Source organism: Dasypus novemcinctus, chromosome 16, assembly GCF_030445035.2.
Source record: "Dasypus novemcinctus isolate mDasNov1 chromosome 16, mDasNov1.1.hap2, whole genome shotgun sequence".
Lineage (NCBI taxonomy): Eukaryota > Metazoa > Chordata > Mammalia > Cingulata > Dasypodidae > Dasypus > Dasypus novemcinctus.
The window spans coordinates 47045293-47097639 of record NC_080688.1 but is presented as its reverse complement, the minus strand read 5'-3'; the positions used below and the strand labels follow the sequence as shown (position 1 = coordinate 47097639).

At 36.5% G+C, this 52347-nt stretch overlaps 1 protein-coding gene and 1 pseudogene across 2 annotated transcripts; one reads left to right on the top strand and one right to left on the bottom strand.

Annotated features, from left to right (window-relative positions):
* Positions 1-12240: 12240 nt before the first annotated feature.
* Positions 12241-45593, bottom strand: DSG3 (desmoglein 3). 2 transcript variants are annotated; one of them, XM_058277577.2, is made up of 16 exons: positions 45402-45593; positions 34489-34524; positions 33816-33947; positions 32791-32946; positions 32297-32441; positions 31474-31640; positions 30472-30600; positions 30027-30212; positions 27144-27415; positions 25849-25988; positions 24136-24360; positions 21977-22237; positions 18195-18334; positions 17796-17868; positions 16196-16443; positions 12241-14960 (listed from the first exon to the last, which is right to left on the bottom strand). In XM_058277577.2, exons 1-16 carry the CDS (start codon positions 45447-45449, stop codon positions 14358-14360), a joined length of 2961 nt encoding a protein of 986 aa, XP_058133560.1. In that variant the 5' UTR covers positions 45450-45593; the 3' UTR covers positions 12241-14357. The 2 variants fall into 2 exon arrangements, with proteins under 2 accessions (XP_058133560.1, XP_058133561.1); XM_058277578.2 differs by having other exon boundaries at positions 16196-16419.
* On the top strand, positions 35302-36562 carry LOC139436678 (protein SGT1 homolog pseudogene; annotated as a pseudogene).
* Positions 45594-52347: the final 6754 nt, after the last annotated feature.

The following is a 52347-nucleotide window of genomic DNA, read 5'->3' as shown; positions in this document are numbered from 1 at the left end:
AACCACTTGAGCCATAGCCGCTCCCCACTATCAATATTGAAGTAGTGAAAAAGTTTGTAAGGAGTTGATTTGAAACTAGAAAGATAAATTTGTTGTTATATATGGGCAAAATAGAGTTTCTATTAAAAGTGCCTCCCTCTTCCTCCCAGTGTTCCTCCTCTCCTCTCCCCAGTTCCAATCTTGCGAGTTTTCTTTCTTATCCACCACCCAAGGACCACTCCCATCTTTGAGCTGGGAGAATCACAGTCCCTTCTATTTGCTTAGGGTTTAATTGCTGAGTGAGTTTCTTATATTGCTGTTTATTGTGGTTAAGTTCACTGAGGACTAGGACTCAGTTTCCAGTGCCAAGAACACTGCTCTACCATGGGGACCGCCAACTAACATTGGTTATATTGTTGTCTTCAGAAAAGAAGTTATGTCTCCTAGTTTCCACTTTCTCTTGAGATGATGATGGGTGGTTGCACACCTCCATGACAATTCTCAATCCCCACTGTGTTGGGAAAACTCCTAATTAAACAAGGCAGGTTCTACCAAAACATTAACAAATCATCTCAGGAAACTGTATCTCAGCCCTAGCTAAAATTAGTGCTCTAGCAGTGAATCCTATAGACAAAAATTATGCCTCATTCTCCAGACTTGGGTTTCTGTTCAGTAATGAAGATAATTGTAGCTTCCAGAATGAGAAATAGTTAGTGAAAATTTTATTTCTGTGAGATTATTCACCCTCTCCCAGGAAGCCTGTCAAAATCAGTTTCACAGCAGTATTCCTCTATAAGACTTTTATCCCATGTGTTATGAGAAGGTGTCAATACATGCTCTGTCCAATGCAATATGTCATTCTTGAATTAGTAATACTTGAAAAATTCTAAAGCATATGACTCAGTTATTTGAACAGTCTTGTTGAGAATCAGATAATTCACGGCTTGTTCTCTAGTTCCTAAACTCTCTCTTATGCTAGGATGAAAGCAGGTGCTCTTTCATAAATCTCTGTCCACAAAACAATTGTGTGCTAGTGATTGCTTTGGAATAAACAGAAGTGTTAATAAGATGATAAAGATTTGATTTACAGGGTTTCCCCCTAAATTAGTTGAGCAGTGTAGTACTTTTCTTAAGGCACATATAATGCATCAGTTCAAAACATATTTGCTGCAAATTGTTAGTGTTAACATCTAGATACGTCCAAAATATCTGACTTATGTTTTCCAGAATGCTTTGGCATACACATACACATAGTTGGGAATAATCTTCACAGTGACCAACTCATTAGAATTACCTCTTAATATTATCAAAAGCAGGGGTTCTTAACCTGGGGTACGTGGAGGTCTGTGGAAAGATTTCGGGCGGGGGGGGGGGGTATCTGTGAGCTCGAATTGAAAAAAAATCGGCTTACTATCTTTATTTTCTCCGACCACTGATGTTAAGTGTCATAAAACTATCTGCCACTACATTCTGAGAAGGGACCCGTGGTTTTCACCTGACTAGCAAAGGGGTCCCTGGAACAAAAATGATTAAGAACCTCTGATCTAAAGCATAAAGAATAAAAAGAAGTTTCATAAAGCCCAATAAGAATTATTGTTTCCTTTTTCTACTAGCACTGTCTCTTTATCCTCAACGTATCCCAGGATTAAATATAACTTTATACATTGACATCTCTTGGCTAAAGGTGTGACAGATGGCTGCCTATTTTATTCCAGTAAAAATCCCAATAAGTATACGTATTAGAATGAATATTTTAGAGATGAGAGCTAAACCTGGCCATCTATCCTGTTAAAATGCCTTTTAAGCAAATCATAGAAATGTGTAGCTGTTACAAAATTTGTTTTTTGTGGACAGGAGGCTTACTCTAGAAGATTTGTTCATAAGGAGTATGTGGACACATAAGATATACACAAACGGAAGTCAAAAGTAAAAACATTTTTAGGTGTGAAAATTTGTTGAATTTGAGGTAGTAGATGAATATCCTATTAGAAATGTCTAGTAAGTAGTTAGAAATGAGAACACAGCTGCAGGTAGATTTGGGAGGTAGAAATAGGCTAATTTTCTTCCTATCTTTCTGACTATTCTTTCTTTATTGATTTTTTTATCCTCTGCCTTATCACACTGACTGGCATTCTTGTTAATGTATTCACTCAAGCCAGCAACCTGAGAGTCATCCTCAATTCTCCTTTTTCTATACTTTTTATATCCAGCTAACTCCTTTACCTCCATCCTCTGTGGCCTTATTCAAATGACTCATGCAAGCAGTATAGCAGTAATGACGTGTTTTATGGTGTTTCATCCATGTCTATTACCCAACCCACTCCTCTTTCTTAAGACTTAATTCCTTGAGAGTGAAGGTCATAGCATGTTCGTTATAGGTCCAGCCCAGAGCACTCAGCACATACTAGATGATCAATAAACATTTGTTGAGCCAAGCCCACCTACTTAAAGGAACTAATTATAAGTGAAATAGGAGTATTGGACAGGATGGTACTTGGAATATCCCATATGGATGAATTAAAAGTGGTCCTGGTCTGAAGATCTTTATCTGTGGGTTGTGGGTGTGTGCACATGTGTGCACACATGCTCATGTGTCAGTTTGGGTATGTTTATTTACCTCAGCAACACTGCAGCCCAGGAGCAGGACAAGGCCAGCAGTTGGTGGAAATGCATGTGGGTTGCAGAGAGATCTGGCTGATATGTTAAGAGGTCTTAGTGTCCAAGGTGTAGCTGGGGTTGAGTACAGCCAAGAGGGAGATCAACAGAGTAAAGCTGGAGGAATTTGGAGGCCAGTTGAGAACAGAGGACTCATTAAAAACTGACCTTCCCCTCAATTCTAGAGAAGGACCTATGGTCCTATACCTTGTAAGCCAAGACATGAGTGAAATCATGGACACTGGGGGTCAGGACCTTGGGATTCTCATGGACTCTCCAGATAGATGGACCAACAGCCACCCCCAATAGGTGGTGTGAGGGGAGTATTGGCAGATTTGTGGGGGAGAGGGAGAGAGCCTCTAGTAACAGGATGGGACCAGCTTTGTTGCTCCTCTGAGCTAGAACTTACATAGCAATAATCAAAGTTTAGCAGACTCCAAGCCCTATGGTCTAGCCAAGATAAACCAGTGTATCCTTAAAGAATAGTCACTGTACTTTTGAAGCATAAACACCAGACCTGAGTGTACCAGATGTAGACGCCAACACCCCGAAAGAGTGAGAGAGCCACAGGGAGTGAGTCACTCTCAGCGGCTCCCCACAGACCCCTCCTAGTGAGTCAATCTGTTAAGGCTGACTGCCTGTAAGCAAAGTTCCTGAACCAAAATGTTTTAAGGAAATTGCTTACTTTGTTCATGGAGTAGAGGAATTCAGGCAAAGATACAACAGCTGCAAAATGGCCTGTTTTGGGGATCAAAGTAAAGAACTGAACGCAGATTTTTTTTTAAAAAATAAGTCACTCTATTTTAAATCACATTTTAAAAGCACTACAGCATTATTAATAATGCTAGATTATTATAATAATGCTAGATTGAGGCATATACAAAGAAGGCAACTGCCTGGGAGACCCCCGAAGGCCTTGCTGCCCCATCAGAACACCTCTTCTGTGTAGTGATTAATGCCTGGAATCCTTTAGATTAAGGCTCTCTTTGCTGTTAATGCATATTATTGGGAGACTAATATGTTAACCTATAACTTAGTGTGACACTACGAATATACCAGTTATGCTCTAGTTAGAGTCTTTGCACTTCTTTTACTCTTTCCCTAGAAGGTTCATCTTCAGACATTTATAAAGTTTGCTCCCTCTCCCTTTTTTCCCTCTCTCAATTGTTACCTTATCAGCGAAGCCTTCCCTGACTGCCCATTTTGAAATTGAAATTACCCCCATCCAAAACTCCCCTTTCCAGCTTTTTTTTTTTGTACATCACAACCTAAAAGACTATGTATTGACTTATTTTTTATCTACTGCTGGTCACTAGAGTGTAAACTTCATGAGAGCACCTAAAATAGTGCCTGACACATTGTAGGTATTCAAGAAATATTAGTTGAAAATGTGTGAATGAATGAATAAGTGAATACAATTTTCACGGTTATTTTGAAGGGCAGGTATTTTTCCCCCCTTTGTGGAAAATGAAGGTAAAGGAGAAAAGAGGTAGAGGGCGGTAGACTCCTGTAAGCATGTGAGGAAATGTCACCACACTGAGCTGGAGGTGAAGTTGAGGAGGCTCGTTAGCTGTGGACGAGTTTCCCCTACGCCACAATTTTCTCAAGGATGGGCCTCGCTAAGACTGCTTTGTCTGCATTCTTCCTCTCCTTAAAGATTCCCTTCCTTTCAGGGAGAAGGAAGTGAGAAAACACACAATATAGTAAAGTCCCTTTCATTCTGGAGATAAAGCAAGCGTTCAGTGCAGGAATGTGACACCTGGGAAAGTTCATTTTATCCCCCAACTACATTTTCTGATTTCTTTTCATAATAAATCAATGGTTTTAATTTCATCCTAGGATTTGTTAAGGGGAATTCCTGGAAAGATAAGGGAGGTAGCAATGGCTGGGAAAGACAGGAGGGATGTATTTGGTTGCTAAGAGCAGCACTGGACTGGGATCCATCACCAGCCTGACGGGCTTATAGGTTTTTCTGAACAGGCAGACAAGTGTTTACTGAGACTGTCAGAACAGAAACTATCGGCCTGACCAAGAGTGACTAATAAGCCCAAGGAGATACACAGAAAAAGATCTCAAAATTCAGGGAAAAAAATCCCAAACTGGTCATTTCATTAATTTGCACATAGACAAGTGACAGCCTTATGTGCAACAGAAAAGTAACAGAAATGCTGCAATCAGAAAAGTAACAGAAATGCTGCAATAGCTTTGGCGAACAAATCTGGAAGTAAAATATTGGGTTTATAGGTCTTTTCAAATCTATTTAGAATGGGAGAATGGTAATTATTGCTTAAATGGTACAGAGTTCTTAAATGGTACAGAGTCATGAAAACATCTTGGTAACAGATGGTAGTGATCGTAGTACAACAGTGTGAACGTGGAATCCACAGAAGTGTACACTTGAGAATGGTTAAGATGGGAAATTTTGTGTTACATATACATTTACAATAAAAATGAATCAAGTATTGTTAAAAACCCAAATATATCTAGAATGATTATTATAAACATTTTAGTAGAGGGATGTAGAATCCTAAAAATAAATAATGATTTTCATTTTAAAGGAAAAAGGATTCAACAAAATTAAATGATCTATATTAATCTACTTTCAAAATTAGTCTTTTTGGTGGTGGTTTTTAATTTCAGTACCATACCAGACAATATAGTAATTTGTTGATAAAGTTCTAGAATTTGTGAATAATTTCCTTTAAAAATAATTAGAGAACATTTAAAATTATTTTCTAATGATGTTACTCCCTTCAGGTGTAGAAAGGGGGTGGCATTCCAATAGAGAAGGCAGAAAGATTCTCACCATAAGACTGTTCATGGGATGGCTTATGTCCCAATCATAGTGCAGAAAAATTATTGGGAACCACTACTTTGGAGGACAGGCTTGCATGAGCTGTGCTGACTAAAAGTTATGATATTATTATTCTTAAATTCATTCCCAAATTAGATATTACTACTGGAAAATTACTTCTATGTAGGAAATTTACTGTAAAAAAAGTAATTGAAAACTTCGTAATACGATAAATAATAATAATTTAATCAAGTCAGTCACATCTATGAGTCAGGGAATTGGACAGTTGAAGCAGTCCTGTAGATTTTAAGAGTAGAGAACCAAAACACTGTCACTAGGATCTGAGCATTTCAGGAAAAAAAAAATTTTTTTATGTTTTGTTTCAACTGTACTGTTTTTGTAGCAGACCCAGCTTGAGTTTTATCACTTCTCCTAGTTCCCACTTAAAGTAGAGATTTTATTAGACAGAAGTATGTTCAAATATTAAACAATCCAGTTAAGCAAAAGTTGGGTGTAAAAAAGGTAACAGGAAAATATAACTCTGGATAATTTAGATTTGGTGATCTCAGAATATCCTGTTTGAGGGTATTTGTGACTAAAAGATTTTTAAAAATCATAATGAATATTACTAAATGCCTTGAAAGTTGATTTGTTTTTTCGCTTGGCAATTATCTGTCAATTTACTATAACATTTTATTTATTTTATTTTATTTTTAAACTTGTTTTATTATTATTATTTTACTTGTCTTCTTTTTTTTATAACATTTTTTTTCAGGTGGACTTCTCTTAACTGAACTTCTAATGAGACAATATCACAATATATCATACCTTTGGAGAGAGTCACACCCATTTCATGCAGAATCAGCTACAATAAAGGTAAGTCATTCAACAAAGACATCTTGTGACTAATTCTCCTGTGGATATGAAAGAGGAAGAAAGTATATCATTGTACTCCTTTCTCAACTTTAGGATTAGAACATTCATCTGAAGTAATGAGTAAATTTTATGACAAGTCAACAAGTTAAGCAAAACTGTATTATGGGGAAAGCATAGAGTTAGAGTAAAATCCACGTGGAAGTTCTTGTGAAGAAAAGCTCTGTGGTTCATAGAGTGGCATGGGTGGGTTTCCTTTGTTTAGTACCATGGGACAAACAGTCTATGTCCTGGAATTTTCAATAATTGGAATCTTAAATCCACTGATTATAGCTTATTGTTCTTCATATCTTGGATTTTCACTTTAGAAATATGAAAACTCATCCCGAAACAAAACAAAACAAAACCAAAAAAATTCAGAGGAAGATTTTGGCTTCCAGGCTTTCAGGAAAAACAAGCTGATGGGACTTCAATGAAGCATTCTATTTTCTTTGATTTCCTGGAGATGAGGTGCATTAGGTCTATTGGCCAGAAAACAAGTCTTGAGTCACAGGGGTGGTTCCTCATGGATGGATGCCAGATACATGTTTTGTGGGACACGGGAAAGTGTCCATTCACAGAACACTCTTAACTCTTGAGTATTGCCCAGTGATAAATGAAAGTTTGCTTTGGTTATTGAGTCGGCAGATATTCTAAGTACTTAAGACACGTTCTCCTTGGAGAAGTAACAAAGTGCTTCTGTTATTTATACCTTACTGAGAATTAATTTATCAGAAAATTTTAAAACAACGATTTATAGTCAGAATTTTAGAGGAAGCAGGATGTAGTAGGAAATAAGAAATAAGAAAACACTGGGTATATCATGCACTAGAAATAAGGAAAAAACATGGGAAGGTAAAGACAAATTTTACTTCCTTCCATTTTATGTTGGGTCAATTAACTTTTGCAAATAAAACTCTTTTTCACTACATCAGCAACTGGGCACCATAAATCACATAGAAGCTAACAGAGAAATGTGGTTCCTTTTTTAGACAGTTAATCACTGTTCTATTAACATAATGTATATATCATATTGGAGGTAGGGCCAATAGCATCATTTTTATGCTAATTTTCAAGTAAACTTATCTTGCAAAGCTAATTGTTTGCACTGATTGATTGGTGGAAATAACATCAGAATTCTTAGGGAAAAAAGCCTCCCACCTTCCCCTTGCCATGTTGCCAGCACAGTACAACATTACAGATAAAATTTACACCATCCTGGCACATTTAAATGATGTGTACCAACATAAAGTAATTCAAAGTCTTTCATTTTGAAACCCACATTCATTTTTCCAAGGAAAAATGCAGTCATCTGGTGATTTTATCAGTTTGGCTATATAAGATAACTTTATATGAATTACTTCATCTTTATTTGCCTGTACATTTACTGGAATTTCCAGTGCAAAGTAGACTAGACAGGACAAGTCTTGTAGCTAAGGCAAAATATTAGTGAAAAAGAAATTGTACAGCCACAGTTTGGAGTAGCAGAAAGAGAACTAACCTAATCAATTCTTAACTCTGCCGTGAATCAACAATGCACCCCTTAGCCTTACTTTGAACATCTGTAAAAAGAAGCCTCTATATCAGATAATACAGAAGTTTCGCATTTCTAGGGTTTCAGTAGTTTGCATGCCAGCAGTAAATTTTTTTGAGTTGAGTACATTTTGAAGATTTAAAATATAATAGTAAAAACAATAAAAGTAGTCAATCTTAATAAATACTTACTATGTGCCAAAGGCTTTCTGGTAACTTCTTTACAGAAACTCCATGAGGTAGGGACTGTTATTATCTCCATTATCATAGTCCAGAGAGGTACAGAGAGAATCAGTAACTTGCCCAAGGACACATGGCTTTTAAGTGGTGAAGATGAGAACTCAGGTAGTCTGCCTTCAAAGCCTGACTTCTTTACTGTGAACGTAATATACAATTAAAAAGCAAAACAACATAAAAACCTGTTCAGGCTTAACTTTTGTTAACAATTAAAATATAATATACTGCTATTTTTGATTGATTCATAAATGGAATGAGATTTAAAATTTTTCGGTTAGGCCCTCCAATAATAGTTTTGATTTTCTGCACCTTTAGCGGTTTTTCTTTGCTCAAACTCATTTCCTATCATATTTCTGAGCATCTCCGACTCATCCCTTCAGCCGAGACTTCCTTTTCCAGCCAGAGTTGACAAAGGGAGCAATAGTATGAGATGGCTTGCTCTACAGGCCCTGGGAGGGCATTTGCAGTGTACAGCTGTGTGTGGGCTGTGTGTGCCTCATTATTGGATTGCTTTTGGCCTCTTTGAAAAAATATTCAAAGGCCGGCAGAAAAGAGGACTTGCATGGTCTAAGAGGTGGTGTAAAGAGTGGCAGTTTAGAAAATCACCTTAGGTATCATGGTTTTAGCAGTCATAAAATATCTTATGAGGCAAAGCCCATAGCAGTTTATAATAGCTGAGAGGAAGAAGGAAGATGCAGAGAAGTGAATTTTGTCAGGACTTTAATAAACTAAAGGTTTATCACACTTTTTTTACTGAACAAAAGTTGTGGATGTCAGATCTAGTTGAGGACGAATAAAAGCCTGGTCAAGCAAAGCCTCTTCATTATGCTGTAGCTAAACAAACAGTGGAAAATCTAGGTGGGTTTTTTGTGTGTGTGTGTTTGTTTTGTTTTTAATAAAACTAGAGAGCAAATGCCATGAATTCATAAACTGTATGTCACACCCACTAAGCATTAGTGTCTGGTCCCTAGGTTTGAAAATGGAAAGATATTACTTCACCTACATCAAACTGTGTCATTACCTGAGGCAAGTGTGTTTGTGTGTGCATGCATGTGTGCATGTGTGTGTTTTGCCTCTTAGGTCTATAATTATCCTAATATCCTAGTTAGTTGGATAAGGGAAGAAATGACTGGAAGTGATCTCACATACTGTGCTTAAATATTCATTTTTGGCTTAGTAACAATGCCTTCTTGTAGGAGTGAAAAGCATATCATTATGCCATTTCAGTAAATACAAGATTACCTGACTCTTTACTGCTTTATAATTAAGAAATTTCTTTGTAGTCCTCTCTTGATTATGAAAGAATATACATGTTTCTACTGCATTTTGATGAAATGAGGACATACGTATCTTTTAACATGAATGCTTTAGTTATATTATCATTATTTGAAGCTCTGTGTTCTACATAAAATCCAAGTTTACTAAGATTATAACAATAATGCAATAAGCACTCAGAAAACATCAGATGTTCCAAGGCATGGAATTGAGCATACAATGGTCATATGTTCTTAATAGGAATAAAAGTGCATGTGCAGATAGCTTTAAGGAGGAAAATATTTGTTGTAGTTGTTCTTTTCCATGAACTAGGGAAAAACTGGGCTGGAAGAGCTCATTTTTACATTTAGACATGTTTCACTTGATGTATTCTAAATAGTATGCTATCAATAATTCTTAAGGAGTTTATTAAAAAAGACTCCATGAATTCCAGGTAGCTTGTTTTACAGACAGAAATTGTAATTTAAATTCAGCTTAAATAATTGGTACTTTGATTTAAATTCGTCTCTTAATTAGTATTTATTAAATGTGGAGAACTGGTCATTGTCCCTTAAAAATAACTACACATATACTTCAAAATAGTAGCAAATCATGTGTTAGCATTGTTTCTCTCTCTTTCTAGCTATCATCTAGACAAGTATCTATACATCTATTGAAATATAACTATCAAAACTTTTGTGTTCCTCCTCTGCATCCATCTTACTGTGACTCAGCCATTTGCCACAACTATGACCTTTGTCTTAGTCAATAAGCAGTCTTCCAGTCCTAGGGCAGAGATCCCCATAGTCCAAGTCTGAACTCCCCACACTCCTCACTCCAAACCTATAGCTGGTCCCAAATGATGAGCTAACCATCTCTAACCCTTTGGACCCCTAGTCCCTTTCCCTTTTCATATGCACTTGCTTTAAACCAACAAATCCTTGACTCCCATGGGAAACCTCCACCGCTGGACCATAATGAAGGCAGAAGCCCATGGGTCCATTCTGCTCTGCTGGGGTGCTCCTGCCCACTGGTTGAGCCATCCTAGCCGATCATGCTTCCTGTAGACCCTTCCTGGCACCCCTCTCTCTTTGTGACATGTCAGGAACAAACTATCTTTTCTCATCCATCATGGCCTTGGTTTCCCTTTGTATCACACCTTACCTTCACTTGGGCCCAAATTTAAAATCTGTAACTAATCCAAATATATACGGAGAAATAGACCTCTTTCTGTATACTTATGCTTATATAGATTGCCTGTACAATACTGATCTTTTAGTCTTTAGAATTATATCTAGGTTTCTAATCCTTTTAATAATTTTTATTGTTTTCCTTTGTTTTTTCCCCCCAGTATTTTCATGTTCTACTCAAATCTTATGTCTGGAAAAGGACAGATTATTCTGAGAGAGTGTTATTACTATTACTGTAGATAGCGATCAATAAACTTTTACATTTGTGCCACTTTACTGCGTGAACTTGAGGAAGGTACTTTGCCTCTCTGAGTCTGTTTTCATGACTGTAATCTAAGGGTTACCATAAACATTAAATTAGGATATGTGGTTCTCCTCTTATTAGCCCTTACCAATGTCTCTTCTTTCTGCTCTGGTAAACGCATTCATTTGTGCTTGCACTGTTATACATCACTCTCTTGAGTTTTAACTATATATCCATTTGTCTATTTCCTTTTGCACTCACTAAATAAAAGATCAATCTACAGAAGAAGAAAATAGTAAAGACACCACCAACCAGAGAAAAGCCATGTCCTGGCCATGCATGGAATCTCAGCGTACCTGGATTAGGCAAAGCAGAAGTTGTTTCAGTATTCATCATGGAAAATGTGTCATTTCTGGCACCTGGATTGTTTGTCTTCTTTTCTTATTGATTACATAAAATAATCTCAGATTATGTGTTGAACAACTGTTAAATCATATAATCTCTGAATCCTAATTACTTTTCGTAGGCTCAGTAAAGGAGTTGAGAAGATGCTGAATTGTCCAGAAAAAGGAAAGATCTTGAACTTTTACTCTTTTCTTATTTATTAGTTTCATCAAAGATAGTTGATTGCATCCTTTTACACTTTTACCTGATTTTTGAGTGTCCCCAGAAAAAGGCAAAATGATTTTGCTGTGTTTGTTCCTTGAACTTTCTATGAATAGAAGCAGCTGATAATATTTTGGAATATACCTACATGACTCCTTTTCTTGGAATTGATTTGGAGCATCCAGATTATGCCTTCCATTGTTCTTCCTCTCCAATCCAGTTTCCGCAACCATGCCTTCAGACCAGGTCTCACTGTCCACCTTCAGAAAAGAGGAGGTTAGCCAGATGTGACTCTGACATTCTGAAGGAATTGTTTCGTGGAATCACTTTAAAGGGAGATATAAAGACACAGGCATTTAGTGAGAAATGGGGCTGATGGCTTTTACTGGGGCCATTGTACATTTCTTTCATCATGTTAGGTGAGAAACATTTCCTTCTCTTTACTCCAGCTTTTCTCTCTGATTCATCTTTGAATGTCAAAACTTTTGCCTGAGAGGTCATTACAAATTCCCAAACGAACAAAAAATGAAATAATTTAAAACATCCAGTTAGTGCAGTCTTTCTTCCCTGGCCTGATCCAGCTATCATAACAGGAGCTACATCCATTTGAAGAAATCCTGAGCTCCCAGGTAATTTCCTACCTGTAAGGAAAAATATAAAATATTGATGAAAAATAAATATGTACGTTACTTTCTTCTGTTGCATTTCTCAATAACTATTACTTAGAGAGACTAGTTCAGTTGTTAGTTCAGACTAGTTTTTTTGCAAAAAAAGAAGTCTTAAAATGTTACTACACAGTTAAGGAAGTACTCATAAATTTGTTTCCAAATGGTTTTATTATGACAATATTACACCATTAAAGTTTTACTATATACTTATAGTCTAAAACTTACACTATGTCAAGAAAAAAGACATTAATTTTTTTCTGCTTAACATAATTTTTATTTTTGGTGAAAAATAGATACATTTTTGCTTTGAATTTAATTTTGCACAGCAAATAAATTTTAAGTCCTCCTAGAGAAGGTCGATATATTTTTATTTAAAAACATTTAATTTTAAATTTTTGCTTATATAACCTTTCCTACTGTGGCATGATTTCCTCTACAGTTTGACAGTGTAGCAAAATTTCCATTTCATGATAAGTCGGATTTTAAGATGCAAAGATAAAAATACTTTGAAGATCCTGGATACACCTTTGAACTTTAAAGAAGGGATATTTTTATTATTATTATTAGTTTAACTCTCAAGTATACAGAAGATGGCAAATCAACTGTATGCTCTAGACTTGCAACTAGGCTTCTGTTGAGAAGCAAAAGGCACCAGCAGTGAGAGTGGTAGCAATTTCCTCAGGACTCAAAAGGCTTGTCCACCCGGGTCTAGTTCCTCTCCCTTTCGCACAAGCATCTTGAAGGCTCTGCGGCAGCAGTCGCCTTGCATATCGAAGAACTGGCTGCCTGCTGTTGCTCCTGCCTTCATGGCAGTCACCGTGTCATGACTAACACTAGAGGTAGGGGAATTTAGGGAGTCTCTCCCTCCCACCCCAGGTATGCTTAGGTCTGCACTCTTCTAGGTTAAAACACAAGCATATAATTTCTTTGCATTCCATCTGAAAAAACAGATATAGGTATTGAAAATGGCAAAAGACAGAAAGGAAAAATTAAGATTCTGTGATTACACACATTTAGAGATAATGGAGCTGGACAATGACCTTGTAAAGACTCAACCAAGACAATAATGCTGGTAAGCAGGTGGGGTAGGAGCGCTCTGTGGGCTAAAGGGTGAATATACTGAATGGCCAGGAACGACTTGAAGAACTGCATGACCATCACTGTGGCAAGCATGAATTATATATTCTAATCCTCCACTAAACAAGCATCACTACATTCAAGAATTAAATTGTCAAAGCTTGATTTAGAAGGGGTGAGGCTTAAAAAAAAGAGGTTACTGACAATCCCTTTCCATATCCCTTTGTGACCAGAAACTTATTTCACCAACTATTTTCCTGAGATGCTGCTTATAATACATACTCACAAGTTTACTGTGTGTTATTCTAGTTAGAGACACTTTTCCTTGTGAAAAAACCATGTTTTGTATTCTCACAAGGTCTGTAGACATTGTTAACATAATAAACATCACTATATGTCATATGTAAGTTACATCTTTCCATTGACTCTTAAAAAATAAGGATTTGTTACTGAGAAGTAGGCAAGAGAGGTCAGTTGTAAAATATTTTCTTTAGATAGGTCCTCTCAAGGAGATTTTAAAAAACACAATATATTATTTACAACACACTAAACTTAAATGTTCTATATATTTCTATTTCAAAATTATTTTATTGTGAGATTATGAGGAATACAGATGTAGCAATATAGATGCATAAGCTCATAGCACTTAGTTTCAACAAAAAAGATACATAAGCCCATAGCTATTAGTTTGAGCAAAAGATGCACTTTTTGTCTCCTAGCACCAAGAAGATGGGAAAAACTCAATTTCATACATTTCCCTTTCTCCAAGCAGATCAAAATGCTTTAGCAAATACTATGTTATTCTTATATCATATTATGATATAAGAAAAGGTGACAGAGACAAGAACTGAAGCTCTTGAATCCAAGCGCTTAATACACTAAACTACACTGCAGTTTAAAGTGATAAACATCTTCCTCTGGCACTGCAAAAATAGAAGGTTAAAATATTTGGGTAATTTTTCTATCCAACATGATCCTAAGGGTTTTTGAGAAATATTACAATTTACTGTAATTTGAATAGTATTTGAGAATCAGCAGTAACAATATACCTAGTTTTAGGATATGAGCTAGAAAATTTAAATTATATCTATGATCAGTTTATGAAAGTAGCTGTGTGCCAAATTAGACCATCAGCTTTGCTCTTCTACTATGTACAATTTGGTCCAACTATTTAGGTTTGGCCAGCATGTTATTCTAGTTCATTCTGGTCAGATCAAACGGGAGCAAGGATCTTCTGTACAGATGACAGTGCGTGACCCTCGTAACTCCACTGAACCTTGTAGATTGCCAGGACAAACTACTTTTTCTGTCACTATTACATTTTGAGAGAGAAGTGGATCAAAGCCTGCAGTGGAAGATTGCACAAAGGTACCAGAAGTTGAGTAAGTCTCTGTTACCAAATAGTTATCATGCTGCTGAGGGCCAGGGATGGAAATGGCTGGTTGGAGGACAGACCCAGAAGCAGACAGAGCAGAAGCTCCTTGACTGTCTTGCAAAGTCTGGCTCCTGACAGATCCTGCCTGCTGGACTTCTACACAATACCCAGATGATTCAGTCCCAGAACCGCTTTCTTTGGTGGGTAGCTGAGATTGTTTGGCTTCGTCGTCAACACCTAGGGTTATCTCCGCAAGCTTTTTAAATTTGGGGCCTAAAGAGTCCAAGAAGGTGTCGTCCAGTTCATCGGCAATGAAACTGCAACAACCCAGAGAGCCCACAGGAGAACCTGGAGCATCCAGTCCTTCGTTATCATAGATCAACAAGCAATCCTTTGCTTCCTGGTCATTTTCTTCATCTGCACAGGCAAATGCTTTCTAAAGATGGAGGAAAAGTAGAAAAATGCTTTTTTAAAAAGACTCAATTGAAGAACATAATACTATTCATAGAACTCAAGGTTTGATTGTGAACACACAAATTAAGTAATCCATAGAAGTTAAGGGATACTTTTTATATCAACAATCTTCTTCTGGAAGTTACCTAGATCGCAGTGTGGCTGAATTCCTTCAAGATTGAGTCTAGCCTAGGCCCATGATTTAATTCACAGTTTTCAAGTATTTATCTGGATTTATGTCGACATAGGAAATGTGGACAATGCCTGGAGGTTATCTATAGGGCTAAGTATGAGCGTGTTCTCTGTGTTTGCTTGAGTTAATGCCATGTCTGAGTTTGGAGTGGGGAAGTAACCCACTATGTACTATCTGAGACAACTCTTACCAACATGGGGCCTTTGCCTGGTCTCCACAAACCTTGTGGAGACTTATCTGTAACTAGGGCCTACATCACACCTCGGAATATTCCTAGCGTCCTTGTCCCAAACTCTCCTCAAACACAGTGGCCACCTTCCTCAACTCTGAAACAAGCCAGACCCTGGTACACACTGGTTCTGAGTGTATGTGAGATCCATCCGTTCCAACCAAGCCTCCCATTCTGATTATCTTTGGTCACCAAACAAAAGGCAAGGAACACATGCCCAAAATCTTCTCTATTCTCGCACCCTTGTCACTATTATATTCTATACTTCCTGACACTTCATTCCTTCCATCACTGAAGCTCAATCTCGTCCCTTCTTCCTCCTTTATATTTTTGGGTCATTTATTCAGTGGTTTTTCAACTTTTTTGGACACAGACTCCTTTGAAATGTGAAGAATGCTTTTAGAAAAATACATGCACATATTTTCAGACACCCTTTATGGCATAGGAAGTGTAAAATAAACTGTACTCTACTTGGTATTTTTAAAGAGCATGCTACTGATCCAAAAACTCAGTGCTTCTGCTTTTAGTCATTATTTCGAGTTGGAGGGATAGGGTGCCACTTGCCACATTCTCTCATTTTGTGGGTATCTACCCATTTCTCCCTTAGACAAATGACATAATTTTGGTTTTCAATATTATTAGGGCAGGAAGAAAACTTATTTTTTCCTTCCATTTTTTAACACACTGTAAAGAAAAAAACCCTGCAAAAGTGAAGTATTTAAACTGAAGTAATTAAATAAAATGATCTTTAATGCAAATGAGTTAAAGGGCATCATAAAGTTTTCAGCCAAATTACCTGAGAAAAGTAGGAGTCCAGGAAATTCATGTTTATTGCTCCCTCAGCACATTCCTTGTTGGTTGCTACAGTGGAATGCCTTGTTCTGATTGTTCCGGACTGTCCTGCAGAGGAGGTGCCAAGTCCAGTGGCTCCTCCAAATCCCACAGCGTTTCCAGATCCCGTAGCTGCCCCAAGCCTGGTGGTCAGTTCCATTCCTGAAACTCCTTCTGCCACTGTCCCTCCTGCACATATATTTGTACAAACTTCTAAAAACAGGGGGGAAAATTCTTGAATATTTCATGCTGTGACTTATTGCATTTTTTGGACTGGTCTTTGATATTCAAGTAAAACAAGTAAAATATTCAAGTAAAATATAATTATGTGACTGGTGTGATAAGAAGAGCCTATGGTCTGTGATGTGCAGAAACAGAGGAGGAGATATTAGCAGACAAATTAGCTCTGAAAACATATTAATTAATAATGTGAACTAAGGAAATAGATTTTTAGTGACAAAATCCAGAAATGGAAAAGTAAAAACAAAATATTCAACAAACAACCATGGAAAGCTGTTTTCCATGATATTTTGTTTTGTTTTATGAAAAAGGGAAATTGTAATTAAGCAGTCATATAGATTCATTATGGAAACTAAACAGGAAATATATCTAATGTGATCAGGCAGGTTAGCAAATGCTAATTTGGTGTTTTGGTGCTTAAAGAAAATTTGATTAATTATGACTCTTGCCTGCTATGTCACACTTTCATGGAGCTATTTTTTTCTAGGGAATCTTGAATATATTTCTTGCTATAATTGTGTGCTACTTATTTATAATGGGAGAAACAGGTGAGGACATGGTAGCTGACAAAGGCAGGTAGTTACATATTATATTTGGGGAGAAGTCATGTAAATTTTTGCAGGTTAGACATGAAAAAGCAATTAGTGAGTACAGAATTAAGAAAAATCTTAGTATTAGGCATCAGATCTTATTGTTCCTCTAGTTTACACCTTGGTTGTGATATGGAGATAATATGACTAAAACAGTCACTTGGTAAAACCAAAGAAATAAGCAAATTCACCTATCTGGTAACATAAGCAATGCTATCCCATTATGATTGAACACAAAACTTAGTAATTGGACTTAAATCAGATTATTGTTACTTCTGGGGAAGAAAGAAGGGAAATGGGATTTTAAATGTTCCCACATGAACTTTAACGGCAAATATGACCAAATATTAAGAATAGATAAGGTTGGATGGTGGCTACATAGATGTTTGTTATATTTTCCCTTATATTTTTTATGTCTGAAATCCTTCCTGATTAAAAAATTATAATTGATTGCATGAGAGCCATGCTTTAGTTTATTAAAGCTTGGGAAAGTATATAACTTCAGATATTAAAAATGGTGACAGTAATTGACAGATTAACTTTTTCAAGCCAGTGGTATGTCATGGAATTGAAGAATGTGCTTGTTTTAAACCAGGTTTCCCTATTTCAAGAGAAACATTTCCTGCCATATGCACACATGCAAACTATTGAGAAAAACATTTTGAGCACTTCTGCTTTTGAATACTTATTATTTAGCCCACTTTGCTTTCAAAAATAACTTTGATGTTGACTTACCAGAATTTTCCAAGAATTCAGCTCCATTGGCTGCTATCAGTGGCACGGAAATATTTGTGACTTCCTGAAAACCCTATTCAAAAAATAAATATTTTAAAAAGTGAACCAGATTCTATAGCAATACAGTGAAATGACTTTTTGAAAATGGTGACATTAAAGAAACTGAAATTCTCGCAGGAGAACCCACTTTCATGGTTTGACATCCAAAGAGCTAAATGCCTAAATGGCTCCATCTATTTTAGCACTCACTCTTAAACTGAAGGTCAAGAAATCTGCTTTTTTGTTTGTTTGTTTCTTTTGTTTTGTTTTTAATTCCCCACTGACCCTTTTCCTATCTCAATATAAGTTGAAATTTTCTCTACATTATTGAAATAAATGTCTTACAAACTGGTTACACACCTTATCTTCAGGCTGGGCTCCTTCGATTCCCCACTGATGAATTGTTCCTTCAGAACCATCAGGGACTGGGATAAATCCACTTGTAATACCTCCTAGAGGGCTTGCCCCACAGTCACAGGCCAGCAGCAGGAGAGGGGCTACTAAAAAAACAAAATGAAACCACACATCAGCACATTTGACTCCTTGGTATCTATTTGACGTGACAATTGTCAGAAATGTTACAAAGAGAATGTAATATTTTATGTAGTTCGAAAATTCCTAATCTAAGGCAGAATTGGTTTCTACAAAAAACTGGCAAATTAATCACACTAAAGTTTCATATGTTTATGAAATTGAAGGAGACAGATTGGATCACTCCACTCATTTTATATGTACATTGTTGTCTTAAAATAGGCACTGTCTGAGGAAGGGGAAAATAAACGTGGCTGTTTGGTTCCTCAATTCTTTGCCTCAATATGTATTGTGATCTTTGTATTTGTTTGTACATGTTGAGGTTATGTCAGGCAACAGGTGAATATATACCTGAGTTCCTAATATTTTAGGTGGGTATGACAATGGTGCAGTAACCTGGTCTCTACCTCTTAGTAGACTGTAATTAACCAGTAATAGCGGTAGCTTCTGTTTGGTTGCTTGTTTTTCTTTTCTTTCTTTCTTTCTTTTTTAAAGGATTCCAAGCAGCAATATAGACCTAAATGCTTTGAGATGTTTTAAATGAATTCTGACTTCTGAACTGAGTAGTAGCACCTTCTCTATAAAACTCCCACTGCAAACAGAGTGATGAGCTAATAAACAGCAATTACTGCACTCTCAGTTGTGATTTAAGGATCCTTAGCTTGGAGGGCGCTTCCTGCCTGTGTAACATTTCCTTCTGTGCATACTGGTTAATCATTCCTTCTGTGCTTATCAGTCTCATGTTGGCAATAAAGAGTAGTGTTATATTCATGCTGATGGACCAAGAGAGAAACACTCTTTCCTGAAAGCCGTTGTTTTCCAAGCTCTGTCATCAGCGTCCTGCCCCACCCCCCACCCCCGCAGGCTGGCTGAATCCTAATGTTTGAACTCTGCTTACTGCGGGGTTTAAGAACACAGGCTCTGGAGTCAGATGGGTCTAAGGCTTGAATTTTGGCTCCCCCACTCACTAGCTGGGTGACACTGGAAAAGTTAAATAATCTCTCTTTGCCTCAGTTAATTCATCCATAAAATGGAATAAATAATATCTGTATCACAGGTTTTTGTGAGTATTGAATGAATTGAGATACATAAAGGCCAGGAGTGAGTGCTATGGGGGCTTGCTGATAGTGTTAGGATGGACTGTATCATTTACGCTAATCAGTCCTATAGATATGAACAAAATTTAGGCCAAGTGTTTAAAATAAAATAAGATTGGATATAATTAATATAGTTATTCAAAATTTAGTATAATGTTCATATAAGTCATACTTCTTCAGGCTGCCATTACTATCTTCCTCACTTCTTTGATTTATTAAATTTGTGGAAATGACTGGACATTATGAGTTAACAAAGTAGTTTTGAAGGGTGTGGAATGTATAGCTGGATGGGCAATATTTTTTACGTGAGCATAACAGTCTTAGAAATCTTGTCTACATTGTATGTGCAATGTATATTTGATTTTTATATATGTGTCCTGAGAATACTTTTCAAAATGTTGAATGCATTTCTACAGACTGAAAAATGTAGGTACTCTTGTACATATTGTATTTTGCAAATCATAGGATCACATGAAGCATGTATTATGTAGAAATAACACAATTTATTTCCTCTGACTACCATCCTTTTCACAATCCCAAATATGCTTTAGCCTGCAGGACATGCCATACACCTCAAAACCCAACATTTCAAATTCAGATGCGTATCTGAGCTTCTGCTGATATTTTCAATTTCAGATACTGGCTTCAGTTATCACTGCCAAGCATAGAAACCTTGGTGTCATCTGAATTTGTTATCTATTCTTCCTATCCATCCTTGGGAACGTATTTTTTCCTTTCTAGTGTCACATCACATCTCTAAATCTGGCCTCCATCATCTCTCCTTTACTATTGCAATAACCTCCGAACAGTTCTTTCCTTTCTAATTTAAAAGGAATTTTAAACTGCTCTCAGAGTTCTTTTAAAAATGCAAATACAATCATGTAAGTCTTTTATTCACATACCTTTATTAACTCCCCTTTCTCATAGCTTAGCATCCAAATACATGTCATAGATGTGTAGCCCTTTCAAATTAGCCCTAACATAACTTTCCATCATCTCCTGTATTCTCCACAATTTACCCATACATTAGCTTCCCAAAACTGTGGGGTTCCTAAAATATGCCAAGCGTTTTCTGGCTCTTGGTTCCTGCTGTTAACTGTTTGGAGGAGAGTGTTCTTTGGAACCACCTTTCCCTTCTCTTGTGCTTATTTCCTACTCATTCAATTTGACTAATCCCCTATTTGTGAAGGCTTCTCTAAATTCCTGCAGTACTTTGTATTGTCTTCTATTACAGCTTTATAACTTTTTTCATGTAGTTATACATGTCTAAGTCTATGAATTGTACGAAAACCAGAATAAAATTTATTTTCAGCTGGCAGCTAGCATAGTGACTCACATATAGGCACTTGAAAAAAATCTTTGTTGTTGAAGTTAGCTAATATAATATCAAACAATCAGAACCATGTTTATTGATTTCAGTTATTAAATTAAGGAGAACGGGAAAGATATAGTATGTTTGTGGGAGGCTAGGGGGCTATAACTGTAATATTTTCTTTTTATTTTTATCTTGATATGGCAAATATGGCAAAATGTCAATAACGTTTTAAGTCTGAGTGATGATTATATATTCCTATTTGTAATGTTCTCTACTTTTCTGAGGTTTTAAAATACTTCATATTTTAAATGTATTTCATACATTTAAAAAATTAAGTGAAGGGGTGGAGTAGACTTGATCATCATTCAAATTCGTTTTAACTTTAACAGTCTATGATTCTGTGGAGTGGGTGAAGTTCAGTGGTCAAGTGCATGCTTTACATGTACAAGGTCCTGGGTTCAATTTCCAGTACCTCCTAAAAAAATAGTCTATATGATGCTATAATAAAATTAGGGAAGTGGTTTTGAATTTATCAAAGATTTCTCTCATTTATGCAGGTATTTGTCACAAAGTTCTTTTAGAGACCTATTTTATTGTATTACATTCAAAGTATGACTTGATTCACAAGATTCTGAGTGAAATTCTATCATATTAAGTATGAAACCCCCAAGGAAGGTGTATTTCTGTTGGAAACGATTTTGAGGAAATGCTGAATGAAACAACAGTTTTTCAGAGTTTATGATAGCTTACTGAATATTACAAAGCTCCAAGCCTAAAATATTCTTATATATTTTCCCTAAATTTATTTGATGAGTGACCTCTTCATTTTAGCATCTCATGAGACTTGAATATCAAGAAGACACTTCAGAATGTGTTTTGCTAGTGAATAAAGCCATTAGTTTGACTGGGAACATTTCTGGAAGTACATGACAGTATAATGAGTTTCCCCTCCTCTTATTCTCTTGTGCTGTTTTGTAAGTGTCTGAAATATATGACTTGGCTTTCTGTGCTATAAATACAGATTGCTAGTAAGTGACCTGTTACACATTTCAGATTCTCCCTGAAGATGCCATTTCCCCATAGCTCTGCCTATCAAACTGACTATGGCTTTTGGGAATGATAGCCGGCAGCATGAAGCCCTCTGCTCATGGTCTTCATGAGTGAAAATTTCAACAGAACGAAATAATGATTATACTCACAGAGCAGCATCAAAAGACCAAGGATTATAAGGCCGATGGCGGCAGGCCCTAGCTCCACTGATGACGGCTCTCGGTACACGGGCCCAGGGTCTTTGCTGGGATCAGAAGGCATGCAGATGTCCCTGTCATCGCACTGACAGACTTCCAGAGTCAGGCTGTCTGGGATCTCGCACTGCCTGTCCTGTCTGTCCGTAACGAGGAGGGAAATTCTGTACACTCCAGGAGAGATCTGCTGCTGAGCTCTTAGTAGTGCTGATGTAGCTGGAGAAAAACCATCATACAAATCAATAGTAGAACAGGGATGCTTTGCTCTGAAAACTACTCATATGTATTGACCGAGCTAGAGTTGCCCTAGAGCCTGGAGATCGCTGTAACGAATAGAGGAAATGATAGAAGAGTGCAATGTGGGTGTTTCTGAGGTTATAAGGGGCTCAAGGTTGGTAAATCTGTCTGCACCTACCTCCTTGTCCTTGTCTCTGCCCCAGGTGGGCTTATTAGTCTCTGACCAAAGAGGATGGGAGTCAGGTATCTTTTAATTATCAGGCCCCCTCTCTTGGGGCTTAACTCTCCTATGTCTGGATCAATCTCTGGACTCTTGTGTGGCAGTCTGAGGTTTGTCTTCCCCTTCACTCCACGTTTTTGTGTCTCACTTACCAAGACTGAGATTTTGCTTAGCTGCTGCTACCTCTGTGGCTCCTGGCAGTCATCACCCCATGAGCCTAGAGCTCATTGTGCAGGATTCCTTTTATGATGGTGACCTGCTGCCTGTGTCACTCCTGAGCACACATTGTTTCCTCTTCTCCATTGTTATTTTGCCCCTTTCTAAGTGGGATTCCAGTAGCAGCTCTAGGAAGCTGCAGTGTAAAGTTGCTTGAATCATTCTTTAGCTCACTGTGCCCCTTTGACTTTGTGCCTTGCCTGCCTGGGCAAAAGCTCGTGCGAGCAGGTGTACTGAGTGCTAGGTTGGGCTCTACTCTGTTTCTTTTTTTTTTTTTTTTTTAAAGATTTATTTATTTATTTAATTCCACCCCTCCCCCGGTTGTCTGTTCTTGGTGTCTATTTGCTGCGTCTTGTTTCTTTGTCCGCTTCTGTTGTCGTCAGCGGCACGGGAAGTGTGGGCAGCGCCATTCCTGGGCAGGCTGCTCTTTCTTTTCATGCTGGGCGGCTTTCCTCACGGGTGCACTCCTTGCGCGTGGGGCTCCCCCACGCGGGGGACACCCTTGCGTGGCACGGCACTCCTTGCGCGCATCAGCACTGCGCATGGCCAGCTCCACACGGGTCAAGGAGGCCCGGGGTTTGAACTGCGGACCTCCCATATGGTAGACGGACGCCCTAACCACTGGGCCAAAGTCCGTTTCCCTCTACTCTGTTTCTTTAGCATTCTTTTCATTGGTCACGTTTCTGGTAAACCCAGTTGGAGCCAAATGCTATGTGCATCATTGAGAGAGAGGTCCTCACACAAGATGACATAAGGCTGCAGGGCATGATTGATTCAGAAAAGAACCAAAGAAAAGTGAATTCATTTACAAAGGATTTAGATAAGTAGCCTGTTGTCACTATGACATCCAGAAGGGGAAATTTTTATTTAGTCTAATGTTTGCTTCTATGAGACTCCTGGAAAACACAGGAAATGATAAATTAGCATGCTGAAAATAAAGGAAAGAAGGAAGATGGAATAGCTCTTCACCATTGGCTAATGCACTTACGTATTCGAGTTCACTAACGGATGGCAGACTAAGTACCACTTCTTATGCGCCTTGATAAGGCAGCCTTTTCCATTGCATTATATCTGTTCACAGCCTGCCCATTTTGGAAAAGTTTACATATTTAGAAATCTAGATAGCCCTGTAATAAAATAGATGTTTGACTCCAATCTTTTTTTGATGTGCTGTGTGTAGGTATAAGTAAACACATTCAAATATAAAAATATTTTAAAAATCAGATTCCACATGAAAAACAGAAAATAATAAATGGTGGTAACATATGTCATATAATTTCTTTTCTTTTCTGTAGTAAGCAGAGATTCAAAAGGTTAGAACCACACCTTCATTGCAAAGAATTTTTTCAGTTACCCTTGGAAAGGACCTTCTCCCAAATGAGTTGTCTTATACTGGGACTATAAAGATACAACTTTCATTTAAGGAAGCAACTTTACTCACCATTTAGTGTAGTGATATGCCACACAACTGGCAATTTAAAAGGTTCCTCCAGCGAAAAGGTGTAAGGTCCAGTATATTTATCATTGTTCAGTGTTTTAGCTGAGACCACAACTGAAGGAGATGAACTACAAATGTTTTCCTTTTCGAGGTCAACTGTAGGGCAATTTTCATTAAAATCAGGTACTTCAACATATATTGTGCCTGTGGAAGTTGCACCAGTGTTTTCTGTAAAAATAATATTTTCAATTAAATAGATATAGAGAACAAGTTTTACAAAGAAAAATGAAACTTTTCTTGTAGCAGACAAATAACTACTATTTCTCTTGTAGTAGCCAAATTAGTGTGTCTTCTCATGAGAAATTTTGTTATTCTCAGAAGTAAAATGATTCCATCCTACTTTTAATCTGGTAAAAAGCAAGTTTAAATGTATCAAATTGGCCAGTACCTCTAATTAGTAGTGCTGGCTATTAGTTTAATATGCTTGAAACCAAGTTTGATCAGGTGAAAAATTAACTGATTAAAAATGAAATCAGTACAAAAATAATAGCTTTCTTAAAAGTATACTACTGCATGAGCCTAGTACTGTGTGAAAAACATTTGCTTTAAAGCTTGAATCAAAGTATTTGGAATAAACCATTATTTGTTTTTACCACACAATATATAAAAGTGTATTTAAAAATTTAAAAATAACTGACACTACAATAAGAAACAAAATAAAAATCTTTTGGTGGTGAGATTGAGTCACTTCTGTTGTTTCCCTAAGTGTTTTTTGCTATTTTCCCAGGTGGTATGATTTTTCTGGTGTTTTTTGTTTAGTTTCTATGTTGTTTCATTAGCCATTAAATAATTTTGTACTTAGGGAAATACAGACACTCAATGACGATTATAGATACAATTTTAAAACATTCCAGAAAAAGAGATTTTTATTGTTCAATGATGCAAGCCGATGAGGTCCCTATAACTAATTCACAAAGGCATCTCATTCAAGTTGAGCTTCCCTGGTGGGCTTTCTACACGAATCTTTTTTTTTTTTAAAAGATTTATTTATTTATTTATTTATTTCTCTCCCTTTCCCCCACCACCCCGGTTGTCTGTTCTCTGTGTCTATTTGCTGCATTTTCTTTGTCCGCAGCACAGGAATCTGTGTTTCTCTTCGTTGAGTCATCTTGTTGTGTCAGCTCTCCCTGTGTGCTGTGCCATTTCTGGGCAGGCTGCACTTTCTTTCGTGCTGGGCGGTTCTCCTTATAGGGCGCACTCCTTGTGCGTGGGGCTCCCCTACGCGGGGGACACCCCTGCGTGGCAGGGCACTCCTTGCACGCATCAGCACTGCGCATGGGCCAGCTCCACATGGGTCAAGGAGGCCCGGGGTTTGAACTGCGGACCTCCCATGTGGTAGGCGGACGCCCTAACCACTGGGCCAAGTCTGCCTCCTCTACACGAATCTTTATCTGTCCTCTCAAAACCAGAAATTTCTGTGGGTCTAAAAATTCCTGCCACAACCACAGCATACCATTGGAACAGAACACAAAATTCACTAGTACAACAAATTCTTCTGAGAAGCTGGTATGCTCAATCTTCTACTGAGGATTCAGCTGACTTAGATTTGAGATCAATTTTCTTACTAATGATAAAGGTAATATATTAAATAGTCAAAACCATCTTTTCATAAAGAAATGCCAATTTCTCTAAAATAATTGAAAATATTTTTCTTACCATCTATGGCCAGAACCTCAGCTGTGATTGTCTTGTTAACTATGAAAGTAAAATCCCGATCTATGTTTTTGTTGAATTTTATTTGAGCAGTTTTTGAATCAATAATTAGCAAACCACCATCATTACGTCCCATGGCATATCTGTTTATACAATAGAAAACAATTAGTAGTTTTCTTTCAAATATAGAATGTTACATATTAAATGGAAATGACTCATTTTATTTTTAGTGCATTTTATATTTAATATATGACATTGACATATACTTTTTGGGAGCAGAAAATTAACATTTTAGCATGGGTAAGCAGTATTTCATAATCCTTTAGTATGTATCATCCTGAGTTTTCAATTTTCTTCTATCTGAAGTAAAGTAAAATAATAACCGTGCCCTTGCCCTTTATAATAAAGCAACTACATTGCATGGTGCTCTTAAATTTTAGGCTTATATATTTCCCCATATAGCTGTTCTAGCAACTTGAAATCTGTTCTTCTGGTTAAATCCTATTCCTTTTTTAAGACTCAACTGGAAGTTTCTGTGAAACTTTTTCCTGCTTTCTCTAGGTAGGTCTGAGCACTCTTTTCTTAGTTACCATTTTAACTTGTGTTTATGTTACCTTTACTCTGTATTCTAATGGTTTGGCTACATGTATCTCCTTATATTATCCAGTTCCTTGTCTTGACCACCTTTGTATTTCTTTGTATGCTTGATATATAATATATTATGTGTTATTCTGTAAGTTTATAAATTAAAGCTACATCAAGGGGGAAGCAAATATGGCTCAATAAGTTGAGCACCCACCTACCACATGAGAGGTCTCGGGTTCGGTTCCTGGTGCCTCTTAAAGAAGACAAGCAAAACAGCGAGCTAACACAACTGGCTGATGCAACAAGATAGTGCAACAAGATAACACAGTGAGATGACGCAATCAAGAGAGACAGTGAGGAAACACAATGAGAGACACAACAAATGGAATGGAGGTGGCTCAAGAGATTAGCACCTCCCTCCCACATGGGCGGCCCAGGGTTCGGTTCCTGGTGCCTCCTAAAAAAAAAGATGAGCAGATAGCTAGCGCAAACAATGAGGCTGGGGGAATAGAAATAAATAAATAAAAATGAGACTTTTAAAAAACAGTTCAAAAGAAGATGAGCAGACAAAGAGAGCACACAGTGAGCAGACACAGAGAGCAGACAGTGAGTGCAAACAACGAGAGGGTGAAGAAATAAATAAATCTTTAAAAAGCAAAACCAAACCAAAAATTACATCAAGGAATAATAATAAGATATAAAAATAGTCTTACCTGACATATGAGGCAGCTTTACCAGTGTCTTCATCAATGGCTTGATATGTTCCCAGGATATAATTGACCAACTTTTTACTACTTATGCCTTTCTGCACAGAAAATGTCTTGGAAGCAGGACGGAATGTAATTCCTTCTTTCACATTTATTACCTGAATTGTGACCGGAGTTGACTGGATCTGATATTGAGAGATTATTGATTGGTGAAATTCAGCTTTGTTTTTGACAGCAATACCAAGTTGCATGGTTTGTAGTTGTTCATAATCTAAAGCCTAGAGCAAAAATAAAATTAGAAGAAAAGAGTGTCACAAAAATAAGCACCGGCAACCTCAGAAGAGGAAAAGAGAACTCTATGCTAGATGCTTTGAATGAATCTTGTATTTCTATATAGAAAACAGTTACAGAAATCATAGTCATGTTGAGACAGAGAAAACATTAAGATTTTTAACTCATGCAACTCCATTTTGGTAATGGATACTTACAAAGCAGCATACCTCTTTTAGATTAACAAAATATGATTATAGTCTTTTTAGGCTGTATGTACAGTGGGAAAAAAAAAACAAATTTGCTGTCATAACATGGTTTGAATTCTGGTTCTATTACTTAATAGCTATGTGGGCATAATATTTAATTTTTCTGATCCTCAAATTTCTACTTGTGTGAAGACTGAATAAGACCCATAATACATTCCTAAAAATGGCAGCTATGGTCTTTCATAGAATTTTTTTTTTCCCCTACCCCCCAGGGCTTTCTGCTTGCTGTCTGTTCTCTGTGTCCATTCACTATGTGTTCTTCTGTGTCTGTATTTATTTAGTTTATTTCCCCTCCCTGCTTGCAGCTTGCTTGCTGTCTGTTCTCCATGTCCATTCACTGCGTTTCTCACTTGTCTTCCTTCTTTTTGTGTCACCTTGCTGAGTTGACTCTCCATGGCGCTTGCGGGCCAGGTAGCTCTCTGCAGCATGTAAGGGAGCCTGCCCTCACAAGAAAGTCCCGGGACATGAACCCAGGGCCTCCCATAAGGTAGACGGGAGCCCAACTGATTGAGCCACAGCTACTTCCCTTTAATTGAATACTTGTGTGATAATGTCTTCCCTGACTTTAAAAAACTCCTAGGTACAAAGGCAAACTATCTTTATAAACTTGGCTGGCAAATAGGCCTCTGCAAAGCAGCAAGTGGTGGCCCACCAACTCTTTGTGGAACCATTTTCAGATGGTCTTGCATGATAACTAATAGTTTGACCTCTTAGCGAGATGACCAAAAAACCAAGGCCTGAGGAATCCCAGGATAGCTTTTCCCATTGACTAGTGAAAGTTTTGAAGATACTAATATAAGGGCATGCTCATTGTGGTTATATTGTATATCATTGAAAATAATTCAGGCAAGACATCTGGATTTGAGTTTTAACTTTGCAGTGGCTAGCTTTGTGTACTCAAGCATTTCCCAGTGGAACAGAAGAGAAAGCTGTGTAAACAGGTAACTATAACACATTTCTGAGGAGGGTGAACTTCATCTTAGAGACCATCTAGAGATCATGAACCTGGCTGCATATTAGAGTCCCCTGAAGAGCCTTTCTGCACAGCTAAACAGCTGATGGCTGGGGTTTACCACAGAGCAACTGAGCCAATAGTTCATACAGTCCTGCTTTCTAGGAAAAGTTGCAAGTAATTCGAGCAAGCAATTGTGGTTGAGCACCACTTTCACAACCAATGGAGAACTATTGATTTTAAAGAGGAGAGTAACTGATCCAAATTGGTTCTAAGAAAATGAGATGGTGTACTGGTGACAAGGAGCTGAATAAACTGAAATAGAGATTGGAGGTAGGAACACACTTTTTGAGGTATTGCAGAGGAGGCAATGCTGGGCTAGAGCACAGGCAGTAAGAGGTAAAGGAAGTTGGCTCCGACTCTAAGGACTACTTCTAGGACAGAATTGACTGGCTTTATGTTGTGAGCAAATGTCAGGATTCAAGGATAAGACCCAGGTTTCTAGTTTGGGAAACTGCATGGCACCAATACATGAGATAGGGAATATCTCATTCCCCACAATTACTGGGAGTTTATAACAAAAACCTTGCAAGTGAGGATGGCTGTTGCCTTCTCTCTGAAAAGTAGAGTAATAAGGAATTGACTATACAACTCCCAACCACCCAGGAATCCAGCAATCCAGCTATCCACTTGTTAAGGTAAGAAGATAGGTACGTCACTGAACTGGACTCAAGGAATTAAAGAAGGAAGTTCCCATATAGTCCAATGTCCCATGCCAAGGAATATCCTCAAATAATCATTAGTTTTTCTAATCTATAATATATTCAGGCAGAAATATCGATAAATTATTCTAGATGGGAAATCTGCCATAGCCAAGCATGCTAAATGAAAGCTTTACTCATTTATTTATTTTTTATCCTATAGATTTAGTTCATATATTCACATTTTCTAGGAAAAGTTGCTCCTTTTCTCTGATGATTATAGCTAATCCATTTAAAAAGACTTACAAACTCAAAACCACCGATTCTCTCTCTTCCTAACTTTAATCCACTTATGGAGAGTAAATGAGTTTAAGTCAAGAAATGTGTTTTACTTTTTTGTGCTTAATGTATGCACATTTATAAACACATATTTGTAAATAAATATATATAAGTATGTGTGATTGTGTTTATTATAGAAAGTATGGGAGCTTGGAAGGAAATACACCAACATGCTAAGAGAGATTGTCTTTAGGTAATAGTGCTATCAGGTGATTAAAAAAAAATCTATCTACTTTTGTGTGTTTTCCGAGTTTTCCTCAATAAAGATTGATATTATGATTAAATAACACTTATTTGTAGAAATGTAGTTTTGGTTATTATAGAATATTTTTTACCCTGAAGTGAAACCAGACCATACCTTAACCACCTTCAGGATGCCTTCGTTCGTTCTGGGATCAGTTTGTATATCAAACCAACTCCCCTCATTTCCAGAAGTAATGGAATAGACTGCAAGCCAATTATCTGTGAACTCTTCATCCCAATCTATTACTTGAAATCGAAGCAATTCAGAACTTAGAGTATTTTCCTCAATGTGAGCTGAATACTAAAAGGGAGAGAAGCAAAATTTAAGGTTCAATGTCAGACCTTATCTTAAGGGATTATATTTATTCTAAATAAAATTAATCATTTCTTCTCAAATTATATATGGTATTCTTTCTGGTTACTGCTTTCTTATACAGAAGCTTATTTTTAAAAAGTACAGAGAACTTAAATAAAAACAGCAATCAGGCAAATACTGAATTAAGATGGGAAAGTATTAAATTAAATATATAAAAGGTATTCTTCAGGGAGTGAACGTGTACCTGGGATTCTCTGAGCATTGGGAAATTATCATTGACATCTTTCACTTTAATCCTGCATTCACACTGAGTTGATAGTCCTACTCCATCTTGGTCTGCACCACTCACAACCAGATGATAGCTGCCAACTTGCTAAATTTGGAGAAAAGAAAGAAAAATAATCAATCTCTAGTGCCAAGAGTATGAATGGCAATTATTTGCTTCCTACAGGTAAGGAGCTGAGAATATTCAATCTCATGGTTCATTCTCTGGAATAATCATATGCGCTTCTTGTTGCTCATCATCAGACCCGTATAGGAGGTTTGTGGGGTTGTGGATGATTGGGTGAGTTTCTCTAATAGTCTGGAAGAGGTTTCCTCATTTGTGAGCTGCTTCTGGCAAGGTATACTTGGAGCAAAATTGGGCAAGGAATATATATGGTAGGATCGTAATCTGAGGGAAGCCCAGTTACAGAGCATCCCTGTTTGTCTATTCTGAAAATCATTTCTACAAAAGTCAGTCTGATAAGGCAGTGTGTGTGGATGGAGATAGTGGTGGTTGTGGTAGGATGGTGGGGGAGAGGAAGAAAGGGGATTTATTATTGTCCTGGAAGCAGGGACAAAACTGAAAGGAGAAGTCAAAGAGAAAAATATGACATCAGAGAAAACTTGAGATTGTTTCTGGACAGAAATTTCTCCCTTCATTTAAGACGTTTCCTTTTCCTCCATCATGGAAGGAATTAGTTACAGTTCAATATATCCACATATGCCAGTGCCTTCCTTTCCTTTCCCACAGGCACCCCACTACTGTTTGCTGTTTGGGGAACAATTGATTGTGCAGGTCCTCAATATATCCTCCACCCAACAGAATCACTCCTGAATGCAAACAATTTTCCTAGATTGGACCAGTTGAATATTAGGAACGCTTTTTCTTTCCTCTTTTTAGTCCAGGTAAATTGAGTCACCTCACTTGGCTTTGTTAGAATCAAAGATTCTGTTACTGAATATCCCAAGCGTCTTGCTTTACCTCTCTATCAAGAGTATTGGTCAAAGTACGGACTTCCCCAGTATGTCTGCTTAGGAGAAACATGGGTATGCCTGCGGGTTCCTGAGACACGATTTTGAAGGCAATTTTAGAATTCAGATGGTTTGGTTCATCTGCATCTGTGGCATTTAGTATCATGATCAGTGAATCTAGGAATACAGAAGAAGTTCATTAAAGAAAATGTAAATATTAATATTGTGTTTGCATTAAATATTTAACACAATTTTAAAATTTATTCCTGATTTTTAAGCTTTTAAAGCTATCTATATGCTCAAAAAATTTTTCATGTCTCTTGCAATATCTCTTACAGTCTCTCTCAACCAGGCCAGAACTATATTGCCATCCATAGGGAGCTAGTTTTTCTGGAGGCTGGAGTGTATTGAAGTTGAGACCATTTTTGGTCTTTATTACTTCCCTTGATGGTTTTATAATTCTCCCTTTCCTCCAAATTGTCCAAGGTAGTGTGAGTATGTCTCTGTTCCTTATAATCTTAAAAGCCCAGCTGATGCATCCAGGCTTGGTAAGTCTGCCTTTTTAGCTTTGTATCTTCTTGATACTAGTGAGAATTGTAAAAATGGAATAGGATACTATTGACCTGGTAATAAGACCATAACCTAGAACTACAATCGTTAGCTCCCAAACGAATTTTAGAAAGGAAGTAAGTTCCCGGGTTATCTTGATGAATTTTTAAACAAAACTACTGATGAAACCAAGAGAATAAATTAGTTCAGAAAAATGCTGTATTATAGTAATACTTGTAGTTGAAAAAAAGTCTTGGAAATGGTAGATAATGTAAACAACTTACTTGAAGCACTGTTTTCTTCAATTTCACCCATGAATACGCTTTGTGAAAATATTGGAGGATTATCATTGACATCTAAAATTTTGACTGTTAGTATAAGTGGTTTCTCTACATCTTGACCTAGGGCATTTAGAGCCCGACAGGTGATCTAGTAAAAGAGGGAAAAATGTTAATTATTACCTTGCAAACTTAGTTTGCCCACCAAGAAAGACCTTTCGTGCAAAGAAAAAGATTTCCCCAAAGGGATGACAAGTAGGAAAGATGCCCTTGGGCAGAAAAATCAGGCAAGTTGCCCTTCCTCCAGGCTGATACTGTCTTGTGCCAGGGTGATGCTCTTGGCACACTGAGTCCTGGATTTACCATTCTCTCATGCACCCTCCAGTGTATTTTTCAGGTGCACAACCTAAGAGGAGGCTCTTTGTAGGGGATTAATCATAGAAGAGTGTCGCCATGGGCTCAAGGAACAGGGTAGCCGGATATGGAGGACACAAACTTACCAGGAAGCTTGGGGTTTCCTCACGGTCAACTATGGCCGTTATGTTAACTTCTCCAGTGTTTTTGTCAACAATAAAGATTCCAAAAGGGGGCTGATCAATTCCCATCCCAGAAATTTGGTAGGTAATTTTCTGATTTGCCTGGAAATCTGAAGTAATCTGCAGCCAAAAAAAAAAATACCCCAAATGTTATGGGATCCCCGCTCAGATCAGTTCCTTCCCTCCCTTCCTCCACTTCCACATTTTTAAGTCATCTGTTCATTTTGATCGATCTATCTGACACTACTTTTTGACTTGATAGACAAGAAATAAAATCAAATTGTTGCTTTTACTAACTAGCACAGATCAATAGGCATGTTAATTATTTGGGCTTTATAATATTTGCTCAGATTGTGGCCACTGTGATGATGTTAGAAGGTCAAGAGAAAGGCAAGGGCACTTACTGTTGACTAGGATACTTCTGAATGCTCCCCTGCTTAACTGACAGCATAAAAAAAATGAGGCTTATTTTAGTTTAAAAAGAGGTAAATGGAAAGAAAAAAGAGTGAGTGATTACATAGTAATTTTTAAAAGATATGTATTGCAATGAATTGCTTTTTATTATAATTTTTAAGGTTTTTAACATGGAAAATTTCAAACATATATAAAGGTTGAGAGAACAGTAAAATGGACCTGCTTCAGCAATTACCAAAACATGACCAGTCTTGTTTTGTCATTACTTCCAATCATTTCTCAAATTCTTATATTTTTTCAATTTGTTTCCTAGAATCTAGGTCCAAATAAGGCTTATATATTGAAATCTGTTGATATGTCTCTTAGTTATTTTTTTTGTAACTCTGAAAGTTATGGTTCCTCCATTTTTCCTCTTGTATTGTTGTTGTTACTTTTGTTATATTTTTGGTGGAAGATAACTCATTTGTTCTATAAACTCCCTCTGCATTACGCTAATTGAAATTGCCTTATTAATTTAATTCATGCCTAATGCACTTATTCTAAAAACTCACACTGCTCCTGCTGATGTGACTTACCGTGGCAATTGGGTTTCTTTTTGAGTTGTCTTCTCTTTCTCTGCAGGGTTTTGCAAATTTCACCCATTCACGTTTATACCTTCTTTTGGCTTGTTGCACTGCTGTCCTCTCTTGTCCATCTTGTCCTTTTATCTTATGTAAAAAGGGATTCCATTTTATTATGTGCATAGTTGGCAAATTGTGTTCTGAATATTGGTTATATGCATATAAATGAAGAACCCCCCAGGTTTCAAGATATCTAAGACTGTTATATGTCTATTGTGTTCTTCCTTACACTTTGTTAAGCAAAGAACTATTAAATACCTTTAAAAGTTCACAACGATATACAATTTTTGATATTAGCACTTAGTCATGTTTTGTATTTCCTTTATATACTTTACAATATTCAACTGTTCTGGGCATATAGGATCTGCTTAATGAAAACAACTTGATTGGTATAAGATAAAAAAAGAAAGACAACGTGATAAATTACAATAATGACATTTATATATTACTGAATTTTTTAATATTTTTGGGTTATTTTTGGGTTAGATATTATCATTTTAATTTTATATTTTTCACAGTTATATTATCAAACTATTTTAAACATTAAATATTTATTTTTTTCTAGACAGTTTTCATTTTTAAACCTAATACATTACTTGCAAAGACAAAAATCTTATTTATACTTTACCTGTATTCTCAATTCTCCGTGAACCAATACGACTACCTGCAAATATTTAAATAAAGTCAAATTAAATGTGAATTCTTTAAAAAATTAATTACATAAAGCTGTTAATTCTGATTATTACATCTTGTTGTTCATATTGTATTTGGTTTTTATTTCAAAAGTAAATTTAGAGAAGCAGTAGTCAACAGTTCATACAGTTCTTTAAACTGACTACAAAATTTTAATGATATGAAGAGGAACTTACCAGAGTTGCAAACCTATGCCTAACAGCCAGTTGTAGCAACTGGACTTTTCTTACCTGGCTGTTCCATTAAGAGTTCCCAGCAACTCTGGAAGCCATTGCTTTGGAAAACAATAGTGAGCATCACTGTGGTAAATTTCAGAAAGTGCCAAAGGGGGCTATTAAAAACCATCAGCAGAATAATGTAAATTATAATCCATGCTTAGTGTCAAAAAAAAGAGGGTATGGGAGTTTTTCTTTTGGACTAAGGAAAATGTTCAAAGGTTTACTGGGGCTATAATTGCACAACTCTGTGATGAAAATGAGACTCACTGTGTGTATACTTTGGATAGAATATACAAGGTTTGGGACTGTATAACATAGTGACTCATGTGGTGGAAGATGGACTGTGGTTGGTTAACAATACAAATATGAGAGTGTTCTCTCATGAACTCTAAGAAATGTACAATACTAATACACTGTGTTAATAATAGGGGGTGTTTGGAAAAAATACGCCTACTATATGTTGTGGTCCAGTTAGTGATAATAGTCTTATGATGTTCTTTCATAATCTGTAAAACAAGTGTTCCACAACAATGTACTCCGTTGGTGGAGGGGTAATGTATGGGAATTATGCACATTATGCATGATTGTTTTGTAAGCTCACAACTTCTCTAATAAAATTAATTAATTAATTTTTTATAAAGTAACAGATACAAGATTCAAAAAACAACAACAGCAACAACAACACAAACATTGCCAGAAGTTTCCCTCTTGGGCAGCTGGAGAGCTGTAACTTCTGTAGAAGGAACTCGAGCAGTGATTATTAGGGATGGCGATGGCTGCACCAAGGACCTACAACACCCCAGTGTTTTTTCCAGAGCCTCTCAAATGCTCTGATTGACAGGACCCCCAGGCAGCATTAGAGGAGCTGACTAAGGCTTTGGAATAGAAACAAGATGACGCGCAGTATTATTGTCAAAGAACTTATAATCATATTCTTCTTGGGAATTACTGTGATGCTGTTGCTGATGCAAAGGAATCTTTCGAACTCAATCCAAATAATTCCACTGCTATGCTGAGGAAAGGGATCTGTGAATACCATGAAAACTATGCTGCTGCTCTAGAGACTTTTACAGAAGGACAGAAATTAGATAGTGCAGATGCTAATTTCATTATCTGGATTAAAAGTTGTCAAGAAGCTCAAAATGGACCAGAATCTGAGGTGTCTGCATCCCAGCAGACTCATCAGTTAAAAATCAAGTATAACTGTTATCAAACAAAATCTCAAGTAATCGTTACACTTATGATCAAGAATGTTCAGAAGAATGATGTAAATTAAATGTGGAATTTTCAGAAAAAAGAGTTTTTTGCTTTGGTGAAACTTCTTTCTGGAGAGGATTACAATTTGAAACTAAGACTTCTTCACTCTATTATACCAGAATTTAAAGTACTTTCAACAAAAATTGAAATTAAAATGAAAAGCCAGAGGCTGGGAGATGGGAAAAGCTAGAGGGGAGAAGGAGACATGCCTAAGCCAAAGCAGTTCATAGAGGATGTAAAGAACCTATATCCATGGTCATCTCATTACACAAGAAATTGGGATAAATTGGTTGGCAAGATCAAAGAAGAAAGGAATGAGAAGTTGGAAGGAGATGCAGCACTAAACAAATTGTTTCAGCAAATCTTTTCAGATGGTTCTCCTGATGAAGTGAAATGTGCCATGAACAAATCATTTATGGAGTCTGGTGGCACAGTTTTGAGTACCAACTGGTCTGATCTAGGTAAAAGGAAAGTTGAAATCAATCCTCTTGATGATATGGAATGGAAAAAGTACTGAATAAATTAATTTGCTATCACTGTAAAAAGAAAAGCAAACCAAAAAACAAAACAAACAAACAAACACACCAAAAAGGCCAGGGAAGGTATGCCTACAAATCATAATCTCTAAAGATTATGTTGACAAGCCTGTATTAACTGCAATTAGTTAACTGCAATTACATTTAAGTCATTTCCTTTGGCTGTACAAGAATGGAGAGAATGGACTGGAACTTGGCCAAATTAGGGAATGGACTATAAAAATGGGGTATGCTAATTCAATCAAAAGACTGCTGTAGGTCATGGAATTGTTAATCTCTGACCTATTACTTGAATTAAATATGGAGCATAATCTTTGTAGTGATATGAAAAAATCAAGCAAGGATAAAATGAAATAAGGCCATCAAAGGTCTTCACTATCTCAAGATATTCGTCTGTACCATTTTCCATCATGTTTTCTACCAGAAATGCACACTCTTTTCCCTTTATTTGTTTGTGTATTACTTATCTTTAAGATAAAATCAAGTTCCAACAATTGCCTTGAAGCCATCTTTACTGATCTTCCCTTTTCTGAGTTTGTTCCACACATACCCTATACTATACCAGGCAATTTAGCCCGTAAGGGTCTACTGTGATTTATTATTTCTCTTATTTAGTAATAGGCATTATTTTGCTAAGCCAAGAGAATTGTAAACTTTCCAGATCAGCGCTTCTCTATTATCTGGTGTTTAACAACTATATGCTGACCCACTGATTATCTGACTGGAAGAGAATCTGGTAGGAAAAATTATTGTGAAAAAGAAATCTGGAGAAACAATTAGAAGAGTAATAATCTTAGCTAATGTTTAGCGTGTGGTTTCTTTGTGTTGGTTGCTGTTCGTAGTGCATTATACTTAATACCTCATTTAAAACAACAGCCATCTGATGGGGATTCTATTATTATCATTCCTATTTTATGGATGAAGAAATGGAGACACAGAGAGAAGGACTAGTTACCGGAGCTAACAGCCTGAGTATAAACCTTGGCAGCCTGACTCCAGAGTGTGAACATCATCACTACAGTAGATTCTAACCAAGAATGGCCTAAATAAATAAAAAAAAAAAACTAGTGGTGGAGAGAAATATGATGGCCAAATTATATTTCAACCTGGCAAAAGGCTGTGGTTGCTTCTGAAACCATGTGGATTTATTACACTGTTTATTTTTGAAGGTTATAATAAATTGACAAATCCAAGTCTAAACCAAAGGAGTAACTGTACCACACACAGGGCCCCATTCATTCTAAAAGATTTCATTTGAAATCTTTATTTCAAAGGACATGTGTTCAAACTGGCATGAAAGAGACCTTAAATCTGGTTATAACAGGTCTCAAAATGTTTTCACAGCTTTGCTGCTCTTTGTTAAGCAATACCATGAGTTATTAGGAGAAAAAAAAATCAGCCATGCAGTAATTGTATTACTCCTTTCTCAGTTCATTAGAACAGCTCATTCCCATGTGAAAGAAGGCATAGTCTAGACACGTTCCTTTTTACAGGAAAACTAGAAAGAGTCATCCAGAAAATATGAATCATGCTTCTACTATCCCTGTTGGGAAAATTTTTTCTAATAGACATTCAGGCATAGTTTCTATTTTCCTGGAAGAGGAAGGACAAAAAGCCTTACTATAGAGAATTAATATTATATATAGTTAATTACTGATTTTTTCCCATAAAATTACAGCCCTCAGAAAAGTTATTCAGTTTACATTTTTACTCTTTCTCTTATTTTTTTAAAACCAGACCATGAAGAATATTCCCTATTTTGGGGGAAAACTATGACAATTTGATTTTTTTTTGTGCTTCTTTAAGTTCAGGCTAGTTGATGACAGATACTTCTGAATATTGCAATGCTTTCTAGGAATTTAAAAAACATAACCACAGCCTTACATTATTTAAAATAGTATTTTAAAAATATTTATTTTATATGATTAATACACATATAATGGCTACTTAACTGTTTTAGTTTGTTTTCTACTATGATTATTTTGAATGTTTAATAAACATTTAGATAGTTTTCTGTCAATTTAAATTGTCTAGGAAGTTGTCTTTTGTCTTTTTCAGTGACCTGGATGGGAAATATTAAACTGGATAAAGATTCCCTTGTTTTGACATGGAGCTGCCCTGGATGGTGCTTCAGAGGTAATCACCGGACATTGTAAATCCTCACAGGGCCTACATGATGGAATAGAGGAGAGTATGGGCCATGATGTGAACCAATGTATATGAGGTGCAGAGGTGCCCAAAGATGTACTTACCAAATCCAATGGATGTGTCATGATGATGGGAACGAGTGTTGTTGGGGGGGGGGAGAGGGGGGGTGGGGGGGTGGGGTTGAATGGGACCTCACATATATATTTTTAATGTAATATTATTACAAAGTCAATAAAAAATAAAAAAATTAAAAAAAAAAAAAAAAAAAAGATTCCCTTGTTTTGAGATTTCCTGTGCTTTTCTTTTTCCTTCTCGTTTTCTGATTATTTTGATAATTTAGATTATATGGTTTTTAAAGCATTAATATACCCTGATATGCCTTGGTATAAATAGGAATTAGAAATAAAATTTCACTAAAAGCAAATCAGATTATTAAATAAATCAAATAGCATATGAAATAAAGTAATTTGATATCCACATCCCCTATGTTGGCTAATAAAAATATATAGCTGTATCATTAAGATTATTATTGAATATAGTGGATACAAGAATAAATGTATTTTGAGGCTAAGGATGACTAGATTTTAAATAATATAAGTTATAATAATGACTTCTATTTTACTTCATTTGGCCAAAATTTATTTAGAGTAACCTCAAACTTTAGTGTGGGGAGGGACAGACCATTAGACTATGTGTCAAATCCATGGAGTTGGTCTCAGCCAATCCTGGGGCATGAGCACTTTTCTCAATCTTTGGGATGGGAATAAGAGTGGATCTCACCCATTCCCCTCTGGGACATTTTAGAATGAATTAGGTAATTGAAAAATGATTATTTATGTGTTAAATATGGTTTTGTATTTATTATTGTGTTTGTTTTGAAAAAGCAACATATAATATATTTAGGCTGGTGGTATTATTACCATAATTAGATGGGTACAGTGATTGGTAAGGTGTCAGATCATGGAGGGCATTCAATTCCTGTTTAATGAATAAATTACTTATGTACAATTCAGAAGAAATGAGCAATATATCTTTCATTATCCCTCATATCTTTCTATATATATTGAATTAAAAATTTTTTAATTAAAAACCCCAAAACATTCCAATAAACTTTGCATTAATCAGGGTGTGTCCCTTAGTTTAACCAAAATAAGTATGTTTAATTACCTGGAGATTACTATTTAATTTGATATAATTCATTTTTCAGCAACCAATTTTTAGAGCAAATGCCATTAATTTAGAAAGTTAAGCCTTGTATCATGATAGATAGAGATGCTAAAGATAACAAATATCCTTGGACAATTTCAAAGGATCATTTTAAATACTGTGTAAGATGTAGTAAAGCATAGTAATACAGAGTTGAACAATGAATCCTGAATCACTGAATTTAAATCCCAGTCCTACGATGCACCAGCTGTGTGACTTGGAAAATTTACCTCATCTTTCAGTTTCCTTATCTGTAATAAAGGGATGATAATTCTATTTACCTTGTAGGTTTGGTGTGATGGTTAAAAGAATAAAGGTAAAGCACATAGATGAGTCCTAGACTGTAGTAAATGCTTAATAAATTTTAATCACTTCTGTCACCAAACTTAAAAAAATGGTTAAAAAAAAAAGAACCATTTGACCGATTTGAAGTGATCTCTTATTATTACTCACTGTCAAGGCAAATAAGAACTTTCTCTTTTTCAGCACCAAGAAGAGAAAAGAAACAGTGCTCTACTATATTATTATGTAAGTTGCTCATTGTACAACTCCAGGGGGCACTGTTCATACTGTAGTTTATATGAATAGCACCTTTTGGAATTGGGCAGTACACAGTCTTGGCAGCTGGAGAGCAGCCCTGGGAAAAAAGTACATGTAAGACAGAATGAATTATTCATAGTATAACTGCAGGTAGTAACCAATTGTCTATTTAATTTCTTTGTGAATGAACTCCTTAAAGCAAGCCCTCACCTTAGGCTATCAGATTCACTCTTTTAACTGGAAAGTAAGAGCCAAAGGCCAAGAGGTTTACGACAAATGTCATGAGCACTCAGTGTTGTAGTCCCAGATGAAAACTGGTTTCAGTTATTAAGCAAGTAGGAGTGCTAATTGGTACATTAGATCTTTCTTGAACTTCTACCCAAGTTAGGCAGGGCTAAGCAGAATCATTTGGCAACTTTATTCTGATTTTAGAATCTTAACTTTTGGGGGAGTTTCAGAGGGAAATTTATTTTCATGTATTTACTTACATGATTGTTTCATCAGAAGAGAAAATACTGTGAACATTTTCTTTATGTTAAAATTTGGGCCATTTTAGCCTAAAATTCTTCTGAAAAATTTACATTTTGGACGTTGTATAGAGAAAGGTTGTTAAGGACAGATCAACTATATTTAGAACACATTTTAAGTCAGAACTTGATATTTCAAATTGCTTCTCTCTTTTTTTCCCACCAGCAGCAAAAACTTCTTTAAAAATTGTAGTTTAAAAATCTTTTGATTTCAAACTCTTAGTCTTGTGATGAATGAATTTGTATACAATAGAGTAACATGAAATTAAATAGCTTTTGTTTAGATGCTTAGTGGAGTGGTATATGACAAACTGTATTTCAGATTTTGTGGGCTATAAAACACTGAACAGTGGTCTCCTTTAAAGACAAACTTTTTTTTCAAAAGGTTAAATCTGTGAAGGTCAACATTTTTCAAGCACAAATCCTTTCCCCCAGAAGTTCTATTGTGTGAAAATGGATCAAACAAGCATAGCAAACTGATAAATATTATTCTCTTAAAAAAAAAAAAAAATAGGCAGGTATTTCTATGACTGCTCCTCCCAAATAATTATCTAGGAGACTGGACATAGGAAATTTTCAGTCAAGCTCCACATTTTGAAAACAAGCTATTTCCCACGCTCACCATTCTATTAATGAAAATTATAGTTTTTATTTTTTCCTGCCAACTTAAAAAATTAATTTCATAACTGCTTTCTGATATACTCTTTTTGAAAGCATTTTTTTTATTTTTAAAGGAGCTTTAGATTACATAAATGTTACATTGAAAATATAATGGATTCCCATATCTGATATACTCTTTAGATCAAGAACTATGTAGGTATTTCTTGATTTATTGAAAGCAGTATTGATGATAACTTAAAATAGTAAGGCCGAATATAAGAAGGATTCCAAAATCACCATCATTCTACTAAAGTATTACAAATAGTAAGAATCAGAGTCTTACAAAGAACTTTATATTAATCAAAGCACTTTTTTTTTTTTTTTTGCACACAGTAAGTACTGCTTTGTTCTCACTTTGGCCATTTTGGTTAGGCAGGGTGGTGTGATTATTTTACTTGACAGCTGGGGAAATAAGAACTGGAATGAGTCAGTGGTATAGCCATTGGTTTAAGTTCATGACTTTGATATTACATTACACCTCTCTGAGCAATCCTTGTGTGGTTACAACATGGTGGAATTAGTTTAAACCCTCCAAACTTGCATGCCTTCCAACTTTTAGTCCCCCGCCCTTCAACGACAAAAGGTTGCACTCCCACTTGATAATGCCTTTACAGACATTGCCTTTTTCCCCATTGCCACAGTTTCAAAGCTCTGGGTGACTCCCCACTTCTAAAAGGATGCAGTTTTCAGTCTGACTTTCCTCTGACTTTCCAAGCTCATGTTCAGGTTCTCCAATCCAAACTGTCATTCCGGCCAAACCAGTGTGCGCCTTGCCTCCAGGCACATACCATAATCTTTTCTGCCTTTGCTAATGCTGGTCCCACAACTGAAAACACTTCTCTTTGTCCCCCATGTTTATCAGAAACCACTTCAAATCTTACCTAGCCCCTGGGGCGTTTTTTGCCTAGATCGCTCCTGACTGATACACTGCATTTGACTGAGAGCAAAAAGAGTAGCACTGTCGGGTGGAAATATAATGAGAACCACAAATGTGAGACATTTATGTAATTTTAAATTTTCTATTATTTTAAAAGATAAAATTATTTTAGGAATGTATTTTATTTAACCCAATATATCCAAAAATACTGTCATTTCAAAATGTAGTCAATATAAAATTTATTAATGGAATATTTTATATTCTTTTTGTCATACTAAGTCTCCAAAATGTGATATGTATTTTACACTTAACAGTGTACCTCAGTTTAGACCAATCACATTTCAAGTGCTCAAAAGTGGGTACCATACTGGACATAGCCAGTCTACACTGATGTAGGCTATGGGTGGGGGGCTGTTCATATTTTTGTAGATAACCTGAGCTGTCTGTTTCCTGAGTGGTTCCTTTGGGATAGTGAGAACTGCAGCCCTGCCCTTAGGCAAGCAACTATGACATGAAGTCAGTCCCGGAGAAACAGTTCAGCAATGCAAACTCTATAAACTCTCTAAACTTTAAATATTCAGGAAAAATGCAAACCAAATGTGCTAAAACCTTATCTAGAATGTCTGTAGTCCATGCTAAAGGATTACCTAGGATGTGGAAGATATATGCTAATTCAAGCCTAGTGAGCACTGAAACAAAGAATCGTTTGACCCTTCCTCTGTATGAAAGGAACTCAAAAATCTTGTTGGGGCTCAGATTTTGGAATGAGAAGCTCCAAGCCCAGCCAGTCGTAATAGACTCATTTTTCCTTCCCCAAAATTATTCCTGAATCCTGGCCTTACTATATGCAAATAATTGAACCTCTCGACTTCTACAACAGAGACCACTGTTTAGCAATTATCTCCTTAGTTACACTGTCATTTAATTATGTGTATGTGTTTGAAGGTTTCTTATTGGTAGGAAAAATGTCTTATATTTCAGGGTTTCCTCGATGCCTACTCCAGGGGTAGTATGGGGGTTTTATAGTTTTGAGAGGCATCATTCAATCATTTACTTATTCAAACAATTGATTGTCCACTATAAGATAGACACCACAGAAGGCACTGGAGATACAAAGATCAATAAAACAGGGAAGCAGACTTGGCCCAATGGATAGGGTGTCCGCCTACCACATGGAAGGTCTACGGTTCAAACCCAGGGCCTCCTTGACCCGTGTGGAGCTGGCCCATGCGCAGTGCTGATGCACACAAGGAGTGCCCTGCCATGCAGGGGTGTTCCCCATGTAGAGGAGCCCCACGCACAAGGAGTGCGCCCCGTAAGGAGAGCTGCCCAGCGCGAAAGAAAGTGCAGCCTGCCCAAGAATGGCGCCACATACATGAAGAGCTGACACAACGAGATGACACAACAAAAAGAAACACAGATTCCCGGTGCCACTGATAAGGATAGAAGCGGTCACAGAAGAACACACAGCGAATGGACACAGAGAGCAGACAACTGGGGGGGAGGGGAAGGGGAGAGAAATAAATGAAAAATAAATCTTAAAAAAAAAAAGATGAATAAAACAGCCCTCAGTATAAGAATCTGGTAGTCACTGTAGAATCAGAGGGTCTCTAAGTAGAAGGAGGAGAAAAGCTCCTAACAGTCCAATTTATGTCCTTATAGCAGTCCTAATCCAACACCCCTGCTACATATCCTCTAGTTTTCCAGGCTCAGTCTTTGGCTCCGGGATATGAATGATCAGACTACCTGCAGTTTAGTACAGAAATCTGGAAAGGAAGGAAAGTCATGCAAAGGTCAACTTTCTCTCTACAATATTCTTAGGTCAAATATATTCATTAGATAACAAAAAAATTAGTTATAGCGCCATAATAGAAACAGAATCTTAGGAAGGTGTGGTACTAATTTTCTCTCTGAACATTGCCTTGAGAGCCTTCCAGGAAACTCACTAACTCACAGGTAATTGATTCTAATTTTAGACAACTTTAATTTTTAGAACGTTCTTTCTCGAGATCTAGCTTCATGTACCTTCTAGAAGTCCAATTATCTCATTTATTCAGGTAAGGAAATGAAGTTAATTGATGCCTAGACCAACCCAGCTTGCACTGACAAAGTGGAAAGTATTAGGAATTATTTTATACTCTTTTACAGTATGTTTTGCTATTTAGATACCTTGCTATTAACATTATATTGTGACACTTTTCCACACGGACAGCACAGTTAAGGAACAAACTGGTTGATAATATCTAAGCTAGTGCTGTGCTCTCTAGATTCCACTTTTCTTTTAGATAATTTTATGTAAAACTTTCTCAATCAACACAAGTAAAATTATTCTATTGCATGTCTTTTCTTTTCAAAACTGTTTCTTAAGAACCCTGCTAACTTTTCTATAGTCAAACATTGCATTGATTTAAATTCACCATTCTCTGACTATTTAAAAAACATGTCAGATATCAGGATCAGACATGTAGAATTCTGAGCCATATGCTTAATAGGTATGTAACTTTGGAAAATAGATTGTCTCTGTTTAATGAATTTTAGCTTTTTGTGTTAGTCAGAGAAACAAAATAGCATTAGTTTAAAGAAAATAAAGGTGTGGAAAATATAAATTGAGATTAGGATTACTTAATTCAGAAATGAAAAAAATGCTAAATGGTGACTTTCAAATTCATTTCTCTCTAGTTTATTTTTTCTATGTAAAATAACATTAAAAATAAAACATCAAAAGGAGGAAAGTGGTATTCTTTACAATTTCATTGTAAAATATTTGCTTTTGCTGTACTCTTTTTAGAATTTATACTCAGGATTCATCAAATATAATATTCTCCAAAAAGAGTAAATAGGGAAAGTTTGCAATTATTTGGAAAAAAAACAGGACTTACCATTAAAATGGCCAGAGCCCCTGTTGCTCTGAAAGGGAGCCAATTCATGGTCTCTGATTTCTGAGTTCCCTGGCGAACAAATCCTATGAGCTGCTGGTTCAGTCTTCTCAGGACTCTGAATATAGTATGTAAGAAAAGCCCCAGTACGTCTCCGCTCTCTTCCTCAGGAGTCTACAGAAAGCCTGTTAACCAGATTCCTCTCCACCCTAAACCCAGGATTGGTCTCACCAGAAAGGCTTGCATCACTTTTGCTCCCAGGTAAAAACTTAGACACACCTTAATTCCTAATGCAATGAAACCCTTTGTTGGAAGCTGAAAGAAAAGTTCACAGGCTAAAGACACAGTTTAATAGGAGGGTGAATAACACATCCAGATGAATGATAAATTAATCATGATGTGGAAGTGTAAAAGCTAGCCCTGATCACATAGAAAAAGAATCTAGTTGGCTTCTTCTCATGGTTACAATTAAAAATGAAAAGCAAAACAAAACATACGAAATCCCATCAAAGCTTAATTTGTGGTAGAGCATTTATTTTCAGCATGAGGATGTGAGGGTGGATGTAAAGTTAAGCAAAATGTGGGTTGTATGCAATGGTGTAATTTGTTGAAAGAAATGACAACTCCAGTGATGAAAAGCATCACATCAAGCAACTGTGAAAGCAGGTTGTGAATAAAAACAGTGAAAGAAATAAAATTGGAGTCAATTGTTATATGGTGACTTGGATGTTTGAAATATATAAATAAGGTACAACAAAATCAGATTTCTGGTAGTACTGAGATAACATCTTTCCGATTTTATTTCTTTTTGTTTCCAACTTTTAAAAAAGTAGCCTGCCTAGTTAGGTAGGTTGTCTTTGTGCTGTTCCAATTACTCAAGATATATATTCCCCAGAGCAGTCATCCTGCTTCCTGCTGCTCACGTGGGTACTCCTAAGCATTTGGACTCTAAACTAAGCTAGGGGCCTGGGATAAAAACTACTGACATGGTTTTAGTTAGTTTGGTCATGATGAGAGAGTTCAAAGCATTTTAAAAAGTTCCAGAATATTTAGAGAAAGGTTTGGTAGAAGAACATTTTTATCTTCGGAGGTATTTATGTATCAGGAATTGGAAGCTTTTTTAGTTTCAGGGAAAGCAGTTAATCCTGGAGGCAGAAAGGATTGTGTAGTTCAGGGGTTGGCAAAAACAGCTTGCAGGCAAAGTTCTGATTTTGTCATAAAGTTTTGGTAATTAAAGTTGTATTGGAACTCTGTTAGGTCCATTTGTTTAAATATTGTCAGTGGCTGCTTTTGTGCTACAATGGCAAAGTTGAGCAGAGTTGAGTGGTTGGTCAGAGGCTGTTTGGTCTGCAAAGTCAAAAATATTTACTATCTGATTCTATACTGATAAAGTTTACTGGCCCCTGGTGTTGTACACCATTTATCTTAAACAACAACTTAAACAAATGTGATATGTATTGAACAGAACAGAAAAATAGGTCTTTAAAATAAATAAATTCCTAAAGGGGTGCCAAATCCCATCATATACTCCACAGGCAGACAAAACTCTCCAATCTTCTTTTCACATGTCCTTCACAGTGCTTTAAACCAATATTCTCTTTTCCTGGGGAGAGCAGGACCTGAGTAAGGTGACAAAGCACCCTGGTATTGGGGCCACATTTACCTGGTGGATAATGGAGAGTGCATTTGCATAGTGCCACCTGGGACTTAGCAGTGCTTTTAATTGCTTTTTTCATTTTTGTTCATTAAAAATAAATAAATAAGAAGGGATTTTCCAGTGGTTTCTGGTGAGTGATTATGGTATCACTCTCTGGATAAACACTTTGGAAACCTAAGGTCAAATTGAAATTAGCTCTTATTCAAGAGACAAATAAAAATAAAGATCATATCAATAATAATCGTAACGATTACAAGCTAGCCTCATTGTATGTGTGCGTCAATTGATTAGCCATATTGAAAAGAAAAAGAATAAAACATTCCAGATTTAAATAGCTAAAGAAATTGAGCCATGTCATATTATGGCATAAGGTGAAGCAATAAGAATGAATATTTGTTCAAATAGGCAGTGTCTTCAGAGGTTGCCATGAAGTTTCTAAAGCTTGTTATCTACAGCAGTTCTATTTATGTCAAGTAGAGAATGTTAATGAGCCTTCATCTTCATTGTTTTTTTTTTTAAGAAAGATTTATTTTATTTATTTCTTTCTCCTTCCCCCCTGTTGTCTGCTCTTTCTGTCCACTTGCTGTATGTTCTTATTTGTCTGCTGGCATTCTTGTCATGTGGCACCAAGAAACTGTGTCACTTTGTTTTGTTGTGTCATCTTGTTGTGTCACCTCTCTGTGTGTGCGTCACCACTCCTGGGTGGGCTGTGCTTTTTTCATATGGGACGGCTCTCCTTGCAGGGTGCATTCCTTGAGCATGGAGTACCCCTACTCGGGGGACACCCCTGTATGGCATGACACTCCTTGCACGCGGCAGCACTGTGTGTGGACCAGCTCACCACAGAGGTCAGGAGGCCCTGGGTATCAAACCCTGGACCCTCCATATGGTAGGCGGATGCTCTATCAGTTGAACCACAACTGCTTCCCTTTGACGGGAAACATGTATGTAATGTATCGTATATGTCAGGAATCAAGTTTATGAATTAAGATATTGGTTCCAAAAATCATGCATTAACAAAATTATACATACATCATGAAGGTTGAACTTGGCTTGCAAAAGTAGTGATCCATCACTTCTTTGTTATTCAAGGGACTGGAAATTACATACTTATTCCACTAGGATCATCACTTGAAGCATCCAGAAATGTCAGAGAATATAATTATTCATCTGCATAGAATATCCCACACTTTAATAATTAGTGAAAAATGGAGGTGATGACCCAGTTTAATCATTTTCTTTTAGATGATATATAACATGGTTCACCATAATTCTCTGATTCCTGTAATTATTGATTTAAAGAAGTTTGTGGAAATTTTTACCACATATTGGTAACTTTACCACATAAGGGTGAATGTATATTTTTTAAAATTATTTATGCTTTGGACCATGGTCAACCTCCATTTGTTCTGATTTAATCTGATCAACTAATTGTTTATTTGTGGTGATATTTCTGTAAGGTAATATATAAGCATGAATGAAGAATTTTTACTGCAAATCTCATGTTCATTTTTTACAGCAAACCTACAGTGTTTTTTTTAGCGAAAGCTTTTCTTTGCTTTGGTTTTTGTGGTTTGTTGAAGGTATAATCGACAGGTTATGAAATATCTTTGAATCCTTTTAGTTCTCTCCTTCACTGTGCTTCCTCATGAGCCAACATCCTCACTTCTCTCATGAGCCTATGGAAGAGTTTTAATTGAGACCTTGTTCTTTTCTTGCCTGTCACTCCATCCACCTCTCACATAGCAACTTCAGTGCTATTTTTAAAAGGATTGTTGCTTCCAGTGCACTTGGAACAGAATCTTAATTGCTTGGCATGGCCTAGAGAGAACTCCCTGCTTTCCTCTCCAACCTCATCATATTCTCCCTCTCTCTCACATGCACCTTCTTTTGTTCTGCAAAAACCTAAGCTCTTTTCCCTCAGACCTTCCCTCAGTGTCTCTGCCTCCCTGCTGGCTTCTTTTCATTCATCCTGTAGTAGTTTATGTGCCAGTCTCAGAGAGGTCTTTTCTTCCTGCTCTTTACTTTTAGGCTCCCTCACCCTCATCCCCATTATTTTTTACCAGTCATCCCCATTTGTTTCCTTTATCCCTTTATTTCTTTAGCACCAAGCAAATTTTATTTCTTAGATTCTTCTATTGCGTTTCTCCACCAATGAAGCTATTCCATGGAGGAATCATGTCTGTTTCATTTATTAGCATATTCCCAGGATTATGCAGAGTGCATAAATGAACATATCATTAAAAAAAAACCAAAAACTTGTACAAATGTATCTGCTAGACCAAAGGGCACATGCTTTCAAAATTTATCGTCTTCCAAAAATGCTATACTAATTTACATCCCTGCTAATAGTGTGAGAGAGTACCTGCTCCCAATGCCTGAAGTTTGTTATGGGTAATTCTTTTCTGCTTATTTTTTTAATGAGAAAATAAGACTTGTAATAAAAATATTTTAGCCTTATTAAGATATTTAAATGTTAATTTAAATGCTAATAATTCATTTGATCATAATAAGTTAAGGTTAATTATAAGATTATAAGAAAATAAGGTTAATATAAGATTCTGAGCATATCAATCTAAGTAGCTAGGCCCAGAACAAAGCAGGTCTTGTCTGCATTGGTTAGATCCAGGGGCCTGGCATACTTACTGGACTAAACATCATCCTTAATTTTCCACCAATTCAAGGAGAGGATGATATGAAAAGATAGGTTAACCAGATGAGAAGTGAAATATAATATGATTTAACTATATGCTCTGGTTATTGTCCTCACTCCATTATTCACATATTTTAAATCTTCCTTTGGGTGATGAAGAACACATTTTACAAAAGTCCTCAAATATTTTTAAGTTTTGTGGGAGCCATGAATTCTGTTTTTCTAGTAATTGAATTCTACCGGTATTATTACTGGTAATTCCTGAGGAGGAAGTTTTTTTAAAAAATATTTTTAACTTAATGCCAACCCACCACTCCACCCATGGGAAGAAATAACATGTGGAATGCTTCACTGGCGTCTTGAACCACATGCTATGAGGTGTGGCTGCCAATGGAAATGGATGCCCTCTATGGTATCAGGTAGCACCTGTGCTCCCTGCTATGTCAGCAATGCTCATCTGTAGCAAGTTGGAGTCTGAAAATAATACAGAACATTAAGAAAAAGTTAACTCCAAGGATTTCAGGAAAGGCTGTAGTTTCGAACTACTAGCTCTAACGTGGTAAGGAAGAGGGAGACTTCTAAAAATGAGCAGCCTGTCATTCTGAATTCTTCAACATCATTACATTTCTCTATCAAAGACTCATGCATTACTGGATTTTTACCTAAGGCGTTATGATTAATAAGTAACCAGTGAGTCTAAAAAACCTGGAAACAGGTACAACTTATTGTTCTCTTTATTTTAGTATTGGAGTCCTAATCAGGAACTTTAAAACCTCCTAAAAAGATTAATTAGAACAGAAATTTCACGTATATTTTGTTGCTTCTGTTTTTCAGGAGCAGAATAACATTTTTATTTCATGTGGCTCTGTTTTTAATTTACATGGTCAGTTCAAAACATGACATGGTTTTTTCCCCACAGTTTGGGATATGTTAAGTTGACCTTCCTTTCATTAAGCACTGTTATTCTAGTCACCGACTTTGAGAAAATTAGAATTCTTTACATTTCTAAATTGTTAATAAATCCATGTCTCACATCAAAATGTTGTTTATCCTTTAGAATTTTTCCAAATTTTCTTCACTTTAACTCATTACGAGCCTCATTTCAATTTACTTTGTTTCACTGCAGCTTTTCAAGATTCCTATGGCTTATTTTGGCTGAATTATAGGTGCCTTTCTCAGCAGTAGGAATCCATGTTCTTTTATTCAAGGCAGACAGGGATGTGGCATATTTGGCCTCTTCCTGGAAGGGTACACCTAAGGAGAGATTACAGGTAAGTGAGATGAGGTTCCACCTCTGTTCTTTCCTCCTAGCACAGCCTGTCCGTGAGTCAGTTTGGGCTTCATTTTTTATGTGTTAGGCACAAGGCCAATTTTCTGGATGTTTGTACATGTTGATCAACTTGTGCAACATGATGATTTAATGCTAATTCTTCAATTCTCCAGTGTGAAGTCAGGATTAACAGATTCTCAAAACACCTCTTTATTCCTTAAGACTTAGAAGTGATGTAATTGTTACTAATTTGAGTTGGTCAGCCTTCATTTGAAGGAAGTGTTTGAGCTCATGAAGTTTCATCCCCGGTTCTCAAGTTTCACTAGACTGAAGTTCCTCAGTATCCAATTAGTGTACTGAAGTTTTCCACTTCTTGGGTAAATTGTGAAAATTTTTATTTTGCTGGGAAATTATTAATCTCTTCTAGTTTTTCCAAATTTAATTAGCATGTATTTGCATATTATATTTTTCTTAGACATTTTTAAGATAGATTTTTGTAGAATAAATAAAAAAATCAGTAAGTTTTCTTTGCCCTACTAAGGATATAGAAACTGAAGTGAGAGAAAGAATCTATTCGCAATCTTGGTTAAAACAGTACAATATTTTGAAGTAATTTTCTTAAGGATACACAGGAGAATATTAATGAAAGACATAAAACAAGATCTAAAAAAGGAGAAAGACATTATGATGTTTCTGGATTAGAATTTTTATTATTTTAAAATGCCAATTTCTCAAAAAAATTCCACAAAAGCTCAGTCCTAACAGTTTGTCTGAATGGGGTTGGAATCGGGGAAGATCTTTAGTCCATTTGGAAGAATAAATGTCTCCAAAAAGCCAGTCAAAGAATGATTAAGAATATTGAAGGATATTTCTTTACCAGATATCAGAATTTACTATAATGCTATTATCAAAAAACAACTGGTTGAGGGTGTTGTGGGGGTTGCCTGTGACTGGGTGAGTTTAATTCTGGGATGTGTAGTATGGTTCACAATGTGACTATCTCAACTGCATCATCCACTGCTATTATGTTGTAAATAATTAAGCTGATACTTAAATATTTTTTGGCCCTCCTTTTATACCTTATTTCTCAGTTGCTTCCAATCTAAGTAGGTGAAGAAAGTTGGACCTTAACACACTAAGGAATATGGTATTGTTATAAAAATAGAGAAATTGACCAGAGGAACAGAATAGAGATTACAGAAAACAGAATATTCAGCAGTCAATAAAAAGAATGAATTAGAGATATATTAGTTGACTTGGAGGTATTTCCATGGTGGGTACTATAAAGTGAGAAGAGGATATAGAAAAGTGTACAAAATCTTGTCGTCTCTTTCTCTCTCTCTTTCTGTCTATACCTATGTCATCTATT

Bases quoted from the DNA above. Each gene is read 5' to 3' on its own strand.
- DSG3 (XM_058277577.2), bottom strand. From the start codon at position 45,449: ATGAATTGGCTCCCTTTCAGAGCAACAGGGGCTCTGGCCATTTTAATG. The intron at 25,989-27,143 runs GTAAGACTATTT...TTGTATAAACAG, and splicing joins AAAGCTGCCTCATATGTCAG to ATATGCCATGGGACGTAATG. The intron at 18,335-21,976 runs GTGAGTATAATC...TTGTTTTTTTAG, and splicing joins TGGTCTTTTGATGCTGCTCT to TAGCCCCTCTCCTGCTGCTG.